Below are 71287 nucleotides of genomic sequence, written 5' to 3' on the forward strand. Positions count from 1 at the left end.
CAGGAACAGATGAGAGTTCTAGTCTCCCTACATCCTCACCAGTGCTTAACATTATCAATCTTTTGCTTTTTGTCATTTTATTAGGTGTGTAGTGATGCCTCAGTGTGGTTTAATTTGTACATCTCAGATAGCTAGAAAAGTCGGACGTCTTTTTATGTGTTTATTGCTCATATATATAGTACAGCTGACCCTTGAACAACACAGGTTTGAAGTGTGCAATTTCACTTATATGCAGTTTTCTTACACTACAGAACTGTAAATGCATTTTCTATTCCTTATGATTTTCCTAACATTTTCTTTTCTCTAGTTTACTGTATTATAAGAATACAGTACATAACACATATAACATACAAAATATGTGTTAATTGGGTGCTGATGTGATTAGTTAAAGCTTCCAGTCAACAATAGTAAGATATTGTAATTAAGTTTTGGGGGAGCTATACACATACATCTTTGACCACACAGGGGATGGTGCCCCAGCCCCCATGTTGTTCAAAGGTCAACTGTATATTGTTTTTGTGTGATCTGTTAAAATATTTGTCCTTTAAAAATTGAGTTGTTATTGATGTACCTGAACTTTTGCCAGGTTTATTCATTATTTTCTGTTGTTGTTATTTGAGCGAGTGTGAGCTGGGAAGAGGGACAGAAAGAGAGACAGAATCTCAAGCTGGCTCCATACTCAGCATGGAGTCCAGTGCAGGGCTTGATCTCACAACTGTGAGATCATAACCTGAGCCAAAGCCAAGAGTCAGACACTCAACAAACAGAGCCATCCAGGCGCCCCAGTTTTATGCATCATTAATATTTTCCTTCAGTGACTTGACTTTTCATTTTCTTAATGGTGTGTCTTGAGAAGTTTTTATTTATCCAGTTTATCAATATTTTCTTTTAAGATTGGTGCTTTTTTTAATGTCGTGTCTAAGAAATCTTTGCCTACTTCAAGATTAGAAAGATTTTCTTCTATGTTTTTTTTCTAGAAATGTTGTAATTTTAGCTTTTACATGTAGCCCTATAGTCCATTTAATTTTTATATATAGTGTGACACAAGAGTTGGGATTTTTTTCCCTACATATATCCATATGTTCTAGCACCGTTTGTTGAAAAGAATATACTCTTCCCTTTGGACTACCTTAAATAAACTGGGGACACCTGGGTTGCCTAGTCTGTTGAGCATCTGGCTCTTGACTTCAGCTCTGGTGATGGTCTCAGGGTTGTGGGATTTTGCCCTGCATCAGTATCTGTGCTAAGCAAGGAGCCTGCCTGGGATTCTCTCTCTCCCTCTCCCTCTCTCTGCCTCCCTCTTTCCTCTCTCTCTCTCTCTTACTCTCTCTCTCTCCTTCTCTCTCCTTCTGCTCCTCTCCCCCACTCATGTTCTCTGTCTCTAAAAAAAAAAAAAAAAGAAAGAAAGAAAGAAAAAGAAAATTTTAAATAAGTAAGTTGACTTTAGATATATGGATCTACTTCTGGACTCTGGCCCACTGTCTATCCTATGCCAATATCACAACAGTTACCAAGGTGTCATAGTAGCTCTTGAAATCAGTGTATAAGCACAGTCCACATTTGTTCTTTTCCAAAATTACTTTAAGTCTCTGGTCCTTTACATTTTCTTTTTTTTAATTTTTTTAATTTATTTTTTATTTTTTAAAATTTATTTCTATGGGAGAGAGAGAGAGACAGCATGAGCAGGGGAGGGTCAGAGAGAGAGGGAGATACAGACTCTGAAATAGGCTCCAGGCTCTGAGCTGCCAGTCAGCACAGAGCCCTACGCGGGGCTCGAACCCACGAACCGCGAGATCATGACCTAAGCGAAAGTCGGATGCTTAACCGACTAAGCCACCCAGGCGCCCCTGGTCCTTTACATTTTCATATAAATTTTATAATCCTCCCATTTTTCATTTTTTAACATGCCTGTTGAGATTATAATTGGGTTTGCTTTGAATCTATAAATCAATGGGGAAAACGGACACTTTACCGACATTGAGTCTTTGAATCTCTGAACGTGGAAAATCTGTCCATTCATTTAGAGCTTGTTCAATTTCAACAGTGTTTTGTTGTTTTCAGTGCACTGTGTGTGTGTGTGTTTACACATATATACATTTTATATACATTTACCTGAAACATTAATTTGTTGACATTGTAAATAATACTTCATTTCCCTCTTTGTGCTGAAATACAGACTTACAGTTGCTTACTGTATATTGACCTTGTGTTTTTCATCCTTACTAGATTTACCTTTTGGTTTTAGTAGCTTTTCTGTGAAATTCTGAGGATTTTCTATGGTCACAACCATGTTTTACTTCTTCCTTTCCAATGTGTGTGCTCTTTCTTCCCTCGCCTGTTTGTACTGGCTAGGACCTCAGCAGAATGTTCACTACAAATGTTGAGAGGAAACTTCCTTCCTTGTTTCTTTTTATTTATTTATTTATTTTAATGTTTTATTTATTTCTAGGAGAGAGAGAGAGACAGTGTGAGCAGGGGAGGGTCAGAGAGAGAGGGAGTCACAGACTGAAACAGGCTCCAGGCTCTGAGCTGGCAGTCAGCACAGAGCCCGACGCGGGGCTCGAACCCACGAACTGCGAGATCATGACCTAAGTGAAAGTCGGACGCTTAACCGACTAAGCCACCCAGGCGCCCCTTCCTTCCTTGTTTCTGATCTTAGGAAATATTCAGTCATTTACCAAAAAGTTTATTATAGAAAAAGAGAAAGATTCAGAAAAAATCATTTTATAGAACCCTCAAAAAAATCCATTCATGATTAAAGTTCTTGGTAAACTTGGAATAAAAAGGCAAAGGTTTCTATCCTTGTTGTTTCTTTAAAGTTGCTAAGTTTTGTTAAGTTTCATGGATACTTAAATTTGTATGTGAATTAACTTGATTCTTTGAAGACTTACTTTTTTTTAATGTCTTATTTTTTGAGAGAGAGACAGAGACAAGACTGCAAGCAGGGGAGAGGCAGAGAGAGAGGGAGACACAGAATCTGCAGGAGCTTCCAGGCTCTGAGCTGTCAGCACAGAGCCCGACGCGGGGCTTGAACCCACGGACTGTGAGATCATGACCTGAGCTGAAATCAGACGCTTAACTCACTGAGCCACCCAGGCGCCCCGAAGATTTACTTTTAAGCTTCGTTCTAGATCTAGAGTAGTTAAGTTGGTCCTAATCCTGAAGTGTGGCCTTTTTGATAGTCTACTCAAGTCCTTGGTGTTCCCTGAGGCCTTTCCACTCTGGCTGGTCAAAGCCCAAGCATCTCCCAACTCTGTGTGAGCATTGTGTGAGTTGTTATGTTTACGGCTCCACGGTACCCTTTTTTTCCTAGAGAGTGGTTTTTTGGCCAAGCTTGTGGCATCTCCCCAGACACATGCATAACTTGGTATTTAGCCAAAGACTCAGAGGGAACCCCATGGCCTGAAACTCTTTCTCTGGTTAGTTTCTTCCTCAAAAAAACATTCTGCTCTGGAAATTCCAGCTGCCTCAGCCTCCCCGTACTCCAATTATCCATCTTGTCAGCTCTGTGAGAACGCCGTATTCTGTTTGTATCCCTCTCCCTGGGTTGGGAAATGCACATGCCTCTGGTAGAAAGCCTGGATGATTGTAGGCTCACTTTGCTTCCTTTCTCTCACAAAGTCCAGCCCTGGGCTGCCAATTATTTCACGTCTGAAAATACTTATTTAATATGTTTCATCTGGTGATCTCATTGTAGATGGCAGAGTGGCTGGCCCGTGCTACTTTGTCATTGGTGGAAATAGAAGAGTCACTGGTCTCTTAATTTAGAACAGGGGTCAGCTAACTTTTTCTGGAAGGGCAGGACAGTAAACACTTTAGGTTTGTAGGCCACACGGTTTCTGTTGCAGTCACTCAACTATGTCACTAGCACAGAAGCAGCCACACACACACTACATAAGCTAATAAGCATGATGGCATTCCAATAAAATTTTATTTACCAAAATAGACAACTGACCTGCAGGTCAGAGTTTGGCAACCTTTGATCTAGAACAGTGCCTTGGCTGGATTTTTCCCCCGTGACATTGACTCTTTCAAGTGTCTGAACCAGCCATCTTACTGAATTTGCCAAATTCTGGGTTCACATAGTTCTTTTTTCAACATCGTGTGCGACACAGTGCTTGGTCCTCTGTGTTTCCTAGAAGTTGTTAACGATTAGGTCAAGAAGCTTCATGACAGTCAGGTTAAATGTTCTTTTGGCAAGAATTTTGTCCAAGGTAATGCTGGGAATATGAACTTTTAAAAAAGCATTGTCAAAATCAGTATAATGGTGGATTCATCCACTCACCCATTCATCATCCATCCATCAGGGATCCATGGTGGGCTCACCATTTGCCCTGTGCATCTCTGAGTGCCCTGAAGGGCCCAGCGATGTGGTCCAGCTTGCCTTCGGTGCGGTGTGGCAGGACTGTTGGGTGACATAACAGCACAGTGCTGAGTGAAAGGCCAGAGCCTCTCTCTGTCTTTCTGGGCCAGGGCCAAAGGGCTCACTTAACTGGAAGTACTTGTAAAAACGCAAATTCACCAGCCCCTCAGACTCATTGAAATAGAGAGAATCTGTTGGTGAGGTCCAAAACCTCCATTTTTAACCAGTTCCTTTGTTAAAAATAGAAAGTAGATGTGACGAAAGTCACTTCCTAAGGGGTGGGGAGCCATCCACCTGGGAGGTGGTTACATTTCCTGGGACTTAACCACTGGGGCTATCAGAAAGGCAGACACACCTTACAGCCTGAAGGGTCAGGCAGCCCTTCAGGTATGGGAGAAAAAGCCTCTTAGCCTCAGGGATGGTGGTGATTTAAAAACACGTCCACAGATTCTTTGAGACCCCTCCCTTGAAAAGGTGGGAGCCAATTCCTCTCTCCTTGAGTGTGGGCCGGCCCCAGTGACTTGCTTCTGACAGACAGGATGGGGCTTCTAACATCAGGATGTGATGATGTCTGACGTCAAGACAGGATCCTGAAAAGCACTGCGGCTTCCTTGGGGCTTTTTCTGAAATCTCTTGTTCTGCAGGAAGCCAGGCATTACATTGTCTTGACACTCCAGCAGCCTCTTGGCTGTCCCCAGGGAAAGGAACTGGGGTGAGGCCTCCTGCCAACCGCCAGCATCAGCCCTGGGGGGCTGTGGGAGACCGTCTCAGAAGTAGTCTCTTCAGCCCCTATCACGTCAAGTCTGAGGCCTGTGGCCCCGGCTGACATCTTGACTGCAACCTCACGAGTGACCACAGGCCTGAACAACCCCGCTGAACTGCTCCTGAATTTCTGGCCCCCCACAACGTGGGAGATAATACATTTTTATTGTGGTGGTAAGCTTGTTGTCTGGGGTGGTTTGTTATGCAGCGACAGGTCTTTACACACAGTTCAGGACTGCTACTGAAGTGGCATCGGGGAGCCCCATCTGCCGCTCCAGCCGACGCAGCCAGCTTGAAAACAACCCCATGCAGGGTTGTGGATGCTCTCCTGTTAGACACATGCATCTTCTCAACTGGCTGCTGACCTCACAGTGAAATTCCCAGGCAGAACCCAAAACCGAGCCTCCAAAGAATCAGGCATTGGGACATCCAACCCCCTCCCCCCCCCGGGGCGAACTATGTTTGGAGATGACGCCATTGCCCCTTCCTTACCCACAGAGTGTTCTTTAGAGACTTCTGTCTGAATGGGAGGCAGCTGTGCAGCCCCACTTCTGGCAGGCAAACGGCTTTTCTAAATGTAGAGCCAACAACGCATGTGGGTAAAGCCAGCACCTTTTTTTCATTAACACCATGTTCTAACAGAACCAGCTGACTGGCCATGACTTTGAAAAATAATGAAACAATGCTTTGGTGCCAAATTACTCCCGTCAACTCAATAGGGCCTGTGAGAAAAGGCTAACATGTATGTGGTCAACGGTACTTTTGGGTTTAGAGTGAGACTGGGAATGAGGGAGCAGAGTACAGTACTAACGATGACTTGTGGTTGGTGGGGTTTGTATCAGACATCTTTCTGGAAGGTGAGAGTGAAAAGTGACTGCTTGCATCAACAGAGATTAGAGCTAAAAAGTTTTTTTTCAATTAGACTGCAACCCGGGAAGTAATGGGTCAAGTATGGAAATAATGCACAGGAAAGAAGACTCAAAAAGCTCTCAGTATTTGAAAAGATTCCCAATTTCACTCACAAGGTGATGTAAGTTAAAGCTGCCCTGAAATACGATCTCTCACCTATCAGATGGACAAAAATCCAGAAGTTGGATTTGGATAACACATTCTGTTGTTGACGTGGTATGGAAATAGGTGCTGGTATATGTTGCCAGTTAGAGTATAAAATGGCACACTCCTTGTGGAGGAAAACGTGGCAGTATCTAAATGAGATTACCTACACACTTACTGTTGAGAGTGGCAGTGCCCCTCAAGGCTGGCACTGAAGATATACCTTCTCTAGTCACAAACAATGTAAGCACAAGGTCGTTCTCTGTGATGTATTTATATTAAAAGATTAGAGGGGTGCCTGGGTGGCTCAGTCAGTTAAGCGTCCGACTTTGGCTCAGGTCATGATCTCACAGTTTGTGGGTTCGAGGCCTGCATCAGGCTCTGTGCTGACAGCTCAGAGCCTGGAGCCAGCTTCAGATTCTGTGTCTCTATCTGCCCCTCCCCCACTTGGACTCTATCTCTCTGTCTCTCTCAAAAATAAATAAACATTTTAAAAAGTTAAAAAAAAAAGATTAGAAACAATCTAAATGTCCATAATTAGAGGAATGGTTGAATAAACTACAGTATATTCACACACTAGGGGGCCATGTAACTGTACCAAAAAATGAGAAAAATCTCTGCGTATGGAGTCATTGTCAGGAGACTTTGTTAGATGAAAAAAGCAAGATGCAGGGCAGCATATATTTGTGTGTGTGTGTGTGTGTGTGTGTGTGTGTGTACATATATATATGTATATAAAATTAGCATATCATATCCTACATGCTGTAGTATCTTATACCCTATATATTGGTACATACATTGTAATATATATTAGTATGCATATATAAAATAATATATACAAATATATATTACAAAAAATATATATATATCAAAAAGAAACACTGGAAGGAGAAGTAGTAGAAGGAGTAATGACTTAGGGTGGATGGAAACGGGCAGGTGAGAAAAAGGAGGGAACCAAGACTTTTCCGGGCACATCTCTTAATATGGTATCTGTTTTATGTGTTCAAAAACTGAATCAAAAAACAAAACTGGAGGCACCTGAGTGGCTCAGCTGGTCAAGCTGTCCGACTCTGCCTCAGATCACGATCTCATGATTTGTGAGTTTGAGTCTCGCGTCCAGCTCTGTGCTGACAGCTCAGAGCCTGGATCCTGCTTCCGATTCTGTGTCTCCCTCTCTCTCTGCCCCTCCCCTGCTCAGGCTCTGTCTCTGTCTCTCAAAAATTATAAATAAACATTAAAAAAACCCAAATGTCAATGGGGATAAAATGACCCAAATTGTATATCAAATTGGTGATACAAAGAAAAACAATTGCTTAAGTAACTTCCAATGTACTGCTCTAAGTTTACATTTGTGCTTAATGAAATATATTTTAAGAATTTTAAAAACTTCAGGGGCGCCCGCGTGGCTTAGTCAGTTAAGCGTCCGACTTTCGCTCAGGTCATGATCTCGCGGTTCATGGGTTCGAGCCCCGCATCGGGCTCTGTGCTGACTGCCAGCTCAGAGCCTGGAGACTGTTTCAGAGTCTGTGACTCTCTCTCTCTGACCCTCCCCTGCTCGCTCGCTCTCTCTCTCTCCTAGAAATAAATTAAAAAACATATAAAAAAATTTAAAAAAAAAAGAATTTTAAAAACTTCAGATATCTTTAACTTTACTCAATAGTCTCATTAGTAGTAATACTGAATTACGATTCAAAGGGAGAAAGAATCCCAAGGCCAGCAACCTACTGTGGAAAGAGGAGCTGGACTTGCTTCCAGCTATCCCAGTGGGACCTGAGATAACTTGTTACTGTTCACAGGGCGGCAGGGAGCAGACACAGCAGGGAAGCAGCTTGGCCTGGCCTAGCACCTGTCAGACCTGGGCTTCTGCCCCAGACCTGCAGGTCCCCCGGAGAGAGCAGCCGGTGGGGGGCAGGGCGGGGAGGGGGGTTCCCTCCCTCCCTCCCTCCTCCCTCCTAGCAACTTTACTGCCTGAGCACCACGAGGTAGGAGGGAAGTTTCAGAGCCTGAGAAGAGAATCTTGGAGGCAGGTTAGTGCCGAAGGGCCTTTAAAATAAGTATCTGATGAGTGGTTTGGCAGCGGTGGTGGCTCATCCACTCCCCCCCCACCCCTGTCCACCCTGCCGAACTTCTGGCCCCTTCAGGCCCAAGCAGCCGCCAGCAAGCAGACAGAGTGGTTAAATCACTCCTGGCACTGACCTCATCTCAGCCCTGGCGGGGCACGGGCAGGGCCCCCCCCCCCCCCACCGCATGAGGTGGGGGCAGATATCCTTTTCAAGCAGTCACAGGCTTCACCAGCTGGAATCCCCCCATCTCCACACAGCAGCTCCTACTAGGGGAAGCCGCATACGAGCCTTACACTCTGTCCTTGGCGTGGCCCTCAGGCTGGTGGTATCAGCATGCACGATACTCCAGGAACCCAAGCTATGCAGGATCCCAGGAGCGCTTGTGACATGAAGCAGAGTGACCATGCCTGGTTCCCCACCAGCGGTCAGAGGACATCTCACCCCTGCGGCCCACCCACCACCCCTGCAGCATGCTTCCTGACCTGTCTCTTCTTCGGGGAAGTTCCTGCAGCAGAGGCTGGAGGATCAAGATGTCCCATGTCTGGTGTGTCAGCGGGGCCGAGCCCAACCCACCCCACTGAGCGGGGAGCTCTCATAACTGACCCATCAGAGGCCAGGAGGAGCTGAGAGGAAGGAAGACTCATACTGTTCTCATACCATTTCCCATGGGGACATTCTCCAGCGTTTTCAGTTTCAACCTGACTACCTATTTCCTCTACTCTGCCTCATCTTGACAGACATCGTTGATGCTTCCAATTGTAGGCACCCAGCAGTCCTGACTTCTTCCAACACAAAGAAACAAAAATAAACCCATGCGTTCCCTAAGAAATGAGTCCAAGGTCCGCCAGTCTGGAAATACAGGAAGACTCCCCACACGAAGGAAGCGAGGGCCTCTGACTTTGTCTCCCCACACTTTCAGGGCTGTCTACCAGACCACATTCAGAGCTGCCTAGAATGCTGGACTAGGGAGATCATGTAAAGCCCCCGTCAACACTGGGAGCTGATGGCAAACCCACATCTGTCCCTTTTAGGACCCTCAGTGTGGCCTGGGCTGTGTAAACAGGCCTCTCTGGAAGGCGTAGAAGTCATAAAGGGCTCATAATCCAGCCCACAAGGCACTGTGTCTGCAGTTTCTGTTGTCTCCACTGACAGTGTTTTGTAGATCCCTAGATGACAGATGTTACTCCCCTGGAGATGTGCATTTATTGGCCCAGTCTGGAATGGAACCCGGACATTAACTTTTTCAGTAGTTATAGCAGTTCTTATCTGTGTGGACCCTCATAGTTCCCTCCGGACTTCCGTGACTCTTCTGCCTGCCTAAGGCTACCTTCCAAGGTTCCCTTCCTATCGCTAGGTCCATTCCTTTCCTATGACCTGCCCTGGAATGATGTCCCCCTTCAGGGGACATCCACCACTCGCAAGGTGACAGTCCTCTGCCCAGCAGCCAAATCAGAAGGCCAACAGTCACATGACACTTGTCCCAGGGGCCTCGCCCCACCCCACTGCAGCCTCTCAGGTATAAATTGGATGAACACATCTTTGCTTCCCCCTCAGCTCTCATTGTCTGGAAGCCTGCTTCCCATGGCCTGCCTGCCGCCTTCCTCCTTAGTCTGTAAACTGAAGAAATAGAAAAGGGACCTTACCTAGTCCAAGATTTACTTTAGTTTTAGTTGAATTGGCTGATTGGGTTAGTCCACTCAACTGACCCCAGGGGAGGGTGAACAATCCACAAGAAGAGGTTTTCATGGCATGGAGGCAGCATGGAAACACAGTGGACCTTGTGTGGATTGTCCCACCTGAACTTGCAGACCCCATCTCTGTTCTCTAGAAGGTGAGTATCACACCTCCTGACACCACAGGAGGAAAATCTGGAGTAAGATTTTCTATGCTACTGATGGTAATGTTTTGCTTTTCAAAAACAAGTAACACACACGGAAAGACATTCAATATTATTGGTCGCTGGAGAAATTCTAATGTAAACCAGAATGAGATACTATTTCATGCTAACCAGGGTGGCCACGATGATAGATGATGATGGTCATGATGGTGGTGGTGGTAATAATAATAACAGAAAATAACAAGTGTGGGTGAGGATGTGGAAGAATTGGAACTCGCACACATTGCTGGCGGGAATGGAAAAAGGTACCACCTCTGTGGGAAACAGTGTTCATTTAAAGTCAGCATATGGTCCAGTAATTCCGTTCCTAAGGATACGACCAAAAGAATTCAAACAGGCACTCTAGTACCTGCTTATACTGATACATATGATGATGAGGGTGAATCTCAAAAACATGAAACACCCAGAAAAGGAAAATCTATAAAATCAGAAGCAGATTGGTGGTTGCCGGGGGCTGGGGGGTGGGAGGCACTGAAGAGTGACTGCTTCATGGGTTTCCTTTTGGGGTAATAAAAATATTCTGGAATTAGATAGAGGAGCAGGCTATACAACATGTAAATGTACTAAATGCCACCGGACTGTTCCCTGACAAATGGTTCGATTTATGTTCTATGAATTTTACCTAGATTTAAAAAAATGTTAATACTTATGAAGGAGAAAAAACAAAACAAGCATCAGTCCACTAGGTGGCTTCTCAGAGGCTGTCACCTTACCACGATCATATCAAGGCAAAGGATATATCTTCTGTGACTAAATGATTTGCCCCAGCTCTGCTGTGATGTCAGTCCTGCAATAAACATCTTCACCCTGGGGACCTGTCCCAGTGCTTTGTCTTCTTCAGCCTCCACCTCCTTGCTCAGTACCACCGAGAACAACAGAGGAAGCAGAGGCTTCCTTAACTAGAGGGTCAGACTTACACCCGAGAATTTCTAACTGCATTTTCATTGTATTCGCATAGAAAGGGAAAATACCCAGTTTTAAGCCCCAGCTTTGAGCCATTGAAAGGTCTTGGGTATAAGGAGAACTCAAACATGTTTAATATTAAGTCTACCTAGAAATTTCAGCTTAATCATTCTAAACAAACAACAGCAGAAGGAAGTGGTAATAATCTACCCTTTGCTCTAATTTTAAAATGTGAATAATTAACTTTCCAGGAAAAAAAAAAGCCAAAGTTTTAAGAGCAGTTCTGTAAATATCCAATTCAAAAATAGATAATCGCTGGTGCCCGTGATTTATTGTGGTGGCATTCCCATGGAATCAGTCACTACTTCGGTTAAACTACTGAAGCATTAACGCCCTTAAGTTCTGCTTTTGGCAATTAACTGCTGGGCAATACGGATTTTTTTATGGGGTTAGGCTTGTGTAAAGGCACAAAAAGTTCACATTTTTGCTACATCAAATTTCATGACCACAACATTGCTGTTACCACAGATTTTTATTTTCTTGTTTTAATCTTTTAATGTTTTTTATTTATTTCTGAGGGAGAGAGCGTGAGCAGGGGAGGGTCAGGCAGAGAGGGAGACACAGAATCTGAAATGGGCTCCAGGCTCTGAGCTGGCTGTCAGCATAGAGCCTGACGCGGGGCTCGAACCCACAAACCCTGAGATCATGACCTGAGCCAAAGTCGGACGCTTCACTGACTGAGCCACCCAGGCACCCCACAGGTTTTTATTTTCTAAAAGTCAGCTTCTCCCAGGTAGAACTGCTCATGCTTAGTGATTATTTCTGGTTTATGTCTAGAATTAAATACTTACCCTTGCACCCAACTTTTCAAATGCTGTTGTTCATCAGTGGCCTGATAAGAATAAAAGTCAGTGGCCCAGGCAGTCTGGCACGGATGTGTTGCAGCCGAAAGGCACATCCTTCTAGGGGAATTTAGTCACCCAGTTAGCCCAAGAAATCTCTTCTCTGACAGTGTCATTTCACAATAAGGAGGCCTCAGGATATCAATGTGCCGTCTCCCTGTCCCAGTATAAACGACCTAATTACCTTCTTGCAAAATGAAAGAAAAGAGGAAGAGGAGGAAGAAGGAAGACAGGGAAAGGGAAGGCAAGAAGAGGAAGAAATACTAAAGAACTTAGGAGAGTAACCTAGCTTCTCTGCTTTAGAAGCAGTTAACATTGGAAACAGAATGGACCAGGCTAAACATTAACAGCTGCCTCTGGTCAGCCTTTGACATCACAGGGTAGGGACATGCTGGCTCTCAGAACCCAGCTGGATGGGTTCAAAACCCAACGTCACCACTGAGAAGCAGTGTCACTTGGAATAACTTAATTAGCCTCTTGGAACCTTTGTTTCTTCATCTACCTGCTTGAATGTAGTAGGTCTAAATGAGAGAATCAGCTGATGGACACCTTGCCTCTCCGGCAGTCCAGAGTGCTTAATCCAGAACGTTCGCCACTGATGTTGATACTGAAATGCCAAGGAAATCAGAACAGAGCCAATGCCATTGTATTTTTTTTTATTACAAAACAAATTAAATAAAATAGTGATTGATTTTATGTACAGTTGAACTGGAGTCCACAGCTCATGGTGGGGAAGGCTCAGAAGATGGGGATAAGGATGTGGTTGCCCCGAAATCTTTTTCTTCATATCTGGGAGGCAGTTCAGAGGAGAGATAAGGAGTGTATGAGGTCCCAGCAGATGAAGGAGTCCTGGAAATGGTGTATATAGATCCACAATCTCTCTCAGAGGCCACTCCTTGGCCCTCAGGAGTGGGGGTCCTACTAAAAAGAACAAAGGAGAACAGAAAGAAAGGAGGGGAGAATAGTAACAGATGTTAAATAGGAGGTTCTTTTCAAACGTTTAATTATATGCTTTTAGGAGCATGTGCAAGGGTCTCAGGAGTAATTTCTTCCACATTCTCTTTCCTACAGATGAATCTTGATCCCTTACTCCCTACTTTCCTTACAGCTGATTCTAACATTAAGAGTTTCACCCTTTTTGTTCCCCTTGACATTGAGAAGACACGAAGTAGGAATGTATCAGTGCCGTCCAAGATGAGGGGACACACACAGAGTTACTCTTCTCTGCCATTTTGTCTTCTGAGAGCTAGCATAGGGCATACAGACTTATGCAAATAGAAAGTTAAATCAAACCAAAAATTGAATGGTTACTGGAGTGAGTTCTACCAGCAGGCAGACTTGTCTCTAAATTTCCATTCCGCTGCCTTCTAGCTGTGTGATCATGAGCAAGTTATTTAACCTCGCTAAGCCTCGGTATCCTCATCTGTAAAATGGGGATGATAAGAATGCCTACTCTCCTACTTATGAGAATTACACGAGATAATGCAAGTAAAGCCAGACCGTGGTAAATAGGAAATCATGGTAGTAGCAAATAGAAGGTTTTTGTTGTTTTTGTTTTTTAAGTTAATAGACATTTATTTAGGGCTTGGGGAAGTTCATCACTGGGGAAAAGAATATACAAAATTCACTAACAGAATTCTACAAATGTCCGGAACGTAACCTCCCCTTCATCCATACAGGACAATTCCTAGATCCATCTCTGGTTGGATCTCCAGCTCACCACCCAGTTTGAGGCATAAGAAGAACACGGGCCTTAAACATGAAGGACCATGTAAGGCAGCACCCATCCCCACCATTCCCTCTGGGTCTCTTGGGTCCCGCTTTCTCAGCATCCCTGAACTTCAGTCTGGCCACCTCCAGCCTTTCCCCATTAGGAACTGCACCAGCCACCACTTGTATCCCATGGCGCTGTCTCTAAAACCTTCAACTGCATCCCTCTGCAGGAAGGAAAAACACTTAGATGTATGTTGTTTAATCTGACCCCAGGTGTGCCTCCTAATGTGTGGCATATGGGGAGCATGGGTGATGGAGTGTGAATCTCGTCCTTCTCTTCATTCAATCTGAGAAGGCTCTGAAGCCCAGGGAATAACTGAATATTGAGAAGAGAAGCCAAACTTGGTCAGGTCAGGGTGCAAGTTGATTTTAACCAGTCACCCAAGTACCTCGATGAGGTACTGAACACCTGTGTACACAGGTACTCCAACACGTCCCCTGAGGGACCCCCACATCTCCCCATGATCTAAAGCGGCGAAGCCTACCTACCATAGCAGGGGGCCTTACGAGCCCCCGCCGCAGGGCTCAGTCTGGCTAATAAAGTGTTAAACATTTGGAGGCTTGTCCATGCTGGGAGCACATAAAGATGCCTGGAGAAGGCTTCATGTTAATCCGGCATAATCACCTTTATCATGTTTAATGTATGTGCTGCCCACAGTTTCCTGAAAGGTACTGTTAATATTAAGGCAATAATTCTGATATAAGGTCAGCACAAATGATCCTCCCACTGTAATGTTTATTCCTGTACCGCGCCCTAAAACTAATTTGGCCTGAGCTGAGGCACAGGCCTGAGCAAGTTAAACATGCTTACTCTTAGAGTTCAAATGCAAAGTCTTACCCATTGTTAAAAATACTGTAATACGAAGGTGGGTGTTCATTCGGAAGCAGACCATTAGCCACAGGACTTCGAGTCACTGCAGAAGCTGAAGACTCAGGAAAGTAAGGTGGTGGGGGCGGGGGAAATATTATCACAGCATCACCTAAGGAAACACAGTATTTCGTTGAAGACAGGTGAGAAGGAAATGCAAGCACATGAGCAAGAGCAAAATAAATCAATGCTATGTTTGGCCCATGCGCGTGAAAGGTCAAAACACCTATGCCAACTCCAGAATTGAAACGTGGGACAATCAAATTCCCAGAGACACAGAGTGGACGTAGCCAGGGGCAGGGACAAGGGGGAACTGGAGTGAATGTTTAATGGGGGGCGATTTCTCTTCGATGATGAAAAACTCCTAGAACTTGATAGTGGTGCCGGTTCCAGTACACCGCGGAGGCACTTAATGCCGCTGTCCCCTTACAAATGCTGAAAATGGTAAATTTCATGTGATCTCTATTTCTCCACAATTTTTTCAAACAGTGGGCCGATATTTCCTGGCAAGTCTGAGCTAACACGTTTCTGTGAAGCCTTGGCTTCCTTGGGCTGTCTACTGCTGCAAAGCCTTACTCATTCTCAAGTTAAAATTGTGATTCATCAACGCTTAGCTGTTGGATGACGAGCCTTGTTTCTTACGTGCAGTTTTAGTCTCTGAACAAATGACAGCAAGCCGGGTCATGGCCGGTCTTTGCCATTGCCATGGCTGTGGTGTGTTCTCTTCTACAGGTGTTTTTCACCATTTCACCAAAGCTTTACAAAAGAAAGTCACGCTCAAGATAAGCTTGGTTTTTTTGGGTTTTGTGTTTTTTGTTTTTCTGTGGGTTTTTTTGCTTTTTGGTCTTGTTTTTTGTTTTTTGTTTTTTTTTTTTTGCATTTCTGTTGCTACTGTTCATTCCAAAGCACTTCCCATGTTTTGGGGAGGAGACAGTAGAGAGCAGCTACAAGCTCTCATGTGTACTCCAATTCCAATATGAAATGCACCACATGAGTTGCCCAGATCATTCTAGCCATGCGGCAGCACCACGACGTAGAGGTCAGAGGGCAGCCCCTGATAAGTCAGCAGCACCAAATGGCAGCTCAGACAAAAAGAAGGAGAGAGGACTTGAATGCACTGCAGGGAGGGAACCGGTTTGCACTGGCAGCAGATCTGACACTTGTGCAGGTCAGTACAAGATTCTTTAACGCTACCAGGGGGCCATTTGCCAAATACCAGCCCAGCGTGGCCCCACACAAGGGGGGCCTTGGCTGTCACATCTGTGAACTGCAGGTCATCCCTAACTGTACCTGCCTCAGAGGACAGGCAGGAGGGCTGGATTCTTGTGTGGTGGTTGAAACAGTGCTGGCCGCACAGCGGACTCTCTCAGCTCTAAACACACCCGCGAAGGTGCTTAAAGCTCAAGCCACCAGCAAGTGGCACTGACCCACATGTCCGATGAAACACTCCCGGCTGGCAGCCACTCCCCACCGTATTGCCTCAACTGCCTCCCCAAAGGGGACTTAGCCCTTCTGAAAATGTGTTAAGTCTTTCCCTCCTATAAGCACATGGCGACTAGAGCTTAAAATATACATTGCTAACCTAACCTTGATAACATATAATAGTTATCTTGGGATCCTCATGTAATTTTTCTTGCCGGTCTCTGTAGGTCGGAGGAAGTAAGGCTGACTGTGCACTTTAATTATACAGCGTAGAACAAAGGCCCTGGGAATAAGCCTCTAGAGCAGGCCAGTCACCTATCCAACACAAACAAGGAAGTGCTCAAAGCCACCAGCTGTCTCTGGGGCTTGTCCACACCTCTGCCCATCGGCTCCCCGCCCTCCCCAGCCTTGTAACCTGCTCTCTGGGAAAGCAGTCCCGACCCCCCCAGGTTGCCCTTTCACTATGTCCCGTAGAACTTGATGTCTTTGAGTTGACAGCAGACATCCCTCAAGGGAGGCCTGTCTCATAGCCTTGCTTATGTTTCTAGGACCCAGCATGGAGTGTGCCTGTGATGGGGAAAGCATGGGTCTGGGGAGGAGGGGCTTCCATTCTGGGACCAGCTGAACTCTGGGACTTGGCCAAGAACTGCCTCTTATCACTCCAATCCCTCATAAGGCAGAACTGGCCATTGACAGACAATGTCTAGAGTCTTGTCAATTATGCTAAAAGGATGACTTCTAAAAACCCGAACCCAAGCCCATAATATCAAAGGAGAGAAGACCAAGGGGTTAGGCTGCCACTTTCATAGGTGTAATGGTACTTCAAGGGCTAAGTGGAAAAGCCAGCATCAGGACCAGACCACTCAGGAGTCACTGTGTCCCAGCACCAGCAGCTCTGCTTTCTGCTGCCCCCCAACTCCAGTCACCAGGAGGGAGGCTGAGCCCCAAAGATCTCTTGATAATAAACCCCAAGGGCATACCTTGAACTGCCCCCAACTAAGTAGAAGACTCTAAGCAGCAAATGAGTGTATTTACTTACACCCTCCGTGTTCCCCAAAAGGACTGAGAACATCTGTAACGTAGGGTGAGTCCTTAGTCGCATAATGGCCACGCAGAGCACTAGGCGAAGCCAGCAGAACTAGAATTGCCACCAAGTGTCCCAAGGCCCTCCCGAAGGGCTATATGGGGCCATGGTGTATATGTGCCCACCTGCCTGGGTTGGGGGTCCTGGCTCTGCCCCTTACTAGTTTGTGTCTTCGGCAAGTCATGTGATAGCCCTGTGCCTCTGTTTCGTTGTCTCTAACGCAGAGATACTAAGACTATGTGCCTCATTGGGTTGTTGTAGGTATGAAAGAATCTGGTAGAGGAGGCCCTTGAAAAATACCTGGATGGGTTATCTGGTCCCAGGATAAACCCTGTGTCTGGGTTAGCTATTATTAATGTATAACTAACATTGGTGTGGTCACCATAAACATATAAATACACAAATAAGTAAGCTGGGAGCTTCAACCATGGCTCAAGGACTTGTCTGTAAACCCGTCTGCCCTTGCTCTGCAAGGCCGGTGCCATGCGAGGCTGGCTGGCAGTCCAGGGAACCCGCACTGTGAATACCGCTACCTCCAACGGGCAGCCTCGAACATGGGAGACATTCCCCTTCTCTGTTCCCTCCTTCTCTGTTTCTGCCCCATCATGCTCTTTGCCTAGCCTTGTAGATGTCAAGGCTATGGCTTGAGAGCTTTACACTTTCCAAAGTAGGAGACTGGGGGAAAAAAGGGAGGGTGGGGAGGGATTTGCAAAACTGAACAGCAATGGGGTTTTTCATTGGTTGTGTGAAACTGAGGCAAAAGCTACTGATGTTCTGTAGGGGGCCAGACTCTGGGAAATAGCAATGCAGCTCTTCTGCAGAACCCAGAGAACGCAAAAGTCACGTCCAGGCATTCCATGGGGGACAGAAGTGACAGGGGCGATCACATTTCATCTTCGTCTGTGCCACTATTTCCAAACTTCGCCTCCACCCCGGGAGCCAACGATAAAGTTACAGCAAATGAGTAACGACGTGGGAAACCATGCAGAAAGCCCCCTCAAAACGGAGAAGATGGGTGGACTTGGGACAGACGGATCTTGGAATGTTAGTGCTGGACGGAATCTCAGCAATGCAATGCTCATTTTACAGATATGTAAACTAAGGCCACAAGAGGTTAAGGACTTACCAAGGACCGCCAGCCAGTGATAGCCAGGGGTGAGGATCTGCATGGCCAGCACACAGTGCCATACGTTTCGGTGTACTTGGCAGGTCTCTAACGTGGCAGAAGGCGCCCAGGCTACCCTAGCAGTTTCTGTCACTTTCCTCTTAATTTGCTCTGTGACCTCAGTCAGGGTCACAACTTCATGTCCCAATGCTTTTGCTAAATAGTAAGGAATTGCTGGGAGGAGATGGTGTGTACAAGGATTCTTACAGGGCTTGACACGGCAGCAGGACTGTGTATGTGTGCAGATGTGTGCAGGTGTGCGTACGTGCGCACATGTGTGTATGAGGGAAACAGAAGAGAGAGAGCTTCTAGGCCAGACCCGAGGGCAGCCCCGTGAGGCCTTGATGCTGCAGCCCCTGTGTTATAAGCATGCATAGGAATGACAGCCACCTACCTACAGTGACCTGGATGGGCTCCATATTCTCAATCTGTCTGTCTTCACTTTCAGAGGCATCCTGGCCCATCGAGTTGTTTTTCTTCTTCACATGGGCAACCACAAAGAAACACAATCCCATGAGTACAATCAAGGGTCCCATGATCTGCAGGGACAGGAAGCCACAGATCTGGGGCTCCATGTCGGCAGTGTCTGTCTCATTCAGGGATTCCTGTGCCCAGTCAGAGCCACACCCAGGGACCCAAATGCCAAGTATGCTGATGAGCATGCCGCTTGTCAAGAACAGAAACCCGAAGATGAGGTACTGGGCAAACTGGCGGCTCTCTCCACAGATGAAGGCTCGGTCAGGGTCCGCCTGACTGCCTCGCAGGCGTCCCTCCCGGTGCTGAAGTCGCGCCCGGGAGCGGGCCAGGATCACAGCCCCAAGCCCAATGGCGGCACATGCAGGCCCAGCGACCTTGAGCACCATGCTGCAGTCTGGGAAGGTTTTGTATTGGCATGTCTGGAACCCAAAGATGGAGAGCAGGACGCCCACACACAACAGGATGGCACCAAAGACAAACAGGAAGAAAATGAGCTTGCTGACGCTCCTGTCTGGCTGGACCCCATCTGGTTCAGCAGCCGCCACGGGAGACATGGCCCAGAAGAGGCCCCTTCCCCAGAACCGTGCAGAATGGGTTTCCTTCCCTCCAGTGGTTGCTTTCAGCAGCTCTGCAAATGTAACCAAACACCAAATTAAAGTGGGCACAGGTGTTCCTGACCCGCCCTGGCCATTGCAGAAATCATACTAGGATGAAATCATAGGAATAGAACTTTATGCAAGTGATACACTGGGGAACAATGAGCTGGTGTATGAGTCAGAAGCCCTGGTATTCAGAAACTCTTGAATACGTAATTTTATGAAGATATTCAAGAAGAGGAAATGCAGTTACCATGCACCTAAGAGTGTCTTGAAAAAAAAAAAAAACAAAATCCATACAACAAACTAACTGGGTGTGGCTTTTCCTGTTATGAGTCTTACAAACCCACTTCCCCAGGCAGGAAAACAAAACAAAACAAAACAATGGTGAGTGAGGGAAGAACTACGGGAATTATTTCTGATTTACAGACGTCCCACGTTTCATCACAGCTGCTCTGAACACTTCTAAGTCAGTAAAATTTCGTTCAGTAACTAACTTTCCATTTCCTGTTTTAGACTGCGGCAACTTTCCATTCCCAGCTTTATTCTAAGGCTGTAGCATCTCCAGGCGGCCCAAGGTCAGCAGTTTCAATTGAATGGGAAGGCAGTTTGGGAACAGAGTGGGTCTGGTGGATTTCAAGTTAACTATGTCGAAATTTGAATCTTGAGCTCTCAAACAGGCACTGGCACTGCAATGACTCAAAGTCCTGAGGCCTGGCTGACCGGGGTTGGGATGACCCAGGGGTGGGTGGGTGGCACAGCGGGTCAGGCAGGGGCCTTGCCTCCCAGAAGTGCAGGTGGCCTCTCACCTACCCTTCTCCAAGGTGCCTCTCACCTCCACAAAAAGGTTTAGGCTCTGTTAAAAATAAGCAACCAATAAAACCACCAGTTACAGAGCACTAAACAGCAAGAGAACTTGACTGTGGAAGAAGAGAACAAGTGGGACAGTACCTTCCACAGGATCACCAAGCGCTGTGCTAACATTATCATAAGCAGTTGTTAAGAGGTTATCCATTTGATGCACATTGACTTGATCGTCTAGTTATCTCGTCTTACTCTACTGAGTGGAATATTTTACCAGGACCCTTCAAGTTGAGGCACTGGAAAAGACAACCTAAACGTGAACACCCTTTTTACTTGCTCAAGGGAAGAGAACTTAAACTATTTTGTGCCGTTTGTATCCATGATCACATGAAGGAGGTCGAGATTGAGGCTCTAAAGCCAAGGCCATCTTGACAAACCCAAATCAGGTCCGAGGGAGGTCAGTTTAGGTAATGAAAGCAAACAGCTGGTCTTATACTAGGAAGTACTTTTCCAGGAAAAAGTGCACTGAAATCAGAAGGAAGTTGGGGCAAGAAGGAAATATAGGAGGGAAATAAGCTTCCATTTTAAACCTAGACAGACTATATTCATGAAGATGCCAGTAAGCTGAGACAAACACTTAAAAGACACGATTGCAGGGGCGCCTGGGTGGCTTAGTCGGTTAAGCGTCCGACTTTGGCTTAGGTCATGATCTCGAGGTTCGTGGGTTCGAGCCCCGCATTGAGCTCTGTGCTGACTGCCAGCTCAGAGCCTGGAGCCTGTTTCAGAGTCTGTCACTCCCTCTCTCTCTGACCCTCCCCTGCTCACGCTGTCTCTCTCTCTCTCTCCTAGAAATAAATTTAGGAAAAAAAAAAAAAGACACGATTGCACTAATTAAAAAAAAAATCTGCATCATGTAATCTCTTTTGCTGGTTTCAGAGATAAGGGGATTCTCCGCTACAAAGCCCCATCGGGAATTCATTGAATTCCTGATACCTTCAACTCTGAAGCAAGTCATAAGTTCAAATGACTTAAGGCAAATTCCCAAATACTGGTAAAGTAAGTAGAAGCCTAAAACTGGATTTGTAGCTCTTTTCCATGGACTAGTGAACCACGCACCTGCCATTATGTATTAATCCCTCATCCAAAATAGCGTGTGGGTAGTCACTTTGTCTCCTATACATGAGACAGCCCCAAACGGACACAAAGACATCTACACAAACAGAAAATTAAACCTTCTAAAAATACCAACCTACATTTAACTTCCCAAAGCCAAATCCACCTCCCCAACGCTATTTTCCAAAGGGCATTTCCGAATCAACAGCATCTCTGCAAGCCTCAAGCCCTGGTGCATTTGGGTATCCCGGCAAAGACAGCCTGAAGTCTTTTACCGGGAATAGTTCCGTGGTGTTCAGGGCGCCGGAGCGCAGCGACAGCCCGGCGCGGTTCAGCTTGAGGCTCCCAGCCTTGCAGGTTTAGCTCGCGGTCTCCCGCGCTGGCGCCGCGTCTCGCCCCAAGACTTGGTCCCAAAAGCGCAGCGCCAGACCCCGCGCGCGAGTGCGGAGAAGCGCGGGGACCAGAGCCGCTTACCTGAAGCTTCGTCCGGCGTGCGCGCTGCCTGCGCCGGGGCGCGTCCCGGGAGCCTGGCACGGGCCTCGGGGTCCGCGCTCTGGGAGGCGGCGCTGGCCGTGGGCACCCGGCTGGGCGCGGCCTCCCTGCGGCGGCCGGCACCGCACGCTCCCACCTGCGCGTCCGGGCGCGGAGGGCGGGCCGCCGCTGTATTTACAGAAGGAGGCGGTGCCCGAGGGGGCGCGGCGGGGCAGGGCCGGCTGGCGGGAGCTGGCCGCCGCCGGGTGCTGCCCTTCGGGGCCGGAGGCGCACCCGGCGCGGCCGTGGAGAACGGGGGGCGGCCTCGAAGCCCAGGGCTGGCAGATTTGGCCGCTTCTGCGCCCGTGACCGTGCGCGCAAGGAATCCAGGAAAAATGGGCACCCCCGCCACAGCCCTGGCCCGCAGCCGCGGGAGGGAGGGCGCGGCACGTTGAGGTTCTCCTCCTGGCTGTCCGAACTCCGCGCTGCGCGGGCCAAGATCCAGGGAGGAGGAAGGGAGCCGGTTCCCTTCGGGGCGCCCACTCCTCGGCCCGGAGTTGGGGCAGGGGGAGACGTGGGAAGGGCAATCGCCCGCCGGCCCTCTCCGATGTGGCGGTGGCCCAGACAGGACGGGGCCCCGCGTTCCTGAGGCCGCGCTTTCGGCCACGACGCCGTCTAGGGCTGTTCTGCCCAGTGGCGTGTGGCTCTCCTGCCCCTCCGGAGACCTTGCCGGGGTCACTGGAGCAAGTCCCTCGCTGCGAGCTCCCCGACCAGAAAAGGGTTATGGAGACACCAGGTCACTGAAACTTGCGCTCTATTAGAATGTGGGACAAGGGTCCTCCATACCTGAGCCATCCAGGCAGGAGGTCCTAGCTCCAAGGCTGAAGCAGGTCAGCTCTGTCCCTTCGGCACTCACACGTATCTTCACAGTCCACCTTCCCGGAGAACCCCCTTTCGGTTTCTCAGTTGTTAATAGTCTGCTGGAATTAAACTGGTAACTTTCCCTGCCCTTGAACCAGTGGTTTCGGGATGGGTTTGCTAATCCCCATGCTATTTGTAACCTGCCCCATGACACGTGACACAGACCCAACCGCACCAGTTTCCACACCAGAGGTCAGGGCGCAGAGGAAGGTGAATCAAGGGCTCAGCCCACGTACAACAGTGAGGGGAGCCCTGGAGACTTTCCGCATCCCCACCGCTTCTCCCAGCTTCCTGGCCCCTTTGCCTGAAAGCCAGTGGGGAAGTTAATGCCAATTGCTCTAAGCTTTTCAAAGTGTGAGCACTCTGCGTATCTAATACAGCAAGTTGTCCTCATAGGTCTTAGCTGATTTCAAAGGTTGAGAAGGAGACTCTCAAAGAAGGGGGCAGAGGGAGGCAGAGGGAAGGGAGCTTCCCTGGGCTTTGAGTGCCGGACCCCCGGGTCTGCAACATGAGGCTTGGGGAGGGAGGCATATCGGACAAGTTCCAGCATTGGGATTTGCGGGGGAGCAGTTGTGGCCAAATGTGGCCTTTCTCACAGCCAGAGTGCCTCGGCCCCTGAGAATCTCTGCCCTGACTGAAGATCTCTGATTGTCACTGTAATGAATAATACTGACATCACCACCCCTTGCTCTGCACCAGGCTCTGCATGACCCACTCCACCTACAGCCTCTGCTTCTTCCGTGTTTCCAGCAACTCAGAGACAGCTGCAGCCAAGGAGGATGGGGGGGCTAAAAATCGGTCCATTCTCAGTTGCGGAAACCAAGGCTCAAAGGCAAAAATTGACCTCCCCAGCTGACTCGTACAGAGCGGGGCCCTGAGCCAGATGGACTGACTATTCGTCCTAGATACACCTGTCACCCAGAGGACACACCGTGCCATGAACTCAGAACATGGCTTTTTATTACACCGCTTTTTAATCATTGTAACAATATACACACTGTATCCCAAGGACATTGCAGCAATCAGTCTGGTCCGTCCCGGGTGGAGATCCTGGTCAAAGTGTCAGGATATTTCCAAGGTAGGGAGACCTCAAAGTACACCTAGCTAACAAGCAGAGGGCCAGCAGGGGCGATTTCACCACAGCCGGGGACACCTTGCTTTCTAAGAACACAAGCCCTGAATATAGAAAGTGCTCTCCCTACTCAGGCCTGCTAACAGCCCTTTCTTGTACAAGGGCGCTTCCGTGTACACATGCGTTTCTTCTCCCGTAGTTGAAACTCAGTCTCTGGCCACGTGGTGTGTGGACCTTCAAGGGCCCTGTTGACACAGCTGCCCCCCGGGCCACATGACTGCAGGCTGGCCACACATGACGGACTTGAACGTACTGGCACCAAGGACGATCAGATTAGCCTCCTCTTGGGATATATCTACTGTTTGGACTGTTTGTCTTTTGGAGCCTGTTTGACTAAATTAAAATCCTTAGAAACTGATCAGCGGTCAAGTAGGAAAGACATGACCGTGAGCCTCCAAGGTGCTCATTTTCGCAGCAGACCTACTTTTAGGAAAGAGGCTGGGTCACCTCCTTCCTGTGTATAAGCCAAGAGGCCTTTTCCAGCTTGTGTGGTAGTGAGAAAAGGTAAGACCAGACAGAAGCCTTAGAGCAATAGCAGCAGAACGAGCTATTAAAAATGGATGAATCTTGAGTTCAGGAAGTGAATGTGGATGGTGAAGATGTGACATGCATTCATTCATTCGTGCGGCAAATATTTAGTGGTACTGACCATACGCCAATAAACAAGACACAAAATCCTTTGCCCTCCGGGAACTTCTATTTTAATAAGAAGGAGAACGAAGCTTTAAAAAGAGACACATGTATGCTATTCGTTATCCGGAGCATTAGCGGGCAGTAAATGCTGTGGAGAGCAAGACATCACAGAAGGAGGCTGGGGAGATTCCACTTTCAACAGGGTGGTTAAGGAAGGCGGCTCTGAGAGGGCGATCCCGCAGCAGAAGGGAATGAGGAAGCAAGCATATTGATGATCTATTATCGCATAACAAATTACCCCTAAACTTAAAAGCTTAAAACAACAAAGATCTGTTATCTCTCACTGTTTCTGAGGGGGCAGTTCTGGCTGCGGATCTCTTGTGAGGTTGCAGTCAAGCTGATGGTTGGGGCCTGACTGGGGCTGAAGATCTGCCTCCAGGGTGGCTCACTCCCATGGCTCTGGCAGGAGGCTTCAGTCTCCTACCGTTCAGACCTCTGCACAGAGCTGCCCGATTGTCCTCATGACACGGAAGCTGACTTCCCCGAGACTGAGTGATCCAAGGGAGAGCAGAGGAGGGGGAAGATGCAGTGCCTTCCATGATGCAGTCTCTGAAGTCCCACACCCTCACTGTGCTTTATTTTGTTCCTTAGAGTTGGGTCACTAAGTCAAAGGGAGGGAAACTAGGCTCTGCTTCTTTTTTTTTTTTTTTAATTTTTAAAATGTTTTATTTATTTCTGAGAGATAGAGACAGTGTGAGCAGGGGAGGGTCAGAGAGAGAAGGAGATACAGATTCTGAAGCAGGCTCCAGGCTCCAAGCTAGTTGTCAGCACAGAGCCGGACGCGGGGATTGAACCCACGAATCGTGAGATCATGACCTGAGCCGAAGTCGGTTGCTTAACCAACTGAGCCACCCAGGCGCCCCAACTAGGCTCTGCTTCTTGAAGGGGGTGGGTACCAAGGAACCCGTGAACGTATTGTAAAACTGTCATCAGGGATTGATAGTGATATTTTGGCAAAGAAGGGAAGAGCACTTCAGACAAAGGAAAGAGCAGGTGGTAAGCCCTGAGGCAGAAGCAGTATGGCATATTCAAGGAAGAACAAGAGGTGAGAGTGAGAGGGTGACTAGGTGAGCAAGGGGATGAGGAATAGGGGAGGAAGTCAGAGAGGAAAAGTGGGAGGGGGGGGCGGGGCACATGCACCACAGCTTTGTGGTGCTCTGAGTGAGATGAGAAGTCTTCGGAAGCTTTTTTAGCTGCGTGTGTTGTAGTCTGACTTGTTTATTTTTTTATTTTAGGGAAACAGTGGCTTCCAGGCGAGAATAACCTGAGGTCCTCCTCAGCCTCAGGAAAGCTAGAAGGGAGACGTTGAGGAGGCGGATATAATAACCCAGGAGAGAAATGACTGTGGCTCGTGTTTGGAGGTGACAGGGCAATTGGACCATGTATATGTCAGGAAGAGAGAGTCAAGGGGGTTTTCCTGGGCCTGGATGTGCATTTTGACTTTAAGCTTTTGGGCCTGAGGAACCAGAAGGATGGTTCTGGCATTGCCCCACGATGGGGAAGAATGGGGGCACCTGGGTCGTTCAGTCAGTTGAGCGACCGACTTCGGCTCAGGTCATGATCTCGTGGTTCGTGGGTTTGAGTCCCGCATCGGGCTCTGTGCTGACAGCTCAGAACCTGGAGCCTTTTCAGATTCTGGGTCTCCCTCTCTGCCCCCACGCCGCTCGTGCTGTGTCTCTCTCTCTCTCAAAAATAAATAAACATTTAAAAAGTTAAAAAAAAAAAAAAGATGGGGAGGAATGAAGGCAGGACCAGTCTGAGAGAGGGAACTTTGGGGCGTGTTAACTTTGAGGTGCCGGCTAGACACCTGAGTGGAGAAGCTGAGTAGGCAATAGAACCTACGAGCCCGGAGTCGCGGAATTCCAGGAGGAATACTTTCCTGTGCTGTGTGGGGTCTGCTGGTTAAATCAGTAAGGCTGGGGTCCCCCTTACACGGGCATACGCGGCTACACCGGCTGGGCAGCGGTCAGGGCGGCTGAGGGCCCCAGGCTGACCGCTGCGGGGGTTCCAGTGTGGCCGGGGAGGGGGCGGCGGGCAGCCAGCGTGGCCAGGAGGGACGACTTGCTGCTGCCGCCGCCTTCTACCGCTCTGTTCTCAGAGGGCTGTCCTGCGGAAGCCGTGTCCTCCGCTCCCCGGGGACAGGCCACGTGCCACTCCCCGGAGCGCTGGCAGCGAAGCGGCTCCTCGGGCGGTGCGGACTGGCTTCGGGAACGCAGGCTCGGGTCTCAGGCTCCGCCAGAGCAGGGCGGCCAGTGCGGCTCCCGAGCCTGCCTCCTTCTAGCTGCTCCCTTCTCTGTAGGTCTCTCTCTGCTTCCTCCCCACGTTAACCTCAGCGGCCTGAAGCCTGTGCTTCTCTCTCCTGACATTTCCCGAGACCCTGCTGAGCAGGGGTGTGTGGCCTTGGGTCCCTATGTCAACGACTGTCCCCAGGACTCCCAGCGACACCTGTGAACGTAGGTGGGTGTCGTGCAGCTGCCGCGGTTGGGGGAGGCCGAGGTTCCTGGGTCCTCTCCTTCCTCTGGGCCCCTGTGGGACTTAGAATAGATATACCTGGGTAGGACTGACTGACTCGGAGGGTTCAAGTTGAGGGTTTTTTGAAATTTTTTTGTTTTATTTATTTTTGAGAGCAAGAGAGACAGAGCACAAGCAGGGGAGAGTCAGAGAGAGAGGGAGACACAGAATCTGAAACAGGCTCCAGGCTCTGAGCTGTCAGCACAGAGCCCGATGCGGGGCTCGGACCCATGAGCGATAAGATCATGACCTGAGCTGTAGTCAGACGCTTAACTGGCTGAGCCACCCAGGCGCCCCTCGAGTTGAGGGTTTTTATTTGGTCCCTTCGCTGAACCCCAGTGCAAAGACTAATCTTTTGCAGAGTCATTTTATTGCCTGGAATGGCACTGTTGATTTCGCATGGGCGATAACAGCTTGGCTGGAGTGCAGCGAGCTGGAGCCGGGGCGGTGGAATTCGAGGGGTTGTTTCAGATAGAGCGAGTGAGGATTTGCTGTGGTCTTGGCCCCCACCTGGCCAGAGAGAGAGGGCACTTCGACAGTGGTGGCTGCATGTGAGCAGTCGGCTGGAGGACAGACCAGCACGGCGACAGCAAGAGGTTTCTGGAAACTTGGCCATCTCCTGGCAGCTTGCCTTGCCTCCATCAAACACCTCGTGCCGACTGGGTTGTAAAGAGCAAAGTATTTCTCCCCAGCACGTAAAAGGACATGAGTGGACCACAGTTTCGATCCTGGCTTTGCCACCTAGGAGCTGTGTGGCCCTGGGCAGGTAAACAACTTTTCTGTGCCTCAGTGTCCTCATCTGTAACATGGGAATGAGCAGACCTGCCTCAGAGGATGTCTTGAAGAATAAATTTCTGGCACATGACAGGCCACCAACAATGTATTTCTGGCTAGTCACCTCCATCTGTGCCTCTTCCCTGGCCTGTAATCTTCAGCAAGGCTGATGGGACCAATTGCTGGTGAAGGTCGAGGGATGGGTGAGGACAGAGGTCAGGATGGTCAAAGAGAGTGACATGAATTGTGTTGACTTCTGTTGCTCACTTGCAATGGTCTGAGCCGCTACCAACTCAACGATAGCACACTTCCCAGTTATTTCGAGGGGTCTGCAAAGGTATGTATCACATGATCTCAAAAACAACCGGCTCACACAGCCTCCCTGTGGTGTCTGCCCTGTTCTGCCTCTGCTCCATCTGCCCCCCATCCCCAGCCACCAAAGCTTCTGGAAGGGGCTTTGCTGCTGCTGGTGTCCCCGGAGGGATATGTGGGGACCCTGCAGGCTGCTCCCACAGCCAGTTGGCGGCCAGGGCCCAGGGCTCCACCTGCTGTCCTCTCCTGGGTCCACCTGCATGCCTCAGCCCCATCACGACACCCTCCGTTCTGGCCCTCCACTTCCTGGTTGCCCTCGATGATTCCAGAAAGGAGTCAATTTAGCTTAGGGTGCTCCAGAAATACGACCGGGTGAAGTAAACATGAAAATAAATGAGAAAAGGAAAGAAAAAGGGAAAGGGTGGCTGTATGTCCCACCTGATTCAAACAGCTCGTGGTACTGGATGGTTTGGTATGGACGTCGTCACCCATGCAGGTCTCTTGCCTGTTTTAGGATCAGGTGTGGACGCTTGTCTGAGACAGGTGGAGACGGCTCTCTGAATGGCTCCCCCCAATGGGGAGCAGGCCATCCGGGTGGCTGCTGTGCTGTCTGTGGGGACCCCAGCTCCCAGCTGCAGCCCCCAGGGCAGGGTGCCGCCTCCCTGGTGGTCCCTCCCAGTCACACGCGAACCCTTGGCTTCTTCCGTAGCAACTGTGGCCTAAAAACTGCAGCAGTACGAACCTGAACACCTGAGAGCTGGGCATCTGAGAGATTAAAAGGCAGTTTGGCAGGAAGCCACCTCCTAAGTGCCCCAGATTTTAACAAAAGGCCCTTTGTCGCAGCAGCAGAATGCAGGTAAGGCCAGGGCTCAAGGCAGTGTTGATTCAGAAAGAAGGGGAAAAAACCTGCTCTTTGAGGTTTTTATTCTTGTCAACCTATCTCACGGGGTTACTGAAAGGATTAAATGAATCCAGAGAGAAAGACCTGCGGTAATTTAGGCTTGGATGCCATCCCCGAAGAAATAATTTCTCCTAAATAATTATAATCTCTAACTCCCACATAAAACAGACTGTGTCTGCAGTGACGCACACGTCTTACTCATTGGCACTTCATAACAAGCCAATGACATAAGCGTCGTTGTTCCCCATTTCACACATGCAAAGAGGGGGTGAGTGGCTCGACCTTAGCTCGCAGGGAAGCGGAAGGCTGGATTGGAAGCACCTCACCTGGTTTCTCCCTCTCCTAAGTGAGCCTGAAGCTCCGCCCACAGCACACCTTTTCACCGCCCACAGGAGGTAGCGAGGGGGCTTCTCCCACATCGGCTTTGAGTCATTCAAGGGCAAGCTCACAAACACCCAGTCATCTTTTAATTCTCCAATTAAATGCCATTACCCAGACAGACCCCGCATCTAAATCAGCCCCGACTCCCCACACCCCTTTGTTTTATGTTCAGAGCTCCTGGCTCTGAAATTTTTTTTCACTCGGGGCGCCTGTCAGAAGCATAGTTTATTATCCCTTTGAGAGCACCCCTCCCCCACCCTTGGCTGTTTAAACCAGTGTCCCCCTCTCCCTTCTTGTTGCTGTCATCCCGGACCTCCCGGACCTTTCACTGTCCAGCTCAGGTTTTGACACCTGCTGCCCAGGCCCGTCTTATTTCAAATCCTGCTGGGCACCTTAAACTGCACATGAATGACCCCGGGGACATCCAGGCCTTCCACGCCCACCCACCCCGGCCCACACCTCCTGCCAGCACCTTTCTAAGCCAGGACTTCCGTGGCTGCACGCTGCCGGTAAGAGACACAGGCCCAGAATCCACCACTGTCTACGTAAATCAGCGTCCCCAACCTGGAGGGCCCTCGGCACCCCAACCCCATTTTGCTCCTCGACTCACTTCCCTTTCCACAAGACTGTGTCAGTAGGTGGCCCTACAGCCCAGGGAGCCCTGCCTCTGCTCTGGCGGCACCGCTGATGGTCACCATCCCTGCTTGGCCAGCCTGGTTCTCCAAGGGCAAATCACCCTTGGCCAATTGTGCCCCACCTGCCATGACCCCTGGCTCAGGATCCCAGGGTTACAGCCTCTTCAATTTGGTCTCAAGGGTTTGGTTCCTAAAGCATAATGGCTTCTAAGCCCAGTCAGGCAGCTTTATTTTTTGTTATTTATTTATTTTTTACAAATAGTTTATTGTCAAATTGGTTTCCACATAACACCCAGTGCTCATCCCCAAAGTGCCCTCCTCCATGCCCATCCCCCCCACCCCCCCACACCCATCAGTCCTCAGTTTGTTCCCAGCATTCAAGAGTCTCTCATGGTTTGCCTCTCTCCCTTTCCCCCACCATTTCCCCCCTTCTTCTCCCCCATGGTCCTCCGTTAAGTTCCTCTCCTCCATGCTCCTCCGTTAAGTTCCTCCTAATCCTCCTATACGTGCAAACATATGGTATTTGTCCTTCTCTGCCTGACTTATTTCACTCAGCAGAACACCCTCAAGGTCCATCCATGTTGCTACACATGGCCAGATTTCATTGTTTCTCATTGCCATGGAGTATTCCATGGTATAGATAAACCACATCTTCTTGATCCATTCGTCTGTTGATGGACACTTAGGCTCTTTCCATGTTTTAGCTATTGCGGAGAGAGCTGCTATGAACATTGGGGTCCATGTCCAGTCAGGCGGCTTTAAGTCTTAGCCTCCTACTGTGCCCAAGCCAGTTCTCCTGCACTGTGACTTTACCCTGACATCAGACCCAAGTCACCATTCCAGGCTCCCCGCTATAATGACCTCTTCCTTGAGGGCTCTCGACAGTTCTTGCCAAAGGCCTAAGTCAGAACCGCCTTCATCCATCACCAAGGTATAAGAGAGGAAAGATAATTTTCCCTCTACTCTTTGAATCTCAGCTGAGGACTTTCAATAAGAGACCAATCAACCAGAGAGAAACAGAAGTTTACTAACGCAGATACCCACGTATACCAGGGAGATACGGGAGAATGAGTAACTCGCCAAGGTGACCTAGAATTCAGGCTTAATACCATCTTCATAGGGGAACAACAAGGATGAAGGCAGCCCCTTGGGGAGAGTAAACAACTTTTATGACAGATGAATGAGTCCTTAGGAGATGGAAAGGTGTAATATTTTGTGACAAAGTCGGTGTGGTATCAACTTCTGTGTCGCCTTCCAGCCTGCTCTCCTGTACTAAGTGTCAGTCTTCTGTGGTTGATGAGACCCCCCTCCCCACCCCCCCCAGGGAGGAGATTTATGACAATTGGACTCCTTTTGGAGAACCTGTCTTCAGGCAGACAAGGGGGGGAGGGGTCAGAGAAAGCCTCTCCGCATTTACGTTTATCAAGCGCCTACAGCTCTAAAGAACTGATTTGCCAAAGTGGCACATTTTGGGGTATCATATTCTGCTACCCTTCAAAGACTTAGAATGCAATTGATAAAAGAGAGTAAGTAGTTTAGGAGATTTGGTCTCTATTGCAATTGCTCAGCTCTGCTGTCATAGGGAAAAGCAGCCTTGGACACAGATCATATACAAACGCCTGAGCGTCGCTATCTATGTTCCCACACAACTTTGCTTCTGGACACTGAAACTAGAATGTCAGATACACTTTTCACGTGTCACGAAGTATTCTTTAACTTTTTTTTCAACAATTTAAAGTATAAAAATCAGAGGCGCCTGGGTGGCTCTGTCCGTTGAACATCTGACTTTTGACATGGGCTCAGGTCATGATCCCAGGGACGTGGAATTGAGCCCTGAGTCAGGCTCCACACTGAGCATGGACCCTGCTTAAGAGGTGCATGTGCTCTCTCTGTCTCTCCCCCACCCCACCCCATCCCTCTCTCCTGATTATGTTCTCTCTCACTCTAAAAATAAAATAAAAACTCATGCTTAGTTCATGAGCCACACAAAAATAGGAGGCATGGGGCACCTGGGTGGCTCAGTTGGTTAAGCGTCCGACTTCAGCTCAGGTCATGATCTCACAGCTCGTGGGTTCGAGCCCCACGTCAGGCTCTGTGCTGACAGCTAGCTCAGAGCCTGAAGCCCTGTTTCAGATTCTGTGTCTCCCTCTCTCTCTAACCCTCCCCTGCTCACACTGTCTCTCTCTCTCAGAAATAAATTAAACATTAAAAAATAGGAGGCAGCCATATTTGTACTGCGGGCTGTAGTTTGCTTATCCCACAGTGGGATAAGGACCACAATGGAGCCTTTTTATATGTAGATCAAATTCTTTCCCTCTGGACCAGCCTCTCACACTTTTTGGCAGCACAACCCCCTCCCCCCAACTCTGTCAGATTCAAGGTAGAGCTATTATTTCTAGTAACAGTTTGCTTTTGTATTTAATGATTACCAATATTTCTAATATCTTCATATCTGATCAATTAGTGCTAATAATAATTGTGCTGATAATCCAATCCAAAATCATTTTAATACGGTTATAGAAACTAAAAAAATTATGTGTGTGTATATTTTCTGGCAAAGCAAAATATATGTGTCTCAAAGAAATAACATGATTAATAAATGCTCTTGCATAAAAATATTACACTAGGGATAAAATTCTATAGGGAGAAGTACGTGGAATTAAAACTTTATAATAAAAACATGTAAAATGCATTAACGTTTTTAAAAAGCTGGCTAATTTTAGGGGCACCTGAGTGGCTCAGTAGGTTAAGTGTCTGACTTCAACTTAGGTCATGATCTCATGGTGGTTGAACTCCAGCCCCATGTCAGGCTCTGTGCTGACAGCTCAGGGCCTGGAGCCTGCTTCAGATTCTTTGTCTCTCTCTCTGTTCCTCCCCTGCTCATGCTCTGTCTCTGTCTCTCAAAATAAATAAACGTTAAAAAAAATTTTTTTTAAAGCTGGCTAATTTAAAAAATAGATTATGGTTGGGGTGCCTGGGTGCCTCAGTCACTTGAGCGTCTGACTCTTGGTTTCGGCTCAGGTCATGATCTAGCAGTTCATGAGTTCAAGCCCCGCACTGGGTTCTGTGCTGACACTGCAGATCCTGCTTGGGATTCGCGCTCTCTCTCTTTCTCTCTCTCTCTCTCTCTCTCTCACTGTCTCTCTCTCTCTTTCTGTTGCTCTCTCCCTCCCTCCTTCTCTCCCCTGCCCCTCCTGTTTTTTCTCTCTCTCAGAATAAATAAACTTAAAAAATAGATTGTGGTTATGTCATGAAGTAAGCCAAACCAGCTTAATCTTCTAACACTGCCCATGTTGTTTTCAGTAGCTACTAAAGATGTTTGAATTACCTGAAGGCTAGCTGCTCCCACACAACCTCACTAATGTAAACAGGCACAAAGCAGTTAACACGGCTGCCCTGTTCCGTGAGCTTGAGGACCTTGACCCGACTGGAGTCGGCCCCATGATATTCCAGAGCCAGGCTTCTCTAGTACTCATGATGCGCCAGGCCACTGGACATCCTTGTCAACTCCGCGGCCGCTGACTGGCCTCTGAGGGAATGAGATGAGCCTCAGATGCGCTCCCATATGCCCTGAGTTCAAATGAGGGTAAGGTTTAGTTCCTTTAAAATCTTTGAGCCAACCCACATGTCTTAAATACCTCCAATACCGGACAGAAAAAGCCTGCAGCTGCGGTCATTGTGCCAGTGAACAGGCCACTGCCTTGGCTGCAGACCTTATGATAATTAGCAGAGGCCCAGGTATGGGTTGTAGCACCTGTGGCAGCCCCTGGCCTGTGGCCTTTCTGACCCTTACTCACTTCCCAGACTCTGTGGGATTGGAATCCTAGCAGACCTGGTTTTAGTTTAACCTAAGCAGCACAGCGTCACACTTGGGCTGCAGAATTTTAAAGTAACGTATGACCATTTAGCAGTGAGGGTCAAACTGCTGGTATATTTCCACTCCATTAGGCATCTTTAAAAATGACATATGTTTTATTTTTAAATGTCAATACTTGTAGTGCCTGGGTGGCTCAGTCGGTTAAGCGTCTGACTTCGGCTCAGGGCATGATCTCACGGTTCATGGGTTCGAGCCCCGCGTCGGGCTCTGTGCTGACAGCCAGCTCAGAGCCTGGAGCCTGCTTCAGATTCTGTATCTCCCTCTCTCTCTGACCCTCCCCTGCTCATGCTGTCTCTCTCTCTCTCAGAAATAAATAAACACATTTAAAAAAATGTCAATACTTATGCCTCAAATACCAGTTCTTTCTATTTACATTTATGATGGAAATTTTGAATGTCAGCTTAATTTTTTTTAGTTTACTTTTTATTTGTTTTACATGTCAACCTGCAAATGAACAAGAGGGTAAATAGTTCTTACAAATCATTTCAGAGGTTACTCTCGGCAGAGCTGTCTTTGGCAGTGGGAGAGAATATCTCCTTGGTCTTCATGCACGGATTTGCTCCCCCTCTTCCCAGAGCTCTCAGGGTTCTGCAGAGGATTAGGTGGAAGCCTTTACAACACAGCCAAGTTTGGGTGACACCTTCTCCCAAGCAGAGGGTGCCTTCTGGCCTTTTGGTTTATAGCTGAGTGAGCTCTAGGGAGATTTTTCCAGAATGAAGAAGTTCTGCCCCTAGGTGATTTGTTTACTCCACTTAAACTGAGAAGCACTGGTAACTTAAGAGCTTCTTTCTTTAAAATAAAATAAAAATTTTAACTTTATCAGCACCCTCTTCATAGCACAGTTCTGTATTTATTTGTTTTAAGGATTTATGTGCCTTATTAGACTATAAGCACCATTAAAGCAGGGATATGCCTGAATTGCTTACTGATGTGACTCCAGTGCCTGGCAGAATACCTGGCTGGCCCATGGTAGGTGCTCAGTAAATACCTGCTGAATGATGAGAGGAGAGGAGAGGAGAGGAGAGGAGAGGAGAGGAGAGGAGATGCTGGGAGATGGAAACAAAACAGAACAAGAAGATGCCCTGTGTCAGAACTGAAGAAGGAAAAGACACTGCTGTATCAACCAACCAACAGGATACAGCAGTACTAGTGAAGTGGAAAAAAGCTTCTAAGGATAAAAGACAGAAGACATTGATGTGTCAGGCCAGGATCCAAGTGAAGCAAGCCAAGAGTCCTGGGCTTCGTAAGGCAGACCCTTTGTATGAATTCACATAACTGACGTAGGATATAAATAATAATTTCATTTTATTTGTCTCTAGTTGTTTATGCAGGGCCTTAACATTTCCTACAATTCCTCATTCCAATTCTCCCTTTACCTCTGTCAGCTCATCTTTCATTTCTTACTTTCTTACTAGCCTTATTATGAGCTCTTGCTTGTCTTCATTGTGCTCTTGTTTTATGGAGGTAATTACTTCATGACAATTTAAAATTCATGATTTTATATTTGGTCCCATTTTTCATCTTTCCATGAAAAGATATTTCTGGTGAGTATACTTCATCTGCTATTTGTTTTTCCTGTCATGTTTCTCAATCTTTTGTTCTTTCTCCTTTTTGCTTAACTGTTACTATACAGACATTTTAAATATGAGTATCTCATGGGCAAGACACTTTTAGGAGTTGTGTGTGTGGGTCAGTGGGGGGATATCAGGCCTATGTTCCAGACTGTAACAGTAATTCTTCTATGACACAAGGTTAGGCGCATGAGTTAGTTCTTTTAGACTTCTCCCAAGCCAACCAAGATTGCAACTATAGGGTTCTTCAGATGGACCATGTAAATATGGCTTAAACATGTGATTCCATATTTGGTCCTTCTTCCCTTGCATTATCTTGGAGACAAATCAGGTCCAGAGTAACTCCTGCTGCTGGGCACTTGCTTGTTCTCATTGATAAACAAATTTTTACTTTTGCCTCTCAGAATGTTCACCAACTTTTGGAGAACCATATATTATCGGTTTTGTTTAGGAGTTGTGCCAGCATTCCAAAAGGCACCCTTCCTACTTGAGATGTTTGCTTTCACCTGTGAATGAGCTTCCCCAAGGGCAGCTGTGAGCCATGTCTGTCCTGCATAATCCTGAGACAGTAAGGTATGAGTTCTGCTCAAGCCATCAAGTAATTGGTTGCTTAGCAGTTGAGAGCTTGGTGGGGTGGAGCTGTCTGGAAGCCTGCATGTTTCTACAGTCCAGGAAATTTAGGGGAAGTACCAGCCCCAGCCTGTACAGCCTCCTAGGCAGTCAGCTCGACCATCTTCTCTGTGGAGTTTCCCAACGCTGGTCAGCTGTGGCACCAAGCTCTCCATGGCCTCTGGGGGTCTAGTGCGGCTGATCGGCTTCTGCTGGCTCAGCTAGGAGACTTCATCAGGTATAAGACATAATGGCTTCAGCTCAGAGCATGCTCTGCTGATAGGCTGGGTGTGTGTCTATCAGATGCTGCATCTCACTGGTCTGGAGACAGAATAATACAATCAGCTGATTCTTCTGATATTCCTGCTAGTCAGCTGTGCCGTTTATGACTCCAACCAGGAGGACTGAAAGAGGGAAAAAAGCATCTTGGAAATAATTATACAACTTCACAGATCATTAGCAAACCTGACTTCCCATTACCAACTTGAGAGTTGTAATATGAGTTTTATTTTCATCCAACCTTTGACTGTTACTCAAATGAAAAAATCTAACCCTCAGTTCTTTATGCTCTTTGTAATCTAACCCGTTTCTCTTAACACCCAAGAGCTGGAAGATATCAGTGAAAAGTACCCATTTAAAACATAAAACATAAGTAAATTAAAGATTGGTATAGCCATAGTAAAAGAGAATATGTGTGTATATGAGAGAGATTCCCCATCTGGTACATTCTTAGAGATACAGTAGCTGACTATTAGGTCATGTTTTCAACTCTCCAACATTCCTAGGGATGCTAATGAATATTAAATCAAAGTCCTCAGAATAGGCTGTAATTATGTGTAATCTCAGCTTATAAATAAAAACTCACTAATTGGAGAAAGGAAAATCAATTCCTGAGAAGGCTGATTTAAAGTTTACATTAAAAAAAAAAAAACAACAACATCTGGATGTCCTCTTTGGAGAAGTGTCTGTTCATGTCTCCTGCCCATTTCTTCACTGGGTTATTTGTTTTTCGGGTGTGGAGTTTGGTGAGTTTCTTACAGATTTTGGATACTAGCCCTTTATCTGATATGTCATTTGCAACTATCTTTTCCCATTCTGTCGGTTACCTATTAGTTTTCTTGATTGTTTCCTTTGTCATGCAGAAGCTTTTTATCTTGAGGAGGCCCCAATAGTTCATTTTTGCTCTTGATTCTCCTGCCTTTGGGGATGTGTCAGGTAAGAAGTTGCTGCGGTGGAGGTCAAGGAGGTTGTTTCCTGCTTTCTTCTCTGGGGTTTTGATGGTTTCCTGTCTCACATTCAGGTCCTTTATCCATTTTGAGTTTATTTTTGTGTATTGTGTGAGAAAATGATCTCTTTTTTCATTCTTCTGCATGTTGCTGTCCAGTTCTCCCAGCACCATCTGTTAAAGAGTCTGTCTTTTTTCCATTGGATACTCTTTCCTGCTTTGTCAAAGATCAGTTGACCATACATCTGTGGGTCCAATTCTAAGTTCTCTATTCTATTCCATTGGTCTATGTGTCTGTTTTTGTGCCAGTACCATACTCTCTTGATGACTAAAGAGGACATCCAGATGGTCAACAGACACATGAAACGATGCTCAGCATCCCTCCTCATCAGGGAAATACAAATCAAAACCACACTGAGATACCACCTCACGCCAGTCAGAGTGACTAAAATGAAGAAATCAGGAGATTCTAGCTGGCGAGGATGTGGAGAAATGGACACCCTCCTACACTGTTGGTGGGAATGTAGTCTGGTACAGCCCCTCTGGAAAACAGTTTGGAGGTTCCTCAAAAAATGAACAATAGAACTCCCCTAGGACCCAGCAATAGCACTGCTAGGAATTTACCCAAGGGATACAGGAGTGCTGATGCACAGGGGCACATGGACCCCAATGTTCATAGCAGCACTCTAAACAATAGCCAAATCATGGAAAGAGCCTAAGTGTCCATCCACAGATGAATGGATCAAGAAAATGCGGTTAATCTATATAACGGGATACTACTTGGCAATGAGAAAGAATGAAATCTGGTCATGTGTAGCAACATGGATGGAACTAGAGGGTGTTAGGCTGAGTGAAATAAGTCAGACAGAGAAGGACAGATACCATATGTTTTCACTTATAAATGGAACAGGAGAAACTTAACAGAGGACCATGGGGGAGGAGAAGGGGAAAAATAGTTGGAGAGAGGGAGAGAGGCAAACGATGAGAGACTCTTGAATGCTAAGAACAAACTGAGGGCTGATGGGAGTGGGGGAGAGGGGAATGGGGGGTGATGGGCACGGAGGAGGACACTTATTGGGCTGAGCACTGGGTGTTACTTGACAATAAACTATAAAAAAAAAACAAACAAAAAAAACAGGGACACCTGGGTGGCTCAGTCATTTAAGTGTCCAATTCTTGGTTTCAGCTCAGGTCGTGAACTCAAGTTTCATGAGTTCAAGTGTCACATCGGGCTCCATGCTCACAGCAAGGAGGCTACTTGGGATTCTCTCTCGCTCTCTGTCTGCCCGTCTCCTATTTTCTGTCTCTCTTGCTCAAAATAAGTAAATAAGCTTAAAAAAAACCAGAGTTTTCTTTTCTTCAGACAAGCAGTATTTATTAATTCATTCACTTGTTTGCACATACTTTTAATCACTACATGCCAGGCACGTTCTAGATGCTTAGGGTGCAAAGGTGACAGAGACAGAGAGAGGTCCTGCCCTTGGGCAGCTTACTTTCTGGATGAGGAGGCGGAGCACAAGCAAGCAAATACATAAATCTGTAATTTCCAGCGGAGATGAGCACTAGAAGGAAACAACTGAGCAGTGTAATGGTGGCTGGGGCACTATTTCAGAAAGAGAAGTCTGGAACGGATTCGCTGAGGGGGCGACATTTGGGCAAACATCCAAGTTAAGCGAGAGAGTGAGGTGTGCAGAGTCGCGGAGGGGACATCTGGGCAGGAGACACAGTGCCTGCAAAGACAGTGGACATGGAGGGCGGCAGGCTCAGGGAACACCGAGAAGGCAAGTCCAGCGGGGGCAGAGCAAGGGACGAGTGAGCAGAAAGCAGGCACGAAGCAGTCATCCCAAGAGAGAAAGGAGGGGCTCCACGGGGGACTCTACAGGGCGGTGCCCACATGGATGGGGCCACCAGTGGCTGGTGGTCATGAATGAAAAGCCGGGCCGGGTGGTGTGTGTCTCTTCTGTGGCGATCGGAGCAGGCCATCGCAGTGGGAACGTAAGGTCCAGCCAAGACTGGTGTGTTTTTCATCCCAATAAGAGGGGCAACGGGGTTGAGAATATTGCAAGGAGTGGCCATGATGCTGGACCGCAGCGTCGGAGGTGCGTGACAAGGGAATGGGGGCCACAGGGAGTGGGGATCAGTGAATGGTGATAAGATCGATGGGGTTGAAGAATGTTGGAAGTGAGGTACCAGATGGAATGATCTGGAGAGACAGAAAGTGGTGGAAAGAGAGCGGGATGCTTAAGGTTGAGATTATCGAGGGGTTGGAGTTGTCGTGACCAAGTCTCGAGTATGAGTGTGGCTCATGAGGGAGTAGCTGACTCATGTGAGGTCAAGGGACGGAGAGGCCAGCTGTTGGCATGGCTGTTGAAATCAGCATGGCTGATGAGGGAACACTGCGGGGAGAGAGAGAGGCGGCAATGAAGGGGCCAAAACCGCCAAAGAACGAGCAGGGAGGTTAGCGAGCAGCGGCAACAGGGGGGATCGTGTGCATACATTCCAGGAGGTGGGTTTGCAAGGGCAGGAGGAGAGAAGGTCTGACCGTGGCTCTGGGGAGCGTGGTCCTCTGGTAGGATGTGGGGGGAAGCAGCTGTATCATCCATCACATCCAATGAGCCCTTTCCAAGATGGCCGGATCCGACTGGATTGCTCCTATCCCAGCATGTCTCCCTATGGCCAGTGCTCCCCTTGCTCCCTCAGGCAGAACGAGCTTACTCTTCCTGTCCATCTTTCCAGTGAGAGTTCCATGGTCACCTTCGAGGCTGTGCTGGGAATCTGACCAGATACCCGAGGGCCAGGTCTGCCGGATGGGAGAGGCCGGCCGCGGAGGCTCTGGGGCGGCTTCCTGAGGAGCGAGCACCCAGGCCTGGCTCTCCCGACGGGCGGGCCCACGGCACCAGGTGGGCTGCTGGCTCCACCTGCAGACCTTGGCTGAAACCACATCTGAGAGATTTGGCTTCCTCTCTGGGAACATTTGTGCAGAGGGCAGGCCAGAGAAGGCCCACAGGAGGAATCGCCGCGGAAGGCGGTGGACTTTCCAGGCAGGGACGTTAGGATGGGGCAGTGGGGTCTCCATGATGTCTCCAGGCCTGATTCCATAAGGACATCGCCCAGACTCTGGAAGCTGTTCTAGGCATCGAGGGGAAGTGAGGCTTTGGACACTGAAATGCACGCTCAGCAAGGGGGGCAGCACACCTGACCCTCCTGGGGTAGGGAGCAGTCACTCCCCGCGGGGCCCCGGCCTGCAGAAAGCAGCAGCTCTCTCTGTCTTTTAGACAAGCAGATAAGTTTCATTTCAGACATTCTCTCCCCACCCCAGCTGGTGAATATTTATCCCCGTGGGGCCTGCTCTCCTCAGCTGCGTCTTAACCTGCTTAGATCTTTCTGGCATCTTCAGTTAGGGAGGCCTTTTCTTTGCCCATGTGAAAGCCCTTACGTGGGATGCCAGCTGGGGAACATCAATGATACTTGGGGGCATTCCCTTTGCAGCCAATAAAAGGAACCCGGACAGGAACCAGGAGACTGCGTCCTGCCCTCGGTTTGTGTCTCAGTTTTCTCTCCTGCGAAGTGGGGAATAAATGCTCCCCTCCGCTGTGTGCTTCCACTCGGGAGGCCCCAGAAGAGAGGAAGGTTTGCTGATGTGCCAGGAGCAGCAGAGCCCGTTGAGCAGAAAACACTGGCCAGGAGACTGGACGGTGGGCCAGACGATTCCTGCCGGCCTCAGTCCTGCAGCTGACAGTGGGAACCCGTGTGGGGGGACGAGCAAAGAGCACTTGCTCGTGCAGACCATAAGCAGAAAGGAGCAGAGGCTCTGGAGAAATCCTAATTCCAACTCTGCTGCTGATTTGCAGGGAGCAGGTGCAGGAGGGGGCCTGGAGCTAAGGACTGCAAAGTCTTTTTCTCGGCCTAAAACACTTTACTCAAGCTCAGCAGTACCACAAAAGCACAACCTGTAAAACAAATCTCGATGGACTCCCTCAGAACACCGTCGAGTCACGTGGATCCTATCTGGCCGACCCTTGTTCTTATACACAAGGACACCGAGGCCCAGAGACCCCCGTGCTGGCAGAGGGCCACACAGCTACTCCATGATAACGCCGAAACAAAAACAGAGGCAGCCCCGAGGGCTTCTCTGACACTGAAGAAGATGGATTTCAGGACAAGCCAGGAGCAGTGGAAAAGTGGACAGAGCTGGCAGGGGGAAGAAAGAGCTAAGAGGAGGCAGCCAGAGGTAAGCAAGGAGCAGTGAGGGAGCTCTGGCCCCAGGAGAACAGCCTTCTGACAGGTGAGCTGGCCTGCTCCCAAGGGAGAGGGGACAGTGAGGGTCCTTGGGAAGGGGGGACTGGGAACAGGGTAAGGTCCTTTGAAGGGGGATTGGTGGAAGGAAGCATCAAGGTAGCCATGCCACTGGGGGCGGGGGTGGGGAGGAAGCACCAAGACCCCTTTCAAAGGAGGGTTCTTGGAAGTGCAGGCTTCCGGTGAGTGGTCAGGGCCTGGGATTGATTAGATGATGTGCCTGAGTTTGGCGCCTCATTGCGCATTATCCTGTAAGTAAGGGCTTACTAGTAGCATAAATATGAAAGCATGAATTTAAGCCATTGGGAATTCAGTGATAGTAAGATCAAATTAGTAACTGTGATCTAAACCATAGTAGGGCTATTGCTTATTAAGGCTAAGTTGCTCCTCCAGGTAAATGAATTTTCAGGTGGTCAGCTGTCATGTTAGCACCAGTTGTATGGCTAAGGCTACTGGGTGAATAAAGGGGTTAATGGTTTTGATAACCACCAAGAGAGGAACAAGTGAGATGGGTGACTCTGAGGGCAGGGTGTGGGCTAAAATGCTGCTTTCTTGTGGAGGAACCCAGTAATCCCTGTTGCTGCTCATAGGGGAGTGGCCACCCCTAGACTGATTGATAGCTATGTAGCAGGTGTAAAGGAATGTGGTAGAAGGCCTAGTAGATTTTGTTGGGTCAGTAAGTAATAACGGTGATGTATTGGGCATCGGGCCTATCCTTTAAGTGTGAATGACCGTGATTCTTTTGTGTGCAATTTTTTTTTTTTGACGTCAGTTGAGTTCCTCATTGTTGGATAGAAATTTAAGCAATTAATTAGCTGGTTAGGTATGGGTAATGCAACACTTGGAAATAAAAGAATTAGAATAATAGTAGGTAATCATCTTGCTGAGGTAGTGAAAGAGAAGAATAAATCCTTGTTCATTTTTTCTCTCAAAAGGTGTACTGTTTTAATGTTTTGTTTTTAGTTCTGAGAGGATAAGAATGTGTTGAAATTTTTAATTGAAATATAATGAATAGTACTGTAATTACTTACGTATAGTAATCAATCATGTTGAGTTATATAGTTGTGGCATAAAATGAAGGGAAGGTGAAACTCTGTCTTTAACCTGGAATGTTTAATGCTACTTAGCTTCTTAGTGATATTATAATAGAGACGCAGATCGTTTTTCGACATCTTTTAGTGAAATGAATTCAAGGACCATAAGAATGAAGTCATAATTTGAACCACAAATTTCTGAATCTTGTCCATAGTATATGTCCAGTCGTGCAGATCTCAGGGTTGGTTTGATTAAAGTGCCCTGGAGTGGCATTTTTCTTGAGGCCTAAGGAGGGAACAGCTTATGACTGTAAGATGTCTTCAGACAAAACGAGGTTCTGAATGGATATTTCCATAAAGAGGACTGCTCGATGATCGATTGTGGGAATTCTATGGGAATCGAAACTTGGATCTTTCTAGGTCTGTGCATTCCTAGCTTTGCTATACTTGGTGACAGTTTTTATACTTAGGGAACAATTATTAACTTTGTTATATAAATTGTAATGATGGTAGAACAATTAAAATTAGAATAATAGGTTAAATAGACTTTATGTGTATCGTATTTGCATGAGTTAGTTGCTAAGAGTAATGAAATGATGTAAAGGACTAAAGAACAAGTTAGGAAAACCATTTTTCGTGTATGGCTGTAAAAATGCAAAAGTTCTCCTCCAACAGATGTTGCTTCTTGGAACCAAGAAGTTTGGAATGGATATGCCAGGAAGATAGAAGGGGTTCGAATCGATAATTGAAGTTTGACAAAGTTATGTGATTTTACTAATGTCTCCCTAACGAAGAAAGATCCAGTGGTTATGAGATTGGCTTGAAACCAGTGGGAGAAAGTTCAGTTCCTTATTTTTAAATTTATAGAAGTGGGTCCATCAAATGTATGATAGGGTGGAAGACAATCATGCAATTGCTCTAGATTGGTAGCTGTTAATTCTACTGGTACGTCTTTTTTAGATCAAATGCTTTTCAAATTAAAACAACTATTACTTTACTGCCGTTAATGAAATGCCTGAACCTCTGGAAAAGCTGGTTTTTCATGGCGTGTGTGCATCTGGATAGTCAGAGTGAGGTCATGGTATCCCTGAAAGGCCAAGAAAGCTTTGTGGGAAAAGAGTTGTACTAATGCCTACAAATGAAATTGTATAGTAAACTCAGGTCCAGGGTGAATGCATATCCTGAATAATGTATGCATACAATAAGGTATATCCTGAATAATGGCAAATACTGCTCCTCTTGATAACGAGTTAGTAAAAATATGCTACCAAATAGTGCGTACCATGAAGGACCATGTCTAAGGGTGAATTATCTAGGAGGATTTCTGTTAAACTTCCTACCATAAGTAAGAAAATAGGGCTCATAATATGACTGGTGATCACGTAATACTGCCTCTGGGAGCGGGGTGGTTCCTAGTCAATTAAGTATTTTTACTCTTATGGGGACGGCAATGGTTAGAGTAGCTAATGTTGGTCTGTAAGAGTATTTTACACCTATTCCTCCTCTGAATGTGTGGTGAGCTCATAGGATAAAGCCTAGGAAGCTGATATATACTATGGCTCCGGCTATTCCTATATGTAGGAGTCTATATTGTTTTTTTTTTCCTGAATAGTATGTGCTGAGATGTGAAATTTACCAAAGCCAGGTTAAAATAAGGATGTAAACTTTCAGACGGCCTGAGAATCAGAACAAATGCTGATACAAATTTGGACTGCTGCCTCTATGCAGGATCAAAAAAGTGGTGTTTAGATGGCAGTTCTGTTAATAATAAAGTGATCGTGGCTGCGAGACCAAGGATGGACATAGTGCTAGGAAGGCAGAAATGAGGACGTCTCTGACAAATAGTGGTGCTTCGTATAGAAATCTAACTGGAGGTTTTATGGCAATAATTGGGGTAAAAACGTTAATAGCACCTAAAATTTGTATTATCCACTTGATAAATGTAGGAGAAGAAATACAGAAGCTGCCACATAGGCTAGATTGTCAACTCAAAGTGGATCTCCTGCTGCGCCTGCCCCAACTCTTCATGACACAAATAGCAGTAGAAATGGTGGAAGACAGAAGACACTTAGATTTTTTTTATTCTGGGGAGCGCTACATCGGGTGCTCCAATTACTCATGAACTAGCCAGTTTTCGAACTCTCCAATTATAATAGGTCTGACTGTGGAAAAAAATGACTATGAATCTGCAGGTGGTTATAGTTCTGTACACTGTACATTTGATCATTTCCTGGTAAAGCTCCAGGCTGACCTAGCTGGGTTGGGATTGAAAAGCCTAAGGCCATGCCTATTCCAGCTCAGGCGTCCCAACAGGTATAGAGCGACAAGATCTTTATGGTGTGTTGAGAATCAGTGGCTTATGAACACGGGTGAGATGGCTGAGCAAGCACTAGACTGCAAATCTAAAGACGGAGGCTGAGCCACATTTTTACCAAGCCCTGTAACGAATAACCTTGCAAACTGCAAATCCAAAGCAGCAGTTGCAGTTCTGCCGGGGCTTCTCCCCACCCGAAGCATATTGTGAATTTGAGGTTCAATCTAACCAGAGAATTGAATATATGGCCAGGCTCGGTACGGCTAATGTATATGGTACCCTCAGGTTTGTGTTGACTGATGGATATGGTAGGCGTAATGGTATTCATATTGTTGGGGGCAAAGTGAGGGCTGGGTTTGGTGCTGAAACAGCATAATGGCCTTGACAAGGGGGTAGAGCAGGCCATGAGGTTTATCTGTGTTTGGTCCTGTATGGAGTTGTATATACCCTTGTACTTCTCATTAAGTTAGTGTAAGGAATGCTATGGTGAGTAGAAGTGGCATAATTAATTGAAGTTAATGATAAATATTGTTAAAGAGACGAGTAGGACTCTGGAAAGTGTGGAGGTTCCTCAAAAATTCACAAACAGAACTCCCCTACAGCCTAGCAATAGCACTACTAAGAATTTACCCAAGGGATACAGGAGTGCTGATCCATAGGGGCATCTATACCCCAATGTTTATGGCAGCACTTTAACAATAGCCAAATTATGGAAAGAAACCAAATGTCCAGCAACTGATAAGCGGGTAAAGAAGATGTGGTCTATATATACAATGGAATACTACTTGGCCGTAAGAAAAAATGAAATCCTGCCATTTTGAGCAACATGGATGGAACTGGAAGGTATTACGCTAAGTGACGTCAGTCAGTCAGAGACAGACAGATATCCTATGTTTTCACTCCTATGTTGAACTTGAGAAACTTAATGTAAGACCATAGAGGAAAGGAAGGGGAAAAACAGTTTCAAAGAGAGGGAGGGAGGCAAACCAGAAGAGATTCTTAAATACAGAGAACAAACTGAGAGGTGATGGAGGTGAGCAGGTGAGAGGGGAAAATGGGTGATAGGCATTGAGGAGGGCACTTGTTGGGATGAGCACTAAGTGATGTTTGTAAGTAATGAGTTATGTAAATAAAACAATTTGAATATAAATGTATCTACTAAGAAGTAAAACAAACAATCAAAAAACTTAGGATTGCCTGGGTGGTTTAGTGGTGTAAGCATCAACTCTTGATTTCGGCTCAGGTCATGATCTCCTGGTTTGTGGGTTCGAGCCGTGTCGGGCTCCACACTGACCTTGGGAAGATTGCTTGAGACGTATGCACTTTAAAAACTGTATTACATTTTACTTACTAATATCACAGCATTATTTCCATACCATAACTACAAATCTGAAAGATTATTTTAATACCTACAGAGTATCTCACCATATGTAAGTCATCCACTTAAACAGTCCTCCCAATTTTTCATATCATAAAGTTGCAACAAACGTCTTTGTGTTTACATCTTTGGTTACTTCTCTGATTATTTTCTTAGGACAAACTGTCCAAAGGGATGAATGATTAATTTAAAGAACATATAGTTTTTGTTGTTGTTGTTGTTGTTTTTAAGGCTTTGGTTTCTTTTCTTTAATTCCAGTATAATGAACATAGAGTGTTAAAGGCTTTGGTTTCAAATGATTTTATACAAAGATTATACCGATCCACTCTTCCTAAAGATAAAAACAGAAGATTTTCAAGTTGCCCTACTCACTGCTGAGCTTATCCTTTAAAAAAGGGGTGGGGGTAGCTGACTGACCATAAGCTATAAGGAAATCTGTCTGGACCAGTCAGAAAAATCTGTGGCTGACCTACTGGGCAGCTCACCTTCAGCCATTGCCAGCTCTTTCTCCTTTGCCCACTTCTATTGCAAAGGCTACTTGCTCTCTTTGCTTCTCACACACAATTTGGGATGACAGGATAGAAGCACAAATATGGTGGAAGCTTCTGGAAAAGCTTTTACTCTCCTGACAAAAAGGACAGATAAACCAGCAACTGCCCCTTCTCCCAGCTTTGGATGTAAACATCCATTCTGGACCTGTGGCAGCCATAATGTAGCCAACAGGAAAAGGCCAAGGCGACTTGTGCTGACCAGTACCAGCAACAGATGAAGAGTACGGTTTAAAAATTCTGTAAGATTCTGTTGCTAAGCAACTGACAAGGAGGAAAGGCTTCGGTAGAGCGTAACATCAATTTAAATACATTTAGAAACTATACATGAGAAAACGTGTTTAAATATATTTAAAAATCACTTGTCAAACAATTTCTGCATCTTAGGGTTATAATGGAAGTTTTCCTATATAACCAGTTGAGCCAAAATAACCGTGCCATCTGTATGCCTGTCCAAATGGTGATCCCAAGTTCAAAACCCTTACTCCTTCTCTAGCCCGCATTGTCCTAACCATAGCTATTACTACCAACAGGGGTACAAAGACACATAAAGCAACTGATAAATTATATATTACATGTTTATTAAGGGCACAACTTTTATGTAAAATTTACATTTTATGAAAAAATCAAAAATATTTACAAAATTGTGTAAGATAGATTTGCATTGTTCTAATTACAACTCAAAGTAGTAAATAACATTTCTTAAAAACTTACATTTGTTAGAGTTCTGTGTTTACAAATTCTTGGTTAATGAGGCAGCTACAAAGTTTATCACTATACATAAGCAAGAACCAGCTTGCTAAATAGATTTCCCATTGAAAATCTACTGGTCTTTTTACACCATTAGTGGATTTTTAAATGAAAAAAAAAATCAATATAAACTCATATGGCTTCAAAATTGTAACCTGCGCCGAATACAAATATAGGTATCAACACTTGGCATGAAGACTGTGGTAATTAGAAAGTGCAGAAGTTTAACCATTTTAGTAATCTGTACATTTTTAAGGTAATACTTGATTAAAAATGAACCTTATGAGTATAACAGTGTCTGAAGTCCAATAATAAAGTATTAACTGCCCACAGAAAGCCGTACGATTGCAAAGCAGTTACATTTAAGATTCCAGTAAGGGACTATAATTGGCATTTTAAAGAAGACAATATAAGAGTTAGAAATTCCCATTTTGCTATTTAGTGAAGATCAACATTTCAGCAAATTGTCTTAATGTTCTGCTTTAGTCAAATCTAAATGTCGAATTGGGCTACCACTGAATATACTGAGAAAGCACATCCTGTGTTCCATGTATTGCTAATCAGTAGATTTTCTGCTGTATTTAGTAGAACAAGATGTTACATAAATGTCTAGTAGTAGGGATTTTAATGTTCTGTAAAGCTTAAGAGAATAATTAGTGGTTTTATATATTATCATATATAACACAATTTATCACTTCTACGTAAAAGGCAGGACACTGGTATTTATCCTTTATAAATAAAATTCCCATTTGTAAATTATGAAACTGTCCAAACATTTTAAGCCCTTTGATTAATCAGGATTCGCTATAAAGTTAGGTTTTTTACTATTTAATGTTAGTAGTTCAAGAAATGCTTAACCCAATCCATCACCTCAAATCCTCTCCCAATTTCTAGCAGTTGGCAATCAATAATATATAAATTGGTAATTGTTCCAATTGTTGAAATGAAAACAGAAGGCAGTACTTCTCCAATGCCAAAACTAATCTCTAAAATGTGTTCCTCGTTAAATAAAAAAGTTCATGCTCCCAACACATTCAGTAAATGTATATAAACTTCCAATGATAAACTGAAGGAAAGGAAGTGTCAAATTGAGAATAGTTACCAAGTTACCTTTAATTTTTCAGTATTAGTTTTAGGATTTACACGGATGGAATATCTGAAGGTAACTTTTCTTCCCCTGTAAACATTAGGTATTTTTCTCTTTCTAGTGGCTACAGTGTATCATTAAAGAAGTGAGTCGGGATTCTTAGGTACAAATTATCCTTTAGTTACTCTGAATTCCCTTCCCAATTGAGGTCAAAGGTATTTTCAAAATGACAATGATCTTGTAAAAATGCTAGACCACTCTAACCCTGAATACAAAATGCAGACTGTGAGGGGGGGAAAAAAAGTGAGGCACATTAATGAACACAAACTGGATAGGCACATTTCTGGCTTTTGTTACTGTTTTAAAAGGCACACATTATGCAATCCATATAAAAATAAATTAAATCTACAGCATTAATTCTTAAAAACAATCACAATTCTATAAAGTTAACTAACTGCAGAAGTAAATTTCTCTGCTGTCTTTTGCAAGCTTATTTTAAAACACATTGCACTTGAGAATTTAAAAAAAAATCATAAAACAACATTTACACTTTATTAACGTTTCTATGAGACTCAAATTACACATTTTTTGCATACACCTTGGACTCTGGTCTGATTACTTTATGGCACATAACTCAATTTGATTGAGTGTTCGGAATTAACATCATCCAAAACTTAGAATTCACGTTCTGTCTCCATTCAATATCAAGCTTAGGAAATTTCAAAGCAATCTTTGACTCTAAAGACTTATGGAAAACTGAATTATATTGTGCTTGCTCTCCTGAAATTTTAGGCCTGATAATACACTCTAACTCAACACAGACACTGAAGATAATGTGAAATTTCAGCCTAGGAAAACTTCATTTTACTGAGAATCTCAACAAATGTGCTTCTGGAATATTGCAGTTGATCATTAACAGCGCTGAAAATCATGTCAGTGCTATTGCTTTTGATGACTCACTTCAAAAGTGCAATTTAAAGTTTGTAATCAGTTGTCAAATGTGTGTAAGTTCAAAGGCCTAACACAAGCTAGCACAGTGTTGGAGAGAATAGACCATGCAGGACGGCAGGCTTGTGCTTTTCTCTCGAGCCAGCCAGTTTCCCAGGGACATCAGCAATCCGCCAAGTATCGTCCTGAAAAACACCAAGCAGACCTGTGCCATCACAGTTTCAAATGAACTCAGAGGAGGACATTTTCACTGTGGTTACAGACTCAGAACCCCAGTTCCCATCTGCTGTTTACGATATGTTAGAATCCGATCACAGGTGTCCATGCATACTGACCAGTTATTGCCTCTCAGGTGTGTCTCTACCTGGCCCTTTGTACCAAAGGTCAAAGAAGCAATTGTCCATGGCTAGATGATAAACTGCTTGACAGTTTATAAAACAGTTGCTTAGTAACTTACTGTTAGAATGTTTCCCATGTACATTAAAAACAAAATCTCCCAACTTACCAGTGGCAAACCGCTTCTTTACTAAGGAAAGCCTATAGCCAGTGCCTACAAGCTCAATATCTACTCCTGAGAGGGTACTTCCCTCGCTGAGGAATTGCACTGCAAGTGTTGTGGGTTTACTAGGTCCTTCTGAAAGATCAAATTTTGCTCTGAGGGACCCAGAACCTACAAGGAAAAGAATAAAGAACTTACCTAGGGCAACATAAAATTAACAGAAAAAACAAATGAGTAAGACAAACTAGGTCCTATGCCAAATGCATAAAATGTATACAGTAAACCAATCAATGTCCTGTGCCCAAATCAGAATTTATTCAATGAATCTGAATTAAGTCATCTTTTTTTAAAATTTATTTTTTTAATGTTTATTTTTGAGAGAGAGCACAAGTGGGAGAGAGACAGAGAGGGAAATAGAGATTTCAAAGTAGGCTCCAGGTTCTGAGCTGTGGGCACCGTGTGGGACTCCATCTCACATACTGTAAGATCATGACCTGAGCAGAAGTCAGACACTTAACTGAGCTACCCAGGCACGAAGGAATTAAGTCCTTGTAATCCTTCCTTCTCTCTGACTTAATAGTAAACACCCCTGTAGATTTGTATTTAGATTCAATATGATATAGACACATGCTGAAGTAAGTAAAAAAAAAAAAAAAAAAAAAGTCAATGAGGGCAGTTCAGAGGGAAGCACTTAGAGGAGTAGTGTGATTAGGAATAAAGTCCAAAGGAAATGATGACAAGCCAACCACCATATTACGGGGGTGGGAAAGGTAAAGAAAGAAAGACAGCGAAGATTAGGAAAGCTGTATCAACATTAGTATTTTCTACTCCCCTTTGAAACACTTAACTGGCCTATGATTCCAAACACAGCTGACCTTTGAACAACATGGGTTTGAAATGCATGGGTTCACTTAAACATAGATTTTTTTTCAGTCAGTACAGTACTATAAGTCTAATTTTTTTTCCTTGCTGATTTTACTTCCTTTTATTCACCTTATTTTAACAGTACAGTATGGAACACAGTAAAACTTCTGGTTAACAGTAGACAATTAGTAATTAAGTTTGGGGGGGGCAATCAGAATTATACATGGATACTGCACAGGTCCACCCGGGTGAGTGGTGTGTAGGGGCTTGCCACTCCTAACTCCTGCATTGTTCAGGGGTCAACTAGGTATTTCAGAGATGCGGCCTTTTAGTCTAACCATGTATTAACATACCTCAGTCTAACAATATGCCAGAAACGGTAAACCCAATAATTATGAAGAATAGATAAATGCTATAAAAAAAGCTCTGAATTGCAGGCAGGGGTAACAAGAGGTAAAGAGGGGAAAGAACACAGTGCCTTTAAGGGAACTACATGCATATCAGAAGAGGCAGAGGATACGATAAAAGAGTGGCAGAAAACCAGAGTGGTAGGAAGGAACAAGCTCCAAATATCTTTACATGCCACGATAAAAAATAATTACAGGAAGTCACTAAAGATAAAGAAGACAAGAACAATTCAGATTAGTATCTTAAGAGGGGAGACAGGCGAGACAGGTACAAGATACAAGGCAGGGAAACCAAGTGAAGATCAATAAAATAGTGTAGGACTCTAGGTGACAGCTAAAGGGCATCTCAATTAGGCTAAGGGAAAGGAAAGAAGCAAGTGCATTCGAAAGACATTTCAGAGTTGGAATCCAGAGGGGAAAGGAGGAGGAATCTAGGAGCGTGCCTAGGCGTCTAAGTCAAGGAACACAGATGGAACTGCTGGGTAGCAGGAGCAATGTTCTAGGACACGCAGAAGTAGAACACCACAGAGGGCACCCTGGAGGAGGAAGACACCACAACCCTGATCCATCCTGCACTACTGTGCCTCAGGGCAGACGTGAGCTGGGAAGATGAGCTGCTGCCCAATATTAACCACTGTCCAAGCCCCAGTCTTCCTTACATTTTTACAATTCTCTTGATAGGCAATTCAATTCTGTGCAAGTTAGACTACAGGTCAAGAGCAGCAACCTTGGCAATTCTTAAACCTGAGAATTACTTCCTGTCTCTCTTCTGGGCGTAAAGCCAGAACAAAAACTTCCTATTTTACAGTATTCTAATTTGCATGTATCTTTTTAAAGGCTAACCAAATCAGGTTATTGACAGTATTTTTCCATTTCCTCACACAGACACTCTGATTCCTGAACAGCAGAGGGAAAGTATTAAAATATCTGGTTAGAAAATTTGTGTCTTATTTTTGAGGAAACCATTTCCCTTCTTAGTGCTTACAATAGTATACTTTCATCAAATAGAGGGGAAATACATATCCTTTCTTTCCTGCTACCTGGTCATAAGCCCTCAATTCAAACAGGATTTCTGGTTTACTTCCAGTTTTAACTAGGAATTTCAGTTTTGTCCCCCCAGAAGCAAAGGTGGTTCTCTAGTAAACGTGTGACTCAGCATGGCATGTATAAACAGCCACTACAGACACATTCGTGCTTTTTTTGTTAATATTTTATTTTTTTACTTTTGAGACCAAGAGAGCATGAGCTGGGAAGGGTCAGAGAGAGAGGGAGACACAGAATCCGAAGCAGGCTCCAGGCTCTGAGCTGTCAGCAAAGAGCCCGATATGGGGCTTGAACTCACGAACTGTGAGATCATGACCTGAGGTGAAGTTGGACACTTAACCAACTGAGCCACCCAGGTGCCCCTTGATACAGAAATACACGGGGAAAAAAACCACAGATATGATTTATGTTTTGATCACATTATGATTAAAATGTTCAAAGAGAAAATTCTCAGCAAAACTTGCAAAGCTAAAAAAAGAAAAAGTCCCACTTATTAATAGGAAAAGTTATGGAAGGTTAATAGGCATTCAAAAGACAGCAGGAGAATTCTCCTCTAATTAAGAGAAAATGGGAATAATTAATGTTAAAGACTTGACTGTCCTAGAAACTACATTCTGAACTGAGTTAAGGGAGACCTGACGGTGAGCAGTCGACAGAGATTTTTTTTCCTCTGCGTTGTGAGCACAGACAGATACAGGCTTGGTGGGAGTAAGCCATTAACTTGTTTCTCCTTAAAATAATTAGCAGAGAAGTAAAGGCTGTTGATGGCTAGTTTTACTAAGGAGAAATGACCAGGAAAAGTTCTCTTGGAAGGTGGAGCAGGCAAACAAGGGGGCTTTTTAAAGCCTGGAAGTTTCTACATGATTTCTGGGAGGTCAGAAGGAGGACCCCAATAACAGAATGAGCTAAAAGGTGTATTAAATCAGTTTCTATCTGGACAGATAGTTCTACTTGAAAATACCTAAGAAATTTAATATTCTCATGTGAGCGTATCCATTTACATAGTATTTGTAAAGTTAGAGCAAAACAAATTCTTTTTCTTACAGAGAAGGCATATTCCATCTAAAGGGGAAAAAGTGGATTCTGAATGTCAAATGGTCTGCTCTTATTTAAGGTATTAACTTCCACCTAGTGGTCAATTCTGGAACTGAACGCATGAAAATCCAGGAGAAAACTTTCCATAAAAATGACTCAAAAATCCATTTTCATGGACATTGTATTACAAACAAATAAGCATACACACACTTACCTCCATTTTCTGATTTTTCTGAAATACCAGACAGTTTCCAAAAGGCTTTCATTTGTTCTGCATTCCTAAAAGAACAAATAGCTTCAGATTAAGTGTCTAGTATACAGTAGTAAAAATAGATGGGAAGTCAATAAATGAATACATTTTAAATCACCAAGACAACTAAAGGGCTAAATTTACGTTCAGTAGTATCACCTGGTGGTAATGTGATTCTGATGTAAGTAAATACAGTGCTGTATCTTTTCAATTAATGAAAATTTACTAAATTAAATAATTCTTCTCAGAAAAAAGAACACTGAAAATGTATGTGGTTCAGTACCTTCATTACTGAAGGACAAGAGACTTTTATTAAACAGGGGAGAATAGAGTGTTAGTCTATACTAATTCAGGGAACAAGAGAAGTAGTTAAGAGATGAGAATTCCTAAACTATTAAGGGTGTTCTTAAAGAAATGCTAGATGCTCTATTTACCCCTGTAAAATGATAACTATTATTTTTTAGAAAAAGAAAGTTGACGGAGGCTAAGTGATTTACTTAAAGGTAAAGTTGTACTCAATCATTCAAGCCTGGGTGGTGAAAGTAAACCTACTTTTGCATTGAGGCTACTGTGATTTGAATAGTAAGATGAACAGCATCTTTTATATGCACAATTATATGCACAGTTTCTATGGTAAAATGCACAAAAACTTTTCAAGCTTGCAACTCGGAAAACAGGTTCTGCAAGTTGGGGCTTGCAGCAGAAATTTAACAGGAATTTGGAAATCGCAAATTTACCATATTGCAGGGGGAAGGGACTGCATATTTGTGACTCCTCCATCCACTGGTACCACCACCTGTATGTTGGAAAGCACGCTCGGTGCCACCATAGCTTCTGGGTTGTACTTATAATCCACTCTGAGATCTGTGGTGCCAGCACTGCATTTCCAGTATGTTGCAAGATTTAGAGGAGTGGACTGAATACCATTTGATGATACCTTTAAAGAGAAAAAAACAAAGTTTGGTTTTTGCCCAAAAAGGTTTATAAACAAGTCATGCTAATGACATGGATATCTGAACACAGATCTCAGAATAAAAAATAATGATGGAAATATTGCTAAGCAGAATAAAGCAGGTTTATCGCAAAGGAGTAAGAGCCACTCTCAAAGTGTCAATCTAGGACTACCTACATCAAAATGTCTATGAGAACTGTGCAAAATACACACATTCCTGTAGATCCAAATGCAGAAGATCTGACTCAACTGCTTAGGTGTTAGGTCTGGAAAGAATATGTCATCAGGTGATTCTTATTTATGCATGTTAACTTTTGAATACCTTTCAATATCCAACAGAGAATTCAATTCTAAGCTTCCTTATGAATTAAAAGAATTTAAATTAAAAAAAAAAAAAAAGATAAGTCACCAGGCAATACTCCAAGTCTGGAATTAGAATACTTCCATACTTTAACTGCTTAACTTTAATCATATGACCCATAGTAAATGGTGCAATTCCTCCACATTCTTTAGTTCCTTGCTCAAGTAACTCCTTTTTAATGAGACCTACCCTGATCACCCTGCTGAAATGTACACTAATCATTTCCAATTTTCCTTATTCTGAACACTGGCCCTTTTCTGAGATAACGAAACCTACACTATTATCTACTTGTTACACATACTGTCTCTCATGCTACTCCTGGCAATTAGCAAGCACTGAGTAACAAATATTTACTGAATTAAGAATAATGAATACCTGGAACAAATTCTAAGCCTACTTAAGTGGCAGCACTTTCTATTCCTTATTTATTTCCCAGAAACATAAGCCATTTTAATACAATTACTCTATTAACATTTCAGACCATACGTTAAAGTATATGAAGAAGAAAATCTATCCCTTGACATTCTTACTCCCCACTATTAACACTGTAGGCAAGCTTTGTAGGCATGCGTGCATAGAGCTCATTATCTCTAATGGCTGTAGTAATTCATTTAGTCAATGTCTTCTGTAGATGTGCGCTTACATGGTTTCCATATAGTGCTGCAGTGAAAATCTTTTGCACCTTCTTTTTTCCTCCCACTTGTGTGATTTTGGTGATAGTGAAAAGTTTGACTACTCAGTTTAATCCAGTCACTACTCAAGAATCTAACAGAATTGCTTTCTAAGAAGTTTAATTTGTATGCCTACTCACAAGTGCTCACAACTCTCTTAATACAGCAATCTTTCCCATTTTCATTAATCTAATGGATTAAAACTGCTATCTCATTGTCATCTTATTCTACACTGCTCTGATTACTACAGACCTGGAACATCTTTCATAAGTTACCTATCTACTGAGTTAACCATCTTTTACTTATTTATAAGAGCTCTTTAGAGTAAGCCTTTTGGTCTATTTTATTATACTCTGAATACTTTTCCCTCATATTAGATACTGATTCTGTTTAAGACTTTGTTTTAACAAAGTTTATACACATTTATTTATGGTCAAATATCTCTCTCATCCCATAGCTTCTGGGTTCTGTATTATACTTAGAAAGATTTAGACACTTGATCAAAATATGTAAAAAGATATATATTAAAAATATACCTATATACACACACACTTGCACATATATCCGAAGATATATATTCATCCGTGACTTTAGTATCTTTATGGTTTCCTCTATTACTGTTAGTAGATGTTTGATACATGCAGATTTTATTTTGGTTAAAGGCATGAATTAGGGATTCAGTGAATTTTTTTCCCCAACTCTCTAGCCTGCTGCCACAGTACCATTTACTGAAAAAGTAATCATTTCTCCATTGCCTCGAAATGCAAATTTGTCATATTTGCACTTCACACTTATTCTTAGACGTATTTCTGGATATAATGTTCCTGTGATCTGGCCATCTAGTCTGCCAGTTCCTAACTACTTCAAATACTGTGACCTTAAAGTTATCCCATTAAAACTAAAACATTATTCCACATTACCATTTGAAGCATTTTTATTCCAAGCTTTATTCTTCCAGAGAACTTCAAAATGACTGTAAAGTTTCCTACTGGGCTTCTGATCAGGATTGTGTTAAATTTCTAAGTTAATTTAGAAATGCCTAAGCTTTGTACAACATGACTCATGATCTGAATAAAATATACCTTTATAGCTATATTCAACTCAATGGAAATAGTCTTAGGTTTCTTTCTAATTAGTTTTTATTGTGTGTTCATTGTGATTACAGGAAAGGACAGTTAAACATGTTTTAAAAAAATTTTATTGTATAATTGATCTGAGTTTCAGGTGGACAACAAAGATTCAATATTTGTATATGTTGCAAAATAATCATAACTACTTTTTCTTGTGATGAGGACTGAGATCTACTCGGAAATATGCAATATGGTTTTACTAACCTTAGTCATGTTGCTGTATCTTCCATCCCCATGACTTATTACTGGAAGTTTTTACTTTTGAATCCCTTTACCCACTTTGTCTGCGACAAACCCCGAAACCCTATATCTGGAAACCAACAATGTGTTCTCTGTTATTTATGAGCTTAGCATTTTGTTTTTTAGATTCCACACAGAAGTGGAACTATACAGTATTTGTCTTTCACGGTCTGACTTAGTTCACTTAGCATAATGCCCTCACAGTCCACCCATGATGTTGCAAATGGCAAGATTTCATTCTTGTGACTGGATAATATTCCACTGTATGTACACTGTATCTTATTTACGCATTCATCTACTGATAGACACTTGGGTTGTTTGCATGTCTAGGCTACTGTAAAAAAAAAAATGCTACAGTAAACATGGAAGTGAAAATAAATTTGTGAATTAGTGTTTTTGTTTTCTTTAGACGGATATCCAGAGTGGAACTGCTAAATAATATGGTTTTTTTTTTTTTTTTTTTTGAGGACCCTCCACACTGTTTTCTATAGTGGTTCCACCCATTTATGTTCCCACCAACAGTGCACACACAAAAAATCCTTCTCCACATCCTCTCCAAAACTTGCTAATTCTCATCTTTTTTATAATAGCCATTCTAACATGTGAGGTGACGTCTCATTGTGGTTTTGATTTGCATTTCTTGATGAGTGATGTTGATCATCTTTTCATGTACCTGCTAGCCATCTGTAAGTCGTCTTTGGAAAAATGTCTATTAATATCCTCTATCCATTTTTAAGTCTGGTTGTTTGCTATTGAGTGTAGGAGTTCTTTATATATTTTGGATATTAAACCCTATCAGGTTGATGAATCACAAATATTTTCTCCCATTAAGTAGAGGTTGCCATTTCTTCATAATTTCCTTTACTGTGCAGAAGCTTACTAATTTGAAGTAGTCCCACTTGTTTATTTTTGCTTTTGTTCCCTTTGCTTTTGGAGTTTGATCCAAAAAATTGTCAAGGCCAAAGTCAAGGAGCTTAGCCACCTTTTTATTCTTGTAGGAGTTTTATGGTCTGTCTTCAATCCAAGTGCATTTTATTTTTTAATATGGTGTAACAGACCGGGGTCCAGTTTCATTTTTTACCATGTAACTGTCCAATTTTCTGACACGTTTATTGCACACTGTCCTTTCCCCATTGTATATTCTTGGCTCCTGTGTTACAAATTAATTTAACATACAGGCATCGATTTATTTCTGTATTGTCTATTCTTTTAATCTAGATGTTTGTTTTTGTGGCCATGTCATACTACTGGGATTCCTATAGCTTTGTAATACAATTTGAAATCGGGGAGTGTGATGCCTTTAGCTTTGCTCTTAAAATTTCTTGGGGCACCTGGGTGGTCCAAGGGTTAAGCATCAGACTCATGATTTTAGCTTAAGTTGTGCTCTCACAGTACTGAGATCAAGCCCTGTATCAGGCTCTGTGCTGGGCAGGGAGCCTGCTTGAGATTATCTCTCTCCCTCTGCCCCTCCCCTGCTGGACTCAGGTGCACACTCTCTCTGTCCAAAAAAAAAAAAAAAAAAAAAGGCAATTCAGGGTCTTTAGTGGTTCCACACAAATTTTAGTACTGTTCTATTTCTGTGAAAAATGGCATTGGAATCTCAGGGACTGCATTAAGTCTCTAGATTGCTTTGGGTATTACGGACAACATTAATTCTTCCAATCCATGAGCATGGAAGATCTTTCCATTATTTGTGTCTTCGTAAATTTATTTCATCAATGTCTCACAGTTTTCAGTGTAAAGGTCCGTCACCTCCTTGGTATAATTTATTACTCAGCATTTTATTTTTTTGATGCAATTGTAAAAGAGACTGCTTTTCTTAGTTTTTTTTTTCTGATAGTTCATTATTGCTGTCCAATAATGCAAAAAGATTTCTGCATATACGTTTTTTATCCTGCAACTCTACTGAGTTTATCAGTTCTCAGAGTTTTTTTGGTGGAGTCTTCAGAGTTTTCTACATAGCAAATCATCTGGAGTGATAACTTTACTACTTTTCCAATTTGGAAGCCTTTTATTTTTTTCTTGCCTAACTGCTATGGCTAGAACTTAAAATACTATGTAGAATTAAATTGGGGACAAGAGGCATCCTTCTCTTGTTCCTGAGCTTAGAGGAAAAGCTGTCAGCTTTTCTCCACTGAGTTTGATGTTAACATAGGGGTTCATGGAGGTATGTTTCCTCTATATTCAGTTTGTTTGGAGGTCTTATAAATGGACATTGAATTTTGTTAGATGGTTTTTCTGCTTCTACTGATGATCATATGATTTTTACACTTCATTTTGTTAATATGGTGGACCATGTTGGTTGATTTGTGGTAGGTGAGCCATCCTCCTTGCATCTCTAGAATAAATCCCACTTGACTGTGATGTACAATCCTTAATGAAGACCCTGCTTAGTTTGGTTTGCTGACGGCTATAGATTTTTGCATCTATGTTTGTAGTGTCCTTGTCTGGCTTGGTTATCAGTGCTGGACTCCATACTGGCCTCATAAAATGGAACTGCTGCCTCATCTTTGGAAAAGTTTGAGAAAGACTGGTATTAATTCTTCTCTGAATGTTTGGGAGAATTCACCAGTGAGCCCGTGTATTCCTAGACCTTTATTACTGGTCCAGGTAATAGACCAGACTGATAACTGGTCTATTCAGATTTTCTACTTTATCAGGATTCAGTCTTAGAAGGCTGTCTGTTTCTAAAAATTTATTTCTTCTAGGCTGTTCAACCTGTTGGCATAAAATTATTCATAGTGGTCTCTCATGATTCCTTGTATTTCAATCGTAAAAGTTGTAAGGTCTCCTCTTTTGTTTCTGGTACTTTACTTGAGCCCTGTTTTCTTGGTGAGTCTGATTAAAAGTTTATCAATTTTGTTTATCTTTTCAAAGAACCAGCTTAGTTTTTTTCTCTTGTATTTTTAATCTGCATTTCATTTCTGCTCTTTGTTACTTCCCCATTCCAGTAACTTTGGGCTTGATTCTTCCATTTTCTAGTACTCTGAGGTGTAAAGGTAGTTTGAGATTTTTGTTTCCTGGGTAGGTGTTTATTGACAGGAACACTTTCCTTAGCACTGCTTTTGCTGAATCCACAGCATAAATTTTGGTGTACTGTATTTCCACTTTCATGAGTCTTAAGATAATTTGTTCATTGACCCAATGGTTCAGTAGCATACTGTTTAATCTCAAAAATTTCATGAATTTTCAGTCTTCTTCCTATAATTGATTTCCAGCTTTATATCATTTTGGTCAGAAAAGACATCTGATAGAATTTCAATCTTTTCAAATTTATTAAGACTTGTTTTGTAGCCTAACCTATGATCTACCCTAGAGAATGTCCCATTTCACTTGAAAAGAAAGCATATACCACTTTTGAATGGAATGTTCTATATATATCTATTAAGTCCATCTGGCTTAACATGTCATTTAAGACCAATGTTTTCTTATTGATGTCTAGATGACCCCCTTTCATATTGTTCCTAATGTCTCCCTTTAAGGTCTGTTAATATATACTTGATATATTTAGGTGTTCCACTGTTGGGTGCATAATTATTTACAAATATGACAGATCTTGGTGGAGTGACACTTTTTATCACTGTAATGCCCTTCTTTGTCTCCTAATTCCTCTCATTTTAAAGTCTATTTTGTCTATTAACCTACTCCAGCTTTTGATTTCTATTTGCAAGGAGTATCTTTTCATTCCTTCACTTTAACTCTGTCCTCATATCTGAAGTAAGTCTCTTATGGTTTTACTTTTAACCCACTCAGCCATTCTCTTTTGATTGGATAATTTAGTCTATTTATGGTTAATTATGAATAGGTATGTACTTATTGGCATCTTCTTCACTGTTTTCTGACTGGTTCATCTGGTTTTTTCTTCACCTGTGCTCTTCTTTTGTGGTTGGATGACTTTACTCACTGATACACTTAAATTCCTTTCTCATTTTTTATGTATCTACTATGTTTTTATTTTAAAGTTACCATGGCACTTACATATAAAACCTGTATTAATAAGTATCCGTTTTAAGTTGAGAACTAAAAATTGAACATATTCTAAAGCTCTACATCATTTTTAGTCTCCCTCCACTGTATATCTTATGTTTTTGATGTTACATTAAAACCATCTTTTTTACTGTTTATTTTTGAGAGAGACTGCTAGTGGGGAACAGAAAGAAAGAGAAAGGGAGATCCAGAATCTGAAGCAGGCTTTAGTCTCCAAACTTTCAGCACAGCACCTGACATGGGGCTTGAAACCATGAATTGGAGATTATGACCTGAGCCAAACTCAGATGCTCAACAAACTGAGCCACCCAGGTGCCCCTGAGATCACATTTTATATCTTTTTACCTAGTGTATCCCTTAACTGATTATTGTATAGTTTACTACTCTTGTAACCTTCACGCTATCTTTTATAAGTAATTAATCCACTATACCTTTACCATCCGTTTACCCTTACCAGTGAGATTTATACTTTTTAAAAAATTATTAATTAGTGCTCTTTACAGCTTAAAAAAAAATCCCTTTAACATTTCGTGTGAGGCTTGTTTAGTTGTAATGAACTTGTTTAGCTTTTGCTTAACCAGGAAACTCTTGGTCTCTCCTTCAATTCTAAATGAAACTTCCCAGGGTAGAGTATTCCTGGTTGGAGACTGTTTTCTTTGAGTACCTTGAATGTATCCTGGTCTCCCTTTTCTGGCCTACAAGGTTTGTGCCCAAAAATCCTCATTAGGATCATCTGATATGGAACTGCCTGGGCTTCTTGGATCTGGATTTCTGTTTCCTTCTCCACGTTAGGGAAATTTTCAGCTATTATTCCTTCAAGCTGTCAGTCCTTTTCTCTATCTTTTCCTTCTAGAACACCTATGATGCAAAAGTCAGTCTGCTTGAGGTTGCCCCTTTAAGTCCCTTGAGCTATCCTCACTTTTTTACCATTCTTTTTGCAGCTCTGATTGGGTGAGTTACACTGTTTTATCATGAGGTTCACCAATCCCTTTTTCTGCTTCATCTAGTCTGCTGTTGAAAACCTCTAGTTTTAATTCAGGTATTGTATTCTTTGGCACTGTGAGTTATATTTGATACTTATTTCTATTTTCTATTTCTTTGTTAAAGTTCTCACTGTGTTCATCCATTGTTATCCCAAGTTCAATGAGCATCTTTAGGACCATTACTTTGAACACTCTATCAGGTAAATTACTTATCTCCACTTCATTAAGGCTTTTTTTGTGAGCTTTATCTTGTTCTTTGATTAGGAACATATTCTTTTATTTCTTTATTTTGTTTAACCCTGTTTGCTCCTATATATTAGATGAAACAGCCACCTTTCCCAGTCTTGAAGGAATGCACATGAACTTTATCATCTGACTGCAATTGCCTTAGCTGGTACTTGTCTCTTGAAACGTGGTTACTATCAAAGAAGCCTATTTTTTAATAGTTCCCAGTTGTTTAGGGTGTGCCAAGACCTGTATGTATTGCCAAGGAGGTAATCTCAGCACCTAGATTGAGACTGACTAGAAGCCAAACCATCAGAGAGCAGCTTTTAAAGAAAGCAAATATAATTAGCATTTTAAGACCACAAGCATAAGCCCTGCTAGCCACCAAACCAAGTAATCTAGAGGTGTCCACTAGGCAACAGTTAAAAATATTAGGGCTCCAGACAAGTGAATAAGCTCCCTTCTGAGAGAGATCACAAGCAGCAGAAAAACAGAAGGAGAGCACATAAATGACCTCACTCAGCCTATGTTCCCTGGATCATAAAAATGGCACCCATTAAAAAAAAAAACTGGAGTAAATGTGTACATTAATAAATATATATTAAAAACCTGGTGTGTATGTATGTATGTGTGTGTGTATATACACATATATGGCACCTGGCAGCTGTGGACACTAAAGTGCTGCCTACTAGCTCTTCTATCCCTGGAGAGTATCCCAGTAGGCCTCTGGCTCACACTTTATGATAAGCCAATGACTCTCTTTCTCATATAATACGGCCACTTTTGATTGGCTGCTTCTGCATTTGGCCCTAGGTAGAGCGAGTTTGTGGGGGAGTCCTCTAGAAGCTGTTTTTCAGATCACTATAGCCCTTGGGTATTATGGGCATGAGCTCTGGTGCTTCTCAAAGCCAGAAGTTTTCGGGGATCTTCTCTCGGGTGCAAGTCTTTAAAGCTGTGATGCCAGATAAGGAATATGAACCTCTCACTTGGGAAGAAGCTCCAGGTTTGTGAGTTCCCTTCTGGCTGTGAGTCATAGTGCTGGAGGTAGAGTTGGTGGAGAGAATGGGTGTCCCCCCTCCTGCATCCTTCCATGTGACCCTCTTCTTGTTTGCTAATGTGAAGGAGCTGTTCAGGTGCTTTTCAGGTCTTTTTCAGAGGAAACTGTTCCAGAGAAGCTGTAGCTCTGGTGTGTCCATAGGAGGAGGAGAGTTCCAGACCTTCCTATGTTGCCATCTTCTAGCACCTTTCCAAGTCTGTTAGTTTTTTTTAATTGTCTAAAATTTTCTGCATTAGCATTCCTAACTGGATGTTTAGAAAGCTACTAATTTTTGCATTAATTTTTAAATTCACCTTTTTACTAAATTTCTCTACAGCAAAGAGTTTTTCAGTTGCTTCTCTTAAGCTTTCCAGGAATATTACATCACCTGTAAGTAACAGTAATTTGGGTTCCTCCTTCCAGTATGTATTACTGATTACTTTGTCTTACATAACTACATTAACATATCCAGAAAAATCTTAAAACAGTTAACGAGAATAACAGGTATCTTTACCATTCCAGGCTTAAACTGCTTTCTGTGTTTCATTATTAAGACTGATATTGCTGGTCTTCTCAGGTTAAGGGCATATTCATGTAAATTTACTCAATATTTGAATCAGGAATAGACCATCAGTTTCCTTTGGCTTAACAGATGTTCTTATTTTGAAATACCCCTGAATTCCTGGAATAAAACTCATTTGGCTAAGACATATTACTCATTTAATCTAGGAGAGTCTAGTTGTTAATATTTTAATTTTTGATTTTTACAAGGATAGGACACTCACCTGATACTTTAATACATCTACATTATAATAAGAAGCAGCTGGATTTTGCTCTGATAGCTTCTTGAGGTAGACAGTAACAGCTTGCATGTTCATCCAAAAATCTTTCGTATTAGAATCACACTGTGATGGATCACTGTATGCATAAGAAATATGTTTGTTATTTTACTTAACTTAGCTTCCTCCTTTCCCTCTGTGTTGTCATTTGGTGATCTGGGTAAGGCTAGGAGAAATAAGTAGAAATAAACCAGAAGGTGGGATTAGGGAAAACTAAAGTTAGGGTGATAAAGAATGGGATACAGCAGAAATTTGCTTGAAAAATGAGATCATGGACAGAAGAAAAGGATTTAACAACTACCCCCCCACCAAAAGCATGGACACCAGAAGGCTGTTTAATAATAATAAATAATTTTTGTATTGTCCTCCAACTGAATTACTGCTTCAACGAAGAAGGAAAAATTTAACTTCCCCTTCAAAACAAAAGTACACAAACCTGAATACAAGTTGCGCATTTGGAAGAATTTGCTCTAGTCTGCTGATATGTTTCACCCTGAAACACAGTACAGCTGGAGAGGGATTGCTAGTGAAGACTTTAATAATTCCACTCGGAAATGATATTGTCATGTCACCAGTGATCTTCACAATACACCTGAAATTAAGGATTTGGAAAAGTTTAAGTAGTTTAAAAAAGGGCCCTTTAATAATTAAACTCCAGGGGTGCCTGGGTGGCTTAGTCGGTTAAGCATCTGACTTTCGCTTAGGTCATGATCTCGCGGTTCGTGGGTTCGAGCCCCGGGTCGGGCTCTGTGCTGACTGCCAGTTCAGAGCCTGGAGCCTGTTTCAGTCTGTGACTCCCTCTCTCTCTGACCCTCCCCTGCTCACGCTGTCTCTCTCTCTCTCCTAGAAATAAAAAAAAAAAAACAAACATTAAAAAAAATAAACTCCAAACACAAATGGAAGTGTAAAGATCACATTTCTGCACTTGTTTCCCAGAAACCATCCGCTGGCTGTCCTGTAAGAAGACTGCTTCCCTGGTAACACCATCCTCAGCTAGAGCTAATTTTCACTGAAAATCCCACTAACAGGGCCTGACAGTGGCACTCAGAGATGTCCTCCCTGCTCCTCACTGCCTCTTCCATGTCTATATTCCTAATTCCTTCCTAAAATCCTCCAGCCTCCTATGTAACTCATTATACTACTTCCTACTCCAACCCTTTCAAGTTGCCTTCAACATTTTCTTTCATTTTTCTGAAAATCTTAGCTCTTTGCCTGCTGTCTGTCTCTCTGTACCATTACTCCTATCACAAGCCTCAGTGACTTCAATTTCCACACAGATAATACTCTTAATATTCTGGGCACCTCGTTCTCAGCCCCTTATCTCCAACGATTCTGTCTCCCAGCCTACTTCAGCTACCAAGCAATGGTCGTCAAAGCCTCCACAATCCATTGCTCCTACTACCTTCTCACTTCACTCATTCCTTTAGGTCCTCCTTTCATCCTAGGATTTCCTGGTCCATCATGCAATTCTACCTCTTCTCATACCTGCCATCTCCTCCAATCTGAAATATTCCTTTCCCCTACTCGCAGTCTCTGACTTTAAATTTTACTGAGGAAATAAAATCAGGCAAGAACTTACTTATAGCCTTATATCCATACCTTTCCTCCTGTTTCAAGAGATGATCAGTCTATGCAAGTAAGGCCAATCTCATTGCTTCTGCACTGAAGCTCATCTCCTGTTACATACCAGAGACTTATCTCATGCAACTGTTCCCTCTTTCCTGAAATTTCCTACCCAATTTTTTCTAAAAATACTGGATCTTTCCCATTAGCATATAGACATGCTGAAGTGTATATCTTTAAAAAACTCAGATTAAAATTATAAAAACTTCTACTGACTCTATCATTTCTCTCCTGCTACCAGTCCACCTCTCTGCTTTCACTTAGTACAAAACATCCTAGAATTTTTCTACATAAATACAGTTGTATCTGCATCATCTCCTACTCTTTTTTGTTTTCATGTTTTATATTTGAGAGAGTACACGAGCAGGGGAGGGACAGAGGTAAGAAGACAGAATCTGAAGCAGGCTCCAAACGGTCACAGCACACAGCCCAATGAGGGGGCTCGAACTCAAGAGTAGTGAGATCATGACCTGAGCCAAAGTCAGATGCTTAACTGACAAAGCCACCCCCTCATCTCGCACTCTTGAAAGCATGGTAGGAGGGAGTTCATTTCTACCACTTGACAAATTGTTTTTGTGGAGGTCACCAATGACCTCTATAATGTCAAAATTCAATTTTTCCTGACCTGTCATCAGCCTCAGATATACCTTTCACACCATCCTTCAGAAAAAGATTTTATTCACCTAGTTTTTGGTACACTGCTCTACTGGTTCTCTCCTCACCTCTTGTTTTGTTGTTGTTGTTGTTGTTTTCTTTTTTAGAGAGAGAAGGTGCAAGTCAGCAAGAGGGAGAGAAAGAAGTGGGGCTTGAGTTCACCTGAAATAGGGCTCAAGTTCACCCAATGTGGGACTTGAACTCACAAACTGTGACATCATGACCTGAGCCAAAGTCAAATGCTTAACGAGTGAACCACCCAGGCACCCTGTATTCAGTTGTTTCGATAAGTACTTCAATCTTAATCTACTCCCTTGGCAAATCTTGACAACTCTGTTTTCAAAATCAGTATCTCATTATTACTCATGATTTCCTCAGCTAATAACCTTATTTAACCACCATCATCTATCACCTGAACTGCTGCAGTTAACCTTCTCTCTCTGCTTGTATTCTGGCTCATTCTAGTTTATTCTCCACATGGCAGCCAGAGTACTCCTTCAAAAATGTAAGTAACTTCATCATTTCTCTGCTCAAAGACCTTCTCACTGGCTTCCCATCTTGCTCAGAATAAACTCCAAACTCCTTACCATTGTCTCTAATTCCCAACCTGATCTGGCCCCTCAAAGGACTCCTCCTTGACTACTCCCCTCTTTGCTAACTCCAACTTAGTGACATAGTTGTCTTTCTTCTGAATTTGTCAAGCATGCTTCTAACTCAGTCTTTTACACTCACTGGAATGCTCTTCCCTCAGACATTTGCATGGTTTGATCCTCAATGTCTTTGAAACATCTACTTAATCACGGCACCTGTGTGGCTCAGTCAGAGCACCTGACTTGAGCTCTGGTCACAATTTCTCAGTTCATGAATTCAAGCTCACATCAGGCTTATTACTGTCAGTGCAGAGCCTGCTTCAGATCCTCTGTACCCCTCTCTGTCCCTCCCCTGCTCATCTTTTCTCTCAAAAATATTTTTTTTCCTAAAAGGAAGGCTTTCTCTGATCATCTTAAAAAAAAATGTAGTTGGGTTCCTGGGTGGCTCATTCCCTTAAGCTTCTAACTCTTGATTTTGACTCAGGACATGATCTCACAGTTTGTGGGTTCAAGTCCTGCCTGCAGCTCTGCACTCCATATGTATATAAATAAACTGGGGGGGGGGGGCGGGGAGAACCCCACCAAAACATTTTCTTAAAAGGAGGTTAAACCAATTTTACAAGAGTCTCCTAAATGAAACATATATTTTAGGTCTCTCCTGCAAACATTACAGACTTTCTGCAAAGATACACATTAAGCCAAATTTCAGAGTTCTGTCCCCCTTCTAAGTAAGCTGCCATCATCCTGCTCTTAAAGCTATGTCAAACAGAGGATGGGTCATAAAGCCAGTGCAAGAACAAAAATAAACTGGGGGGAAAGCCATCACTACTGCTGATTACAGTGATTTTTTTTTTTTTAAAAAAACAAAAAAAAAAAAAAAAAATTAAAAAAAAAAAAAAAAGGGGGGGGGCGGCAGGTAAATAAATAGAAAACTCTGACCTATATAGACTCAAAATGTTAACTCTGAAAATTTATCACCAAGCCCCCTCCCCACCAAACACACACAAACACACATCTTTTAAAAACTAACTTGGTAGGGTCTGCTCCTTTAAAGTAGGCATTAACAGATTCTGTAAGGGCAACTGCCACAGGTAAGGTGTCCTGATTTCCAAGGCTGACAGGGCTGGGACCCCGTGACACACCTAGAATACATATGCAATTTATTTGTTAAATCCTACAGAAAGACCTTCAAAAAATACCAAGACAGGTAAAGTCACAAGGTTAGCTTGTCACAAATGACTCTATTACTGGTTCCACTGATGGCCCATGTACAAATCTGGAAGTTAAGAAATACATCATAAAACAAATTGAAACGCAATACAAAAAAACAAAAAAAATCAGGAAACTATGTTACACTGACTTTTCTTCTAAATGAAATGACACTGAACGCTTGGGTTAAGGAATGTCAGAAGGAAAAAGCCCTTCACCTGAAGAACAAAACTACTAAAATAGGTCTTCACAAACATCAGATACTAAATTGTTTCAAGTTCTATCACTCACATACTTCAAGGGCATTAAACTGGATTTTTATATTTCCATCCATCAGCTATTTCTAACTGAATAGTATGTTTCATATGCTGCTCGTTATAATTCTTTTACCTCTTTGTCTAATGCTTGCATTCCCATATTCCCTTATCTTAATAGAATACTGTTATTTTTATAGCATTCCTGATACAAAGTTCACTTAGATAACACATGTATAGAGTTAAATAATATAAAGATCAGTTTTTTTTAAAGCTTAATAAAATGTAAACAAATTTAATCTACGCATGTATTCAGGGTTTTTTTTTTTTTTAACCTAAGCAAAATTTTGGGTTTATTTCATAATAGAAAAATCCCTCAAAATAGTACACTGCCTTTCTTGACAAATGTACTCTTCCCATTTACACCTTACCACAATTGCTACGGACTGGAAAATGGAGCAGTTTATTTAATACACAATCAATGATGCAATTTATGCCAATAATACAGTGATTCAGTTTTTCTCATAAAAATGAATAACCTAGGTCAATGTAGATCTCTGAAATGTTAAAGTGTGGTTTTGTTCTATAAATGTTACACAATATTTATAGCCACCAGATAGTGCTACTTCAGGTAAGATTACCTATAGTGAAAGGCTGAGCTACTTGTGAAACTCCTAAGACACTAATTCTAGTTGGCTCTGCCTCACATGTAAGCCTGAGAGTCTACAAACAGTGCAAAGGAGCTTTTGTGAGCTGTAGAGGCCAGGATGATTTTGTGGTATTTAGTATTTTGAATGAATTCTTAGAAGGTTCCTCACAGTTAGAAAAATAGGAATTAAAAGTACATGGAAATCATAACTTCTTCTAGGGCCAAAGGAAAAAGTAACTGCCCCCACTGACTGCAAAAAAAAACCTTAAAATTTCACACAAAAATTTAAAACTCAATAAATACAGTAATTCACAAATCACAACAGCTACTATTTACTCACTATAACATACGTCTAGCACTGAGCTAAGGAGGCATGAAAAACATGCTGCCTTTCGGAGCCACAAGCAGTTTTGCAAATGGGAACATAGTGGGTAAGGGGTGGCTGGAAAGGAAAGGACATGAAAATGTGTCTACAGAAATGTTTAAGGCCCAGATCACAGCGCAGAAGACTTTTAATTTTATCCTTGTGGCATTAAAAACTACTGAAACTGTTCAAGAGAAACACAGTTAACAGTTTTCATTTCATGGGATCACTGTGATCACAGTGGATCCTAGAATGAAGAGAAAAATGTCTGCTGTCAGGGATTCAAATCTGAATCAGGAGAGAGATGGTGAAGTGAAAGGGGCTGACCAAGAGATAGAAGATTCACATATGTACGTAAGAAACTGTTAAGGGAAACAAGCAGATTAAGTATAGAGTAACTGAATAGAAATATGCAAACATGTCTGCACACTGGGAAAATTTCCCTATATACGTGCATTAGTACAGTGAATTTTTTAAAAATTCATTGTTCAAACCTAGAGAGTCCCTAGAAAATCACAAAAATGTATTTTTTCAGGGGAAGATGAAAGCTATAATACTTTTTTTAGAGGAAATTATATTCTCAATTATGAAATTTTGCCTCTTCAACCACCTACGACAAATGGATATTTACACACAGCTAATGGGTAACAATAATATCTGCTTCTACTGTGACATTAAAAATCAAAAGCCTACATGTTAAGGTTTTCAATTATCCAATTTGGGCATATAAAATGAGAATTCTTGAAATAATCCACATAAATTCTTTAGCCTATTATTGAAATATTGGCAAGAAGAAAAAAAAGTAATGAATAGTCGGGGGAAAACCCTCAAAATCCACTTAATGTTGTGGCATATGTCCTTGAGTATTTTCTATTCGTGTTTTCAAGATTATATTGCACACACACAGCTCAAAAAAATGTTTGATACAGGAAATATGCAATCAAATCCTTAAGATAGTATAAAAGTCTAAATTTATAATGTATTATTCCAAATAAAAAATTTCTTGGAAAAAAAAAATCACCTGTATTTAGAAGGATATTATATGTTCTAAACAACTGTATGTTCTGAAAATGCAGAGTTTATAAAGTTGAAGTAAAAGGACTTTCCTATTATAATCAATGGATATTTTTGTAGAATTCCTTTCAGCTCAGGAGTAAAAAACACTCCCAAATATCTGATACCTTTATGCCTCTAACCTCCCCTCACTATACGGATGGCTTTCCAAAAGAGCCTTTGCTCTGGTAATTGAAGTATTTTAACATACTCTCTGTGCTGCTTTTCTAACCACTTTTTCTCTCATTCTGACAATGTTAGGGGCATGATTTATGGACATTACTTAACGCTGAGGAGGAAAGAAATGCAAGGAGATGGAAGACAATGCAAAAAATACTGTTTTTATCATTGGGGACTGAGATCAATAAATCCTGTACAGCAACTGGACATAATTAGTACAAAACTGAGAAAGTTAAACCTTAGAGTTATTCTTGACTTCTGAGATACCATACACTGCTGAAAAAGGAAAAATGAGATAACAAAGTATTTTAGAAACACTTTAGGATCATTAGTCAACACATATATTGCTTTTGATACAATACCTTGTGAAGTCTCACAGTGCTTTTCAATTTCAGAGAGTGTCCCAATCAAATTATCATCTTCTATCATATTTAAATAAAACAAAATATTGTAGAAAAAGAAAATATTTGCAAGAAATAAGGATCAAAAACTTAGAGCTAACTAAGCATTACAATTTAAAAAAAGGGAACTTTTATGGTAGATTTAAAGCATCTTTGCTGTGTAAGATCCACACT

General features: G+C 43.6%; 3 protein-coding genes across 3 annotated transcripts in view; all 3 read right to left on the reverse strand.

The window, feature by feature from the left end:
- Positions 1–12638: 12638 nt before the first annotated feature.
- TMEM171 (transmembrane protein 171) lies at positions 12639–21852 on the reverse strand. The gene is made up of 4 exons (XM_039242094.1): positions 21720–21852; positions 18650–19360; positions 14555–14696; positions 12639–12864 (listed from the first exon to the last, which is right to left on the reverse strand). The coding sequence occupies exons 2-4, from the start codon at positions 19284–19286 to the stop codon at positions 12666–12668; spliced, it is 978 nt and encodes a 325-aa protein (XP_039098025.1). The 5' UTR covers positions 19287–19360; positions 21720–21852; the 3' UTR covers positions 12639–12665.
- On the reverse strand, positions 21577–23441 carry LOC120238372 (basic proline-rich protein-like). Its single transcript, XM_039242065.1, has 2 exons — positions 23362–23441; positions 21577–22471 (listed from the first exon to the last, which is right to left on the reverse strand). Exons 1-2 carry the CDS (start codon positions 23439–23441, stop codon positions 21577–21579), a joined length of 975 nt encoding a protein of 324 aa, XP_039097996.1.
- A 24233-nt stretch (positions 23442–47674) lies between these two features.
- The window catches only part of FCHO2 (FCH and mu domain containing endocytic adaptor 2), a 120991-nt gene continuing 97378 nt past the window's right edge, over positions 47675–71287 (reverse strand). The window contains exons 20-26 of the mRNA XM_039242073.1: positions 68034–68145; positions 64573–64728; positions 64083–64215; positions 54450–54649; positions 53677–53741; positions 50119–50283; positions 47675–49798 (exon numbers count right to left, since the gene is read on the reverse strand). Of these exons, the coding sequence (XP_039098004.1) occupies positions 49776–49798; positions 50119–50283; positions 53677–53741; positions 54450–54649; positions 64083–64215; positions 64573–64728; positions 68034–68145 (854 nt within the window). The 3' untranslated portion in view covers positions 47675–49775. The remainder of the gene's footprint in view (positions 49799–50118; positions 50284–53676; positions 53742–54449; positions 54650–64082; positions 64216–64572; positions 64729–68033; positions 68146–71287) is intronic.

Source organism: Hyaena hyaena, unplaced genomic scaffold, assembly GCF_003009895.1.
Source record: "Hyaena hyaena isolate Hyena2069 unplaced genomic scaffold, ASM300989v1 scaffold_205, whole genome shotgun sequence".
NCBI classification, from domain to species: domain Eukaryota; kingdom Metazoa; phylum Chordata; class Mammalia; order Carnivora; family Hyaenidae; genus Hyaena; species Hyaena hyaena.

Coding starts and splice junctions, on each gene's coding strand:
- TMEM171 (XM_039242094.1), bottom strand. CDS start 19,286: ATGTCTCCCGTGGCGGCTGCTGAACCAGATGGGGTCCAGCCAGACAGG. Junction 14,697..18,649: donor GCCCATCCAGGTCACTGTAG/GTAGGTGGCTGT, acceptor GTGTTTCCTTAG/GTGATGCTGTGATAATATTT. Junction 12,865..14,554: donor TACAGTATTTTTAACAATGG/GTAAGACTTTGC, acceptor TGTTCTTTTTAG/TAGGACCCCCACTCCTGAGG.
- LOC120238372 (XM_039242065.1), bottom strand. CDS start 23,441: ATGGACCGATTTTTAGCCCCCCCATCCTCCTTGGCTGCAGCTGTCTCT. Junction 22,472..23,361: donor ACACGGAAGAAGCAGAGGCT/GTAGGTGGAGTG, acceptor GGGAGCTCGCAG/CGAGGGACTTGCTCCAGTGA.